Source organism: Castor canadensis, chromosome 11, assembly GCF_047511655.1.
Source record: "Castor canadensis chromosome 11, mCasCan1.hap1v2, whole genome shotgun sequence".
In the NCBI taxonomy this organism is placed as follows: domain Eukaryota; kingdom Metazoa; phylum Chordata; class Mammalia; order Rodentia; family Castoridae; genus Castor; species Castor canadensis.
In genome coordinates, this window is record NC_133396.1 from 92,531,499 (window position 1) to 92,593,875 (window position 62,377).

The following is a 62,377-nucleotide window of genomic DNA, read 5'->3' on the forward strand; positions in this document are numbered from 1 at the left end:
CATGGGAAAAGCATTCATAATGCAACTGATCATGAAAAGAGTTTAGGGAAATTGCACAGTGCAAGAGACTGCTGTTCCTATTGAACTCCATGTTGCCCTTGGAGTTGTGCAATGATTAGTGCTCCTAGGGAAATGGATAAAATGCTTCTTAAGAAGATTAGTTAGAATATAGTCTTAAAGTTGGGAATACTATTTAAGAGCATACAAACACACCATATCCATGCTCATGGCATGTTTAGCCTATAGGATTTAAAAGTTTGAAATAGGTTCAGAATCTACACACTAGGAAATTTCATGTAAAAATCCAGATTTTGGACTTTTGTGAAAAAATTGGAAGAAGAATCTGGCAAGCTGGGCCTGTAACTGTTTTCTGGTATTAGAGAGATGCTGTGCCCTTTTATATGTGTTACACTTTGCATTTACATTAGTTGCTACCAATTTGGAGCTACATAGTCCTCGATGCATGAGGCATAGGGTTTGAAAACCCTGATGAATTGAGTCAAATTGTGTCTGGATTGGTTTCAAAGCCATTAGTCCAAATTAATGGTTGTCTTTCTCTTGCAGCAAAGAAATTTGTACCTTCCAGGTAAGTTGCACTCTTATACAAAGAATACCATTGGACATTATATATATTTTTCTCTCTTTGTATTGGAAAATGGTGGTTAATATAGTGTTCTCATATATTCTACAGCAGCTGTCAAAGTCTTGAATCATACAGAAACTACCAAATGCCTTCTGACTTCATTTAAGTTCAAAAGGACCAGGTAAGAGTTGAACAGGACATGTGTATGAAAGGGAGTCTCCTCTCTACAAGTTCTGTTTCTTCTCCAGCCACCCATCCTACCCTCTCCACCAACCTGCCATTTGCTAGAGTGAGTCACCATCTTCAACATCCTAGAAATTGTCTCCTTTCTTTGTAGAAGGAGAGGAAAGAAATCGATATCTGCCTTTCTTGAACTATTTTATTTATGATAGATAAAAGTGATGGTAAGAGTTAACCCTCATTTGGCACTTACTACTTACTAGGCACAGTTCTAAGCTGGAAACTCTATGAGATTAAGGCCTATCACTCTATTGCTCATCACTGGGATGAAGAAAATGAAACACACAAGTAACTTAAGTAAATTGCCTGGCAACTCAAATCACTGAGTCACTAAGTGGTATAGCCAAGATTCAAACAAAGGCAGTCTGGTTCTGGAATTTGTGCTCTGACCATTGCCTGTGCTACAAAGTGCTTTGGGTTTTTTTTGGTGTGTGGGGTGGGGGAAGGTGCAATACTGGGGTTTGAACTCAGGGCCTCACATTTGCTAGACAGACTCTCTTCCACTTGATCCATGCCTCCAGCCCATTTTGCTTTAGATAGTTTTGAATAGGCCTGGGGTACTCTAGACTGTGATCTTCCTATTTATACTTCTGGCATAGCAAGGATGACAGACACATGCTACCATCCTCAGCTTTGTTGATTGAGATGGGGGTCTCTTGAAATTTTTCCCAGGCTGGCTTCTCACCACAGTCTTCCCCATCTCTGTCTCACAAATAGCTAGGATTACAGGCATGAGCCATTGTCCCCTGTTTAGAAGGTGCATTTTATTATCACTACCAGTATGCAGAAATGTCCTGATAACACTCATGTTTGCTCGTATTTGCAGGAATACAGGTGCATCCAAGGGAACTAGAGTGATGCACTGAAGACAGGAGAGACAGAGAACTGTTAGAGCTCCTGACCTTGCTTGCCTACTGTCCTTGCTGCCTTATGGCTGGGACCGAAGCCTCAAAGGCTCAGAATTCAGTGCACAAGACAAGCTTTCCACCAAGAGACTCAGTTTCCTCTTTCTTAGTCTTAGGATCAAGAAAGTGCTGGCTACTGAAGCCAAAGGAGATTCTCTTCAAGCAAAACTAAAGAGACCAAGACTCTGGAATCTCAGAATTCCTTCTATAATTCTCTCTTGCTTGCTCTGGAATCAGGGCAGAGAAACAATCCTTTGTGGCTTTGTTTCTCTTTCTTGCCTCTCAGTATTTCAACTGCTAATTATATAGCTGTTGTCATGGGAATACATAATAATTATGAGTAGTTAAAGGAAACAAGTTGGCCAAAGATACTGTATTTCTAACTTGGAAAAAAATGACAATGCTTTAATACCCACAGGCATGTATGGGAGGGTGGTTAATGGTGCAAGGTGTAAATCCTACTGAATGCTGTGTGCCAGGATTATCAAGCACAGTCTTAACACTTTTATCCCTATGGGATTCAGCACTTTCTAAAGTGGTCTTAGATATAGTGTTCTATTTACTTTACATTGAATACAGCATAATTTCCAACATTCTTACTTCAGTACAAGGATTAAAGGGAGTTAAATATTTATTGTGGCCTCTGGTAGGGTAAAAGTTACTTATCCTAGACTACCACCTCTTTGTTTATTAACAAAATTCTAATGTTATATCTGCATAAATTTATTTTAAAATGGGCAAATATTAAGCAATATGAAGTTCTGAGTGTTTAAGAACATGACACTATCAGGAGAGTACAAACTGAATGGAGGTTTGTATATTGTCAGGATATTTATGAACGTTTTTCACGTTGAAAAGCTTCCAGGAAGCCAAATATTCTGATCTGAGAAAACACAAATGAAAAAAATGAAGATACAATTTTATGAGTGTCTTTGTTGAAAAACCATGTAACAACTTTGATGTTTTGCACTCCTACAAATATGTTTGTCAGATGTGATATGTATGTTATATGTAAATACATAACTCTTGTATATTACATAAGATTTTAATTCCACCATAAGAACTCACCATGTAAAGGATCCATCTAGTGGAATTTCAAGAGCGAAGATGTCTACCACTTGTTCTGTAGTTGTTTTATTCTGTACATAGACACGTGTTTTGGAAGACGAGACAGCTTGTATGAGCAAATATTTATATTTATTTATAAGCATAGCTACCAACATAAAAACTCTCTACATTTCTACTAGTTTAATATATCTTAAAATTTCAGAAAAATTCTTGTGGCAATGGCAAAGTAAACAGTAAACAAGAAAGTGTGATAAGGATCAGAATAGATTTTTTTAAAGAGTCAGAATAGCTGTGAAAAGGAAGGAGAGAGATGGAGAGAAAGGGAAGGAAGGGAAAGAAAGAGAGAGAGATTTAGAGAGGGAAGGAAGAGAGAATGACTACTAAGATCAGACTAGATGTGGAAGAAATTATTAATTTCTCTGAAATTGTTCAAATACAAGTTCCTTACACCACATCAGAAACAACTCTGTTGTTTGTATTTGTATTTAGATTTATGTAGCAGTTTAAATTATGATTTAAAATATTTTATCATTTTAAGTATGTATTTATTTAAGCAGTATCAGACTCATATTTGCCATGACAGTATAAAGTTTGACAATAAATGTGTTTATATTCATTTCTGTGACTAGGATTTTTCTTTAAAATGCTATTACATTTATATAAAAACTTATATACTATATATTGCACCCTTTTTTAAATATAATATGAAACAACCATTTATCTAACTTCAGATTTCTGTCACTCCAAAGAGAAACCCTGTACCCACTAGCAGTTATTCTCCATTTTTCCCTTCTTTTCTACCTGTAAAGTCTACTCTGTGGCCATGAATTTTCCCATTCTTGGGCACTTCATACAAAAAAAATCACATGTGACCCTTTGTGTCTAGCTTCATTCACCCAGCATAATGGTGTCAAGGTTTATACTGTTGTAGCGTGTATCATTCCATTTTATGGTTGAATTATAGTCTACTGCATAAATATACCACATTTTCCTTTTCTACTCCTCAGTTGATGGAATTTGGATTGTTTCCGCTTTTTGGCTATTATGAATAATGCTGCTATCAATATTTGAGGACAAATTTTTGAGTAGACTTACATTTCCCACTCTACTGGGCATATGCCTTTATGATTCATACGATTCAAGACAGACTTTCATTCATTTGCCATGGAAGTTTAGTAAGTTTCCTATCTATGTCATTCTGGGAAGATCATGATTAATTAGCAAACACCATATGTCTACATGAGTCAGATCATTCTGATTGTTGCTTTGCCGCCACTGTCCATTAAGTAAGTGAACCCACCTTGCCTATGATGATTGAGTGCTGTCACTTGGATCCTGCCATTCTGGGATCCTGCTATACCCATTGCATTTAATTTTCTAATTGTGTGACTGTGGTTCAACTGTAAGGTCTAGCATACAAAAATACTGGTGGTCCCCTCATAAATCTGTTTTTTTTTTTTAATACTGGTGAAGGACACATCGTCTGGAAACTACTACTTTGAAGGAGTATGTTTTACATGGCAAATCCACCCCAAAATTTCAATCTCCCTAAGCCTTTGAATCCCTTCATCAACAGTAAACAAAGGGATATCAGGCATTGTCAACTCACAGTGGATTATCCTGATCCAATTTTATGTTCCTTCTACCATTATCTCACAGCCTTAAAATAATTTCCACACATATGCCCCAAATCTCTGCTTGTATAAATTACAAAAGTCAAGTAATTCTATTGGAGTGTAGTACACCTCATGTTTAGTGTTCTGCTAAGACTTGAGTCTGATTATAGGTCTAGAGGCAAAAATGGGTAGTAGGATGGGTCCTGAGAAAAATCAACTTTGCCTTGTTTGGCAGGTGCCTTAAGAAAGATCATTGCTGTTTCCCTAGACAATGCAGGTAGAGGTGGAGAAACCAATATCACTTGGTGTGGGGTGGGATTGCCACTAAGAGTGGTGAGGTCACTTCTTTTGGCAACATGAACTCATCAGAATTTAGGTGTTCAATGTCTCCAGCCTCATCAGGGTCTTCCCACACATGTCCATCCCTAATATACAAGAGAGAATTTGAGACTAAGAATTAAACTTGCATTTTAATTCAGCCAATCTCATGATGAGGCTTGTGTTTAGTTTTCAGCATCTTCAGTCTTTGGTCCATTCAAAAGTCTTTAAATTATTTATGTGCATCTTGAGCTAGGAAATTGAATCCTTGAGTTCATTTCTTTCCTTTATTTCTTTGTCTAGTGAAGCTCAGAGCAGCCAGTCAGCATCATTTACATTCCTTAGTTTTCCAAAAGTGTTAAAAAATATAATCACTGAATTCCTTGCCTCTTACAAGTAGTGGATCAGGAGCATCAAGGGCATTTACTAAACATATCTCTTTAAACAGTTCAACCATGGACAATCAATGCTGTCTATACTAGCAGAGGGAGAGTTTTAGCAACTTTAGATTTAATCACAGTAGAGAGCTCTTGTGGTTTGGGTATTAAATGTTCCCCAAAGGACCATGTGTTTAAAGTTGGGTTCCCATGCAATGTTTAGAAATGGAGATTTTGAGAAAAGATTGGATGATGACTTAATCAATGGATTACTCCATTGATGGATTCAAAATTGAATGATTCTTAGAAGGTGGTGGAAACTTTGGAAGGTGAGGCCTGACCAGAGAAGGTGGGATATTAGATGGGGTTGGGGGGACATTGATAGGAATAAATGTCTCTGGCCTCTTCCTGTCTGTCTTTCTGCTTCCTGACTGCCTTGAGGTGAACAGTATCCTCTACCACATGTTCCTGCTGTCATACTATTCTTCCTTGCCTCAGGCCTAAACCAATGGACCAAGCTGGCTATGGGCTCAAACCTTTGAAATGGTGAGCTAAAATTTGTCTTTCCTCCTTTTAAATTATTTCTCATGTATTTGTCACAGTGACAAAAAAAGTCTGACTAACACAAGAATAAACTCCAGAAACCACAAAACCAATTAAGGAAATTCATTCTTCCAATTCTGTTTTTCTAGAATGGCTCTCAGTCCCTAAATCCATGTTAGTTAGGTTCTCCAGAGGAACAGAACCAATAAATGTATATATGATTATAATAGGATATCTATTAACTTGACTTACACTGTCAGAGTTCCAAAATGGCCACCTGCAAACCATAAAGCCAAAGAAAACCAGTAGCTGCTCAGCCCAAGAAGCTGGAGGACTCAGAACAAGAAGGACACAGGAGGCAGCTCCAGTCTGAGGGAGAAGGCCTAAAAGCCTCCTGGAGATCAGCTGGTGTAAGTGCACGTTTAAAGGCTGAAGAAGCTCACGTTTGATGTTTGTGGGCAATGGCAGCAAACAAACAGACCACTGCTCGATAAGAATCCAGACTGCACGCACTGGGGTAGGCTTCTTCCTACTTCAACTTTGTGTTCCACCTGTGCCCCCAGCCTACTTGATGAAACAATTCATATTGAGGGTAGCTCTTCCACCTCAATTCTCTGACCCACTTGCCTTCACCTCAGAATGCACCTTTGTAACACAACTTTGCTTTATTAATCTCCTAGACAGTTGACATCAAAGTTTCGCCATCATATATCCCATATTTTCATTTTTCCTTTGATGTAATAATTACTTGCATAACTATTTGTTTAATGTATGTATTCCTTAAGTTCCTTACGGGTACAGACAAATCAACTTACTTTATTGTATTTCCAGAACCTAGCATATTCCTGACACATAGTAAACACTCAAAAATATCTTTTGAATGAATAAATAAATAAGTGGATGAATAAGTGTATATTTGGGCTCATGGTAAGGAAAAGGATCATTTTTCATAAATGGAATGAATTATCTCAGCAGAAAAATCCAGTTACATATCAACTGCTAACTTCACTACCCATTCTCTATCTAGCATACCTGTCTACCTCTCAGAAAGTCTGGCAATTATTTCATCCCCCAAAATCTGTAAGTTCATTGTGAGGGCTAGAGACAGACATGAAGAAATAGAAGAAAAAGTCAAAGGAATGGGAAATAGAAAAACAGCATAAGAGGAAGTAACAAAGAAGATAACAAAAGGAAAAAATTGAAGTCCACGTACTAAGTACTTTAGATGCTACAGAAGGGAGAGTTCCAGTTCTGGATTTATGTATAAGTGAACATGCTCACATGTACACATGTACACACTCACAGATATACAAACACACATTGATTGCTAAGCACTTGAAGCTAATGAAGATTAATCTTACATGGACCTGAACATTACAGGGGCCTGAGTACCTCAAATATGCTATCCAAAGGTAACCACTGTCAACATTTTTATTCTTTGCCTATTTAAATTTAAGGAAATATTTTAGTTGTTCATAATAATGGGTTTTGTTGTTATATTTTCATACATGTGTAGAACTATACTTCATACATATTCACTCCTATCTTATCACCTTCTCTTATCAGCCCACTCATCCTGTGAGCCCCTAAGTAAAGGGGCAAACTCCAATATTAATCTGTCTTCAAAGTCTTCTCTACTTTTCTCAGCTAAAACTTTATCTGGCAAGCATAGCATGCCCAGAATGCATTCCTGTTCACTAATTAAACCTTTCAACATGCATTTAATGACCTTTAACTAACTATGCCCCAAATGTGTTTGCTATCTTCTTAAATTATAACCTTAAACTGAGCATGCTGAGGAATGTGCACACCCCTAAAGTGCTTTTCTATATGGACATGTAAAGGCTCTCCATATAAAATCCCTATGCTGCCTTTGTTCAAGTTGAGCATTGTTTTGGAAATAACTCCCGTGCTCTCCTTACCTGCTGCAGGTAACACATCTTTCTTCATGTTTTTATGTCTTCACTGTATTTGTTTTGGCTTTGCATTTACTGATGTGGAAACCATTGCATTTGGTTAAACTTTCACTATCTCTCCTCCAAAATCGTCCTCTTTTATGTTTAGGTCTTTTTTGTTTTATGTCTTTTATGCTACATGGTGCATATGAGAGAAAACTTGATATTTATCTTTCTGACTATGAATTATTTTACTTAACATGATGATATCCAGTTCCATCCATTATCTTGCAATGACATAATTTCATTCTTCTTTATGGCTGAATAATGTTCTATTGTGAACATATACCTGATTTCTTTATCCATTCATCCACTGGTGGACACATAGGCTGATTTCATAACTTGGCTATTGTAAATAGTGCCACAATAAACATGGTGTGCAGGTATCTCTATTTTAGGCAAACTTTGATTCCTTTGCATATATATCCAGGTATATAGCAGGATCACATAGTAGGTTATTTACAGGTGTTTGAAGAACCTCAGATACTGAATTCCATAGTGGCTGGACTAATTTATATTCCCACAAATAATGTCTAAGGGGTCCTTTCTCCTCCACATTTCCACCAGCTTTTGCTTTTTGTTTCCTTGCTTATCAAGGAAACATTATCACTAGCCTTTCTAATGGGGCAGCTGTAATAACAATGTCATTTTGATTAGCATTTTCTTTCTGGCTAAGGATATTGAATATTTGTCACATATTTATTTCCCATTTGTACTTCTTCCTTTGAGAACTGTGTGTTTAGTTCATTTGCCTGTTTATTGATAGGGTTCTTTTGGTGTTTACTTTTTTGAGTTCTTTATATATTCTGGATATTAATCTACTATTGTATGAATAGCTGACAGATTTTCTCCCATTCTATAGGATGTCTTTTCATTCTGTGCAGAAGCTTTTTTACTAGATGCAATTCCATTTGTCAATTTTTGCTATTATTACCTGAGCTATTAGAGTTCCATTCAGAAAGTTGTTACCTATATCTATATCTTGAACTGTTTTCCCTATGAATTCCTCCAGTAGTTTCCAAGTTTCAGACTTTACATTAAGTTCTTTAATCCATTTTGAATTGATTTTTGTACATAGTGAATGAAAGGAATCTGGTTTCAGTCTTCTACATGTGGATATCCAGTTTTCCCAGAATTGTTTGTTGAAGAGGCTGTCTTGTCTTCAACATATATTTTTGATGTCTTTGTCAAGAATCAGACAGTTGGAGCTTTGTTCTCTTTCATTGGGCTTCTTGCACCATCTGGAACAAGAAGCATGCACCACCACACCCACTGAGATGGGGTCTTATGAACCTATTTACTGGGCTGAACTAGAACTGTGATCTTCCCAATTTCTTTTTTCATAGATTTTTAAATTTCTTGGAATATGCTTGTAAAATATTCCCTAGTATTTTAGTGGTATCTTTTTGCTATCACCTTTTGTATCTCTAATTGTATTCATGGGTTTTCTTTTTTTTTTTGGTTAGTTTGGATTATCACTTTTGCTTATCTTTTCAAAGAAACAGCTCTTTGTTTCACTGATTCTTTTGGTCTCTATTTCATTAATTTATGCCCTGATATTTATTGCTTCTTTCTGTGACTACTTTTGGCTTTACTTGTTCTTGTTTTCCTAAGCTCTTGTGCAGCATTAGCTTATTTATTTGAAATCTGTCTGATTTTTTAAGTCACTCATTCCTACAAACCTCTCGTTCAGTCCTAGCTGTGTTGTATCTCAAAAGTTCTGTTATTTTGTGTTTGCATTTCCATTTGATTTTAGGAATTTTAAAATTTTTCTCCCAGAGTGCAACTTTCATTTCCCACCAAAGTAGAATGTACTGTTGAATCTGAGACCAAGTCAAAACCAGTTTCCAGGTACACACGTTGCTCACTTAGCCACTGGAGAGGGGGAAGTATTTGGGAGTTGTAAATGTGAAAAAACAGGGTGTGCTGCACTCCCCAGCTGAGAGATTGGACTTTTTAAATTTTTAAACAAAATTTGTGTTAAATATGGGTATAGCTTTATTCTTATTTTTATTAATGAGTAAACCAGAGACATTTGCTGGATATGAACATCTATTTCCCATTTTTTATTTTAGAGAAAGAAGGCATTAAGTCAAATATTTGAGTGGAAGATATTTTCCATACGTCACTCTTAACAAGTGACTAGAACCTGACCATTAACATTTCCTCTCATTCCCCCGTGAGACAGTGTGTATTACAACAGGTAAGATGGCTGGTGAAAGAGAAAGAAAGAAATGAGGGTTTATCCATTAATGGCAGCTACGAATGAGAAAATTCAGGATGGTAGACCATGGATGACACAATTTTAGTTTGCCATGTTTATGAAACTCTGATAACTATCACAATCACATAAGTGACACTCCTAATAAACAATGTTAAACACTTCAAAGACATAGGCTTTGTGTACTTAGAATTAAAAAATCAGGCCTTTGGGTCATATTAATAAAATCACATGTAAAATACTAAAACATGGAAAAGTGAGAATTAGCTGTGAGAGAAAGAATTTCTGACATCACATTGTGGGCATTCCCTGGAAATTTTTTGGATGCCTTGAGCATTTCTTATGCACTGAATTTTGACAATATTGTTCTATTACAGGAAGCTAACCTTCATGTAAGGGGATGCAGCAGAGCTGTAGTTCTCAGTGGTTCTGAGTGTCAATCCACTAATGACAAGTATGGATGAGAAAATTGAGGATTGTAAACCATGGGCGACAGAAAATTCTTAGTGTGCATATGTTCGTGAAACTCTGACTTCTATTACAATTGCATGAGTGATACTCCTAATAAATAGTCTTAAACAATTTAAAGACATAGCTTTACTATAGCAAAGTAGCAGGATATAAAATCAACATAGAAAAATCATTAGCATTTCTATACACTAACAATGAGCAAACGGAAAAAGAATGTATGAAAACAATTCCATTTACAATAGCCTCAAAAAAAATCAAATACCTAGGTGTAAACCTAACAAAAGATGTGAAAGACCTCTACAAGGAAAACTATACACTTCTGAAGAAAGAGATTGAGGAAGACTATAGAAAGTGGAGAGATCTCCCATGCTCATGGATTGGTAGAATCAACATAGTAAAAATGTCTATACTCCCAAAAGTAATCTACATGTTTAATGTAATTCCCATCAAAATTCCAATGACATTCATCAAAGAGATTGAAAAATCTACTGTTAAATTTATATGGAAACACAAGAGGCCACGAATAGCCAAGGCAATACTCAGTCAAAAGAACAATGCAGGAGGTATTACAATACCTGACTTCAAACTATATTACAAAGCAATAACAATAAAAACAGCATGGTACTGGCACAAAAACAGACATGAAGACCAGTGGAACAGAATAGAGGATCCAGATATGAAGCCACACAACTATGAGCAACTTATCTTTGACAAAGGAGCTAAAAATATACGATGGAGAAATAGCAGCCTCTTCAACAAAAACTGCTGGGAAAACTGGTTAGCAGTCTGCAAAAAACTGAAACTAGATCCATGTATATCACCCTATACCAAGATTAACTCAAAATGGATCAAGGATCTTAATATCAGACCCCAAACTCTTAAGTTGATACAAGAAAGAGTAGGAAATACTCTGGAGCTAGTAGGTATAGGTAAGAACTTTCTCAATGAAACCCCAGCAGCACAGCAACTAAGAGATAGCATAGATAAATGGGACCTCATAAAACTAAAAAGCTTCTGTTCATCAAAAGAAATGGTCTCTAAACTGAAGAGAACACCCACAGAGTGGGAGAAAATATTTGCCAATTATACATCAGACAAAGGACTGATAACCAGAATACAGGGAACTTAAAAAACTAAATTCTCCCAAAACTAATGAACCAATAAAGAAATGGGCATGTGAACTAAACAGAACTTTCTCAAAAGAAGAAATTCAAATGGCCAGAAAACACATGAAAAAATGCTCACCATCTCTAGCAATAAAGGAAATGCAAATTAAAACCACACTAAGATTCCACCTCACCCCTGTTAGAACAGCCATCATCAGCAACACCACCAACAACAGGTGTTGGCGAGGATGCGGGGAAAAAGGAACCCTCTTACACTGTTGGTGGGAATGTAGACTAGTACAACCACTCTGGAAAAAAATTTGGAGGCTACTTAAAAAGCTGGACATCGATCTACCATTTGATCCAGCAATACCACTCTTGGGGATATACCCAAAAGACTGTTACTCCAGAGGCACCTGCACATCCATGTTTATTGCGGCACTATTCACAATAGCCAAGTTATGGAAACAGCCAAGATGCCCCACCACTGACGAATGGATTAAGAAAATGTGGTATCTATACACAATGGAATTTTATGCAGCCATGAAGAAGAACGAAATGTTATCATTCGCTGGTAAATGGATGGAATTGGAGAACATCATTCTGAGTGAGGTTAGCCTGGCTCAAAAAACCAAAAATCGTATGTTCTCCCTCATATGTGGACATTAGATCAAGGGCAAACACAACAATGGGATTGGACTATGAGCACATGATAAAAGCGAGAGCACACAAGGGAGGGGTGAGGATAGGTAAGACACCTAAAAAACTAGCTAGCATTTGTTGCCCTTAACGCAGAGAAACTAAAGCAGATACCTTAAAGCAACTGAGGCCAATAGGAAAAGGGGACCATGTACTAGAGAAAAGGTTAGATCAAAAAGAATTAACCTAGAAGGTAACACCCACGCACAGGAAATCAATGTGAGTCAATGCCCTGTATAGCTATCCTTATCTCAACCAGCAAAACCCCTTGTTCCTTCCTATTATTGCTTATACTCTCTCTACAACAAAATTAGAGATAAGGGCAAAATAGTTTCTGCTGGGTATTGAGGGGGGGAGCAGGAGGGGGTGGAGTGGGTGGTAAGGGAGGGGGTGGGGGCAGGGGGGAGAAATAAACCAAGCCTTGTATGCACATATGAATAATAAAAGAAAAATGAAAAAAAAAAGACATAGCTTTAATATTATTAGAAAAATTAATACATATGTGACAAACTAATAAAATTGCCTATAATTGCCTATAAGATATAAAAGCACAAAAGGACAAAGTTTCTGATATCTTTTTGGTTAAAAGTTAGTTTTCAGCCAGGTGTGATAGCATATTCCTTCAATGTCAGCCATTCCAGAAGTAGAGACAGGAAGATTGCAATTTGAAAGCAGCCCAACAAAGTTAGTGAGAACCTATCACAAAAACAAAATAGATTTAAAAAAAAAAGGCTGGAGGCATTGCTCAAGTGGTAGAGTGCTTGCCTAGCAAGTGCAAGACCCTGGATACTATTCCCAGTTTCACCTGTTAATTGACAAGGAAACTTTTTGGATGTAGATGAGGATTTCTCTTTACTGATTTGGACAACCTCTTTCTGTTACTTACAGGACATGAGCACACATATAAAGGGGGTGAAGCTGTAGTTCCCAGTGGTTCTTTGACTGATTTCACATCAGAACTGCTAGAGTAGGAGATAGAAACACTAACAATACACCTGGCAAAACAGTAGTGCAGAACCTATTACCAGAGCACAAATTTATGAAGAGCTAAAGAGATAATGCAGAAAGCCTTCTGATAAAAAGATGTGTGAAGCTAAGCTGTATTGTAGTTAAAAACCTGTCTTTTCCACCTAAATGATAAAAATCTTAAAATTTTGTGTCAATCCATTATATAGTAAATGTCTTTGAAAGAAAGACGTGGCTCTGGAATCCTTTACCTAAAATCATATAGTACTGCCTTAAATAACATCTATGGTAGAATGACATGAGTAACCAGCTACCAAACATTTTCTTCTATAATTAATATTGTGTTTTCTTAATCCAGAAAATTATCTTAAGTCTAATCCCTTGGTGAAAGAACTTCTTGAAACCATGATTGCTTCACAGTTTCTCTCTGTTCTCACTTTTGGTAAGTCAATGTCATTAGATAGACCAGGGTTTCTCATCTTCACAGTATTGATATTTGAGAACAGAGTATTCTTCCTTGTAGTGGGGCTGTCCTGTGCATTGTAGGACGTTTAGCAGCATTCCTGAACTCTATGTGCTGTGTTTTCCCCTAGGATAGGAGCAATTTACTTTGCCTCAACTGTATTAGTTTCCTTGTGTAAAGTATTGATCATAAGTGATGCATTTAGGTATTGTGAGGGTTCAATATCATGGTTGATGTGTGGTGTCTAACAGTGTTTGGTGGCACATACTAAGGACCCTCAAAGCTCTGTTACTTTGGTATTATTCTACTGTGCAGTGGGCATACTATTAGTTTGTGATGGGTAAAGGCAATAAAGAGCCTCGCGGATGACCAGTCACCAAAGGATTACACGGTAAATCCTAGCTCCCTCTTATGTTCCTCTTCTTACTTTTGAAAAGGTGATAAAATTTGGGTCACCTCAAAGGTCACAATGTGCCAAAAATAAGAAATACAAAGCCCAGTTGCAAAATTAAAGTATTGCAGGACTAAACTCTATCATTTATTTCATGCCCCGCCCCTACCTGCCCTCAGCGCTTCTCACGGAAGAGAGTGGAGCCTGGTCTTACCATGCCTCCACAGAACTCACGACTTAGGATGAGGCCAGTGTTTACTCTTAGCAAAAGTACACACATCTGGTGGCAATTCAAAACAAAGAGGAGATCAGATACCTAAAATCTTCACCGAGCTATGCACCAACTTATTACTGGATTGGAATCAGAAAAGTAAATGGTTTGTGGATCTAGGTTGAGACGCAGAAGCCTCTGAGTGAAGAAGCCAAGAACTGGGTTCAAGGTGAACCAAACAATATGCAAAACAATGAGGACCTTGTGGCAATCTACATCAAGAGGCAATATGATTCCAGAATGTGGAATGATGAGAGATGTGCAAAAAACAAAAAATCTTGCTTTGTACTACACAAGTAGGGAATTTGAGGCAGCAGTGGGAGCTTGACAAATTTATAGTAGCAAAAACTAGTCCTTACTGTGTAGACTTTTAAAGATAAGATTTTAAAACATTATGTTTAACTGCTATGGTGTTTAACTTCTTTATATAAATATAAGAAAGAATATAGGCATGCTTGTCTACATGTATGTGTATGTGGTTATGCATATATAGAATGCATTATATATACACTCACACACATATTTTAGTTACTTGTTTTTTTGTGGTAAGGTAAATGACCTCAGAGCTTGTGATAAAATGAATTTTCTATGCATGGTGCCAGCTACAGCTATTCTCCTATTGTCTGTACATTAAGACCAAAGTCCAAAATATATGAGCTGGAAATCAGATTTAACACTTCATAAAATATTTCATTTAAAATCTCAAGCACTTGTATGATTGATATCACTGTTGCACAACATCGACCCTAAATTAAAAGAAACTCATGATAAGCACCATAATAATTTCCCCCATCATGGACTGTGTTTTCTGCAGCTGCCTGCACCCAGGCATCCTGCAGTGGTCATGGTGAATGTATAGAGACCATCAATAACTACACCTGCAAGTGCCATCCTGGCTTCAGCAGACTCACCTTCAAACAAGGTAAGTCTTGTTCTCACCTCCTGTATCACTTGAGATGACAACACCATCTCATACCCCAGCTGATTCTGAGTAAGGACCATGTCTTCCTCTTCCTGTATCATATGATACAACAGGGTGGTTAAGAGCTGGGACTATGAAGTCAGAGTGTTCATGGGTCCAATTCCAGAATCATCTCTTATCAATTATGGCACCTCGACAAGATATTCTTTTGAGAATACCCTCTTGTGTAGAGGCTGCCATTGACCAAAACGCCATTATGTGGCTTATAACGTTAGCCACACTTTCCAGGTTTCAGAGTAAAATGAGGATAATAATACAAACCGCATGGTGCCTGGCTCACAGGAAACAATCGATGAGCAGTAGCTATCTATGGTTTCCAGTGTTCTTCCCATCTACGCCAGGTGAGAGATGAACAGAACTGATTTGGGTTCCTCTTTCAGTTGTGACCTGTAAAGCACAGAAAGATCCAGAGCATGGAAGCCTGGTTTGCAGTCACCTATTTGGGAACTTCAGCTACAATTCCTCCTGCTCTGTCAGCTGTGAAAGGGGCTACCTGCCCAATAGCATGGAGACCACACTGTGTACGTCATCTGGAGAATGGAGTGCTCCCACTCCATCCTGCAGTGGTAAATCTTTCTCAGAATGCACACAATCTTTTCTAGCTCATCCCTCATTGCCTGGGTTTAATCCAACTTCCAACATTTTTGAAAGTATGCCAAAAGTATTTTTTATTGTTGTTTTTAGTAAAATGAATTCTCTTAGGCAATATATAAGGCATGTTTGGCACCTGTTGTCTTGACAGAGACTTTTCAAGTGGGTATTTCTGAGTCTCTGGTGACTTTTAAGTTAGTGAAGTTACGCTGTAGAGATCATAATGACTTTCTCATCTTTTCTCCCTGTTTAACTTTCCATGCAGTTGGACCACCTTAAGACCATGATAATCAAGCAGTCTCAATATGTCTTTTTCTTACTCAATCATATCTTCTTGTGCAAGTCAGAACAGTGCTCAGGAACCAATGTTCCTGTTAAAGACTGCCTTTAATACATGCCATTTTAAATGAGGCTATTGAAATTAAAAGAAAACACAGCCATTTTCCCATTTGTTCTGGGAATAATGAAGAATCATCTTGATTTCTTTGAGTATAGCCTTGTGCCAAATGAACTGGGTCATCAAAACCCCAAATATTCTCCATTGTCACTATGATATTTTCTTACCATCATTTTCATTTCTCACCTTTGCAGTGTGAGGCCTTATCCAGGCCAGAGAAAAGCTACATGAATTGTTTTCCTGACACTTCTGGAAGTTTCCACAGTGGATCATCCTGTGAGTTTTCGTGTGAACTGGAATTTGTGTTGAAAGGACCTGGAATAATCCTCTGTGGTCCTATGGGTCAGTGGAACAATGAGACACCCTCATGTGAAGGTACCTTCTTTGTTTCTATTTTATTTTATGATAGAAGTGAGTGAACAGCTCAGGTTACCTTCCTACACCTGTATCAGCTTAACACAAATTTCTCTGAAGTGCTCCCTCCTGTCTTGCATTTGTGAAATTTGATGCTGTCTCTCAGGCCCAGAATGGCTCTATGAACTGTATTCATGCCTCTACAGAAGAATTTATCCAGAAGTCCTCTTGTGCTTTCCACTGTGAGAAAGGCTTTGAATTAAATGGATCTGCTCAACTAGAATGCACGTCTGAAGGACAGTGGACACAGGATGTCCCCTCATGCCAAGGTAAGACTGAGTTCAGGCTCCTAGGGTACAGGTCAAATTTCTCATACATTTCTGAGCCTCAGTTGTTCCAAGGAGCTCAATCCCAATTTCCTACATGCTGAATATTAACTAGTACTTTAAGTGACATTTTTTGATGATGGATGGACACTCAGTGGCTCTTCAACCCTGACATGTGTTTCCACAGGACACTAGCCTGCGATGCTGCCTATGTGTGAGGGTGATGCATTAATTGATGCTGTTTATCTGGAGGAATAAGGGGTGATATTGGTATATGGATTAACTATCTATTATGTCCAAAATACAATGGTGAACCAGATTTACATGGTGGTGAATTTTCAATCTTATGTGGGAGAGATACAAAATAAGAAAGGCGGCATGATAATGGAATAGGTAAAATTCTGAGTTGGAAAAAGGAGAACCAGAAGTGATAGAAGGAGGGGGAAATGGAAAGTGAGAGATGGGGGTAAGGGAAGGGAAGAGGAGAGAAAAGAATAGCATGGTATTAGCCAAGGCGTGGGGTTTGGGACAGATCTAAAAGAGTTTTAATGCCTCATTTCTGCCTCATGCATTTAACTAGATGGCTGTTCTGCACCTGGAAATCAGTGTACAGAAAAAGACCAAATGGATAGGCCAGAAAGATTTTAAAGTCAATTTCTTCTCATGATGATTCTTATCCTCTTGTTTCCTTAGCTCCCACCGAGTCTAGCCTTCCTTTGGGAACTGGACTTTCTGTTGCAGGAATCTCCCTCCTCTTATTGACATCATTTCTCCTCTGGTTTCTGAAATGTTTCCAAAAGAAAAGAGAGGGAGTTTATCAAAGTACTCTAAAATGGATTTGAAAAAATATATGTTTTCTCATTGATGATTCATGGTCTCTCTTACAAATTTAAATAGTAACTAGAATCTATTATATAAACACTAATTAATATGTAATTTAGCAAAAGTCACAGGAAAAGAGCTCATAATGCAACTAAACATAAAAAGAGTTTAAGGAAATACATATGTTAGCTGTACTAACATTTGCACAACTCCAAGTGGTGCTGCTCACATTGGATTCTATATTGTCCCTGGAGTTGGGCTCCTAAGGAAATGGATAGAATGCTTCCTATGAAGACTACTTGGAATACAATATTTGTTCATCAATATGCAAGAACCCTATTCATATTCATGGTATGTTTGGCCTACAGAGTGTTTTTCAATTATGTTCAGAATTTACACATGAGGAAATTCCATGTAAAAAAAAATCCATGTAAAAAATTTTCATGCAAAATTGGAAGAATAATTTTCCAAGCTGATCCTGTAACTATTTCCTGTTGTTAGGAAGCTGCTATGCCCTTTAGATGTTTTGCAGTTTGCATTTTATTTTAGTTGCCACCAAGTCTTGTTTGTGCTGTCATTATTACAGAGCCCCTGAGGCACTGAGTTTGAAACCCTGTCCTATAAGACATTACCACAAATTACTTTCTCTCTTTTGTAGCAAAGAAATTTGTTCCTGCACATAAGTTTCATTCTTTTGCAAAGCCTTCAGTTGAACATTGTATATTTTCCCCTCTTCATCTTGGATAATGGTGACATAGTTTATTCCTCAGCAGGTTGGAATTTGATAAACTACATTAAAGTTCAGAAGAATGAGGTAAGACTTGAATAAGGCATGTCAATGAGAAAAAATCTCTGCTCTATAAGTTCTGTTTCTTTAACCTCTCAAGTCTGCCATTTACTAGAGGGGATCACCATCTTCAGCATAGTTCCAAGAAAGTTGTTCCATTTCTTTGTTGGAGAGGAATGAAATAAAGATCTGGCTGTCTTCAGCCATTGTATGATATAAAGATAATAATGATGAGGAGACCTAACTCTTATTCAGTACTTACTACAAAGTACTTTTGCCTACTCTTCTAGGCAAAGGTCAAAGATAGGAATCCTGTGAGATAGCAGCTATTACTGAATTCCTGTCACAAAGATGAAGAAAACCAAGTGCCAAAGTGATGGAAACTTTTGGGAGGTGGACAACAGGAATTGTCATACATACCAGAGTGGGCAAAAAGTTCCCAAGACCTCAGGCCAAGCAATGACTGGGCATGGTGGGCTGTCATCCTAGCTACACAGAGAAGCACAACTAGGAGAACCATGATTTAGGCTGGTCTAGGCATTAAAATGAGACCCTGTCTCAAAAATAACCAATGCAAAAAGGGCTAGCAGAGTGGCTCAAGCAGTAGAGCGCCTGCTTAGCAAGAGCAGAGCCCTGAGTTCAACCTCAACTATTGCCCCCATCCAAAAAAAAAAAAAAGTGATGGAAACTTGCTTGAGGTTCCAAAGTTACTGAGTGCTACAACCAGAATTCAAACCTAGGCACTATGACTCTGGAATTTGTGCTCTTAAGTATCTGCTTTACTCTGAGAATTTGGAAGGGTGAAGTGCTTCTGAATAAACTTTTTAACTTTAAAAGACTATTTTTTTGGTGCTGTTTTCAGTTTAAAGAATTAATTAAGCCGATGGTATAAAGACTTTCACATATTTCTTCACCCTTCTTTTTAATTTGCCTTATTCTTGACATCTTGATTAGCATGGTTAATTGTTGCATTTGATAAGCCAATATCAATTAAAATCAGTTTACATTAGGATTCATTTTTTATGTTATACATGTTTTAGGTTGTAACAGAAATATACTGACATATATTCACCATTACAGTGCCATAAAGAATAGCTTCACTATCCTGAGGAGCAGTTGGTGTTTATAGTTGTACCAACCTACTGAAAGTGTGCACATTAGTCTGTGTTAGAAGGTGCCTTTAGTTATGGCTACAAGTATGCAGAAGTGTTCTAATGACACTCACACTTGCTTGTATTTATAGGAACACAGGTGCATCTAGTGAACTGGAGCGATACACTGAAGACAGTGGAGTGGAGACAATGATCTGTCCTTGAGTTCCTGGCTTTTCTTGCCTCCTGTCCTTACCACCTTACAGCTGGAATCATAACTTCAAAGGACCAAAATTCAGTGTACAAGACAAGCTTTCCACCAAAAGATTCAGTTTTCTTTCTTCTGGTCTTAGGATTAAGAAAGTGCTGGCTACTGAAGCTAAAGGGTATTCTCTTCAAAGCACAAATGAAGAGGCCAGGACTCTGGAATATCAGAATTCCTTTTATAACTCTCCTTTCTCATATAGAGAAACAGTGTTTTGTGACTTTCTTTTTCTTGTCTCTCACAGTGTTTCAACTGCTAATTATATAGCTATTGTCATGGGGATAAATAATAAGTGTTCTTAAGCATTGTGTTCTGCTTACTTGCACTGATTGAAGATAGCATGATTTCTAACCATTCTTATTTCAGCACAGGAGTTGAAGCGAGTCAAATATTTGATCTGGCCTAAGATAGGGTAAAAGCTACTTATCCTAGATTACCACCTCTTTGTTTAGTAACAAATTCTAATGCTAAATCTGCAGTAAATTTATCTTAAAAACGGGCAAATGTTAATCAGTGTGAAAGTCTGAGTGTTTTGTTATAGTTGCTTTTAGAACATGGCACTATCAAGAGTGTATAAGCTAAAAGGAGGATTTGTATATTGTCAGGCTATTTTTCATAAATGTGTAGTTTCCAGGATGAAAAAGTTCTCCAGGCCAAATGTTCTAATCTGATTAAAAACACACATGCAAAAAAATATGAATATATAATTTCATGAGTTTTTGTTGAATAGCATGGCATAATATGGATGTGTTTTGCACTCTTACAAAAATGTTTGTCAGGTGTGATATGTAAACACATAATTCTTATATATTATGTAAGATTTTTAATCCATGATATGTCACCATGTAAAGCTCCATCAAGTGAATTTTCAGGAAGAGAGGATGTCTAACACTTGTTGTCTAGGTGTATTCTGTGCATTTCATGTATTACAGAAGACTAGAAAGCTTGTACAAACAAATATTTATGTTCATTATGGGGAGGGGGCAATATGGTGGACTGTTGACATCCTTATAGCCCAGTGGCGACCAACTACCCCCAAAAAGGAAGATCAGAGGACCCCAAAAGGCACCCATAGGGTCCCATAGCCAGCAAGAAGCAAAGCCCTCTCTGAATCCACAAATAGAGAAAAAACTAACTACAGAAAGGATGAAAAGAACAACTTGCAGCTCAACACTCCCGATCCCCTACTCCCTGAAGTCACTACATGGCTCAGGTTCCATTACTTAGCAGTAAGTCCTACCACCAGGCACACATAGGAACTCAGAGCTCCACTCTCCCCCCAATACATGACCTGCTACCTTCACTCTTAAATGCCAGGGAAACCAGCACCCCTGTGTAAGCTGGTCCTATTGCTCCCATGGCTCCCATGGCTCCATAGGTATCAGAAGGCACAAGCCAGCAGGCTCAGTTCTTCCAGCAGCAGCACCACTGAACTGAGCTCCTTGAAGCCCGTGTGGGAAGTCAGGTCCCAGAACTCCTACTGTCCACAGGCTCTGCTCTTCTATGCTTGCAGCAACTGGCAAGGCCCCTGGAAGCCCATGCTCCAGTGCAAGTAGACCCCAGGGTCTCTGCTATTTTGTGGGCACCAGACAATTCAAGCCTGCTGTCACTTGCTACACAGTGACAGGAGCCTACCACAACACCCAAGTAAACCCCAGGCTGCAGGTCTTGCTACTCTGCTGGCACCAGGAGGCTTCCCTACCCACAAAGGCTCAGTACTCTCCACTGTTCCTGACACCAAGGTAGCCCTTACACCCCCATCAAAGAGTGAGAAAGCCAGATTCCCCACTAAGGGAGAAAAACTATAACCTGCTACTCTGCTGGTGCTAGGAGGCCTGCCCCACAGTGCACAGAGACCCAGTGCTCCCCACTGAGACTGCAGAAGAGCCCCTGTGCCCTCATCAAAGAGCAGGAACTCAGCCCCCTCACTGAGGGAAGAAAAGAGGTAATCAGCACCACAACAAGAACCCTGCAAGGGGTAACATATCCAACATACCACTCTCTGAGGAACACTGCTGGAGCTCCAGAAGAAAAAAACTCAAAACACCAACTACAAGGGCACAAGAGATTAAAACCATAACCAGAAACAGCTCCAGATGCGTAGTACTCAATGCAGAATGAAACAGCAAGACAACCACCCTCCATTAAAAGTCAATTCCACCACTAAAGATCCAGACACCTGTGTAGAGGAAGAGCTATCAAATAAGGAATTCCAAAAAACAATAGTAAAAATGATTAACGACCTCAAAGAAGAAACATAAAAGTTAGTATTTGACCTAACATGAATAAACAATTAAACAAGCTTAAAGAAAATACAAACAGATGGATGAAATTAAGAAGACTATCCAGGATATGAAAAAAGAAATCAACAAAGATATGGAACCCTGAAAAAAATCAGGCCAAAATAAATAACTCAATATCCCAAATAAAAATCACAATTGAAAGCTTGGTGAACAAGTGGAGCAAATTGAAAACAGAGTATCAGGAATGGAAGACAAAGCAGAGGAATTAGACCAAACAGTAAAAGATGCTGAAAGAATGTGAAGAAAATATGAATAGAACATCCAGGCTATCTGGGAAACCATGAAAAGGCCAAATCTATGAATCATGGGTGTAGAATAAGGAGAGCAGGTACAAACTAAAGGCACTGACAACCTATTCTGTAGAATAATAGCACAGAACTTCCCTAAACTCGTGAAAGAGAGATCATCCAGGAGCAGGAAACTTACAGAACAACAAACCTCCAGGACCAAAGGAGAAACACCCCCCAGATACATCATAATCAAAACACTCAGTACACAGAACAAAGAAAGAATTCTGAAAGCTGCAAAAGAGAAAAGACTAGTCACATATAAAGGCAAATGCATTAGAATAACAGCAGATTTCTCAACTCAAACTCTAAATGCAAGAAGGTCATGGAAAGACATAATTCAGGTCCTGAAAGAAAGCAACTGTCAACCTAGACAACTGTCTACCTAGCAAAACTATCCTTCCTAATTGAAGGAGAAACTAAAATCTTCCACAACAAGGAAAACCTTAAGGAATGTGCAAACACAAAGCCAGTACTACAGAAGATACTTAAAGGATTTTTACATATAAAAGCAGAAACTACAGTGAGACAGGTTTATTCTTAAGGAAGAATAAACCCTTTCAAGCAAGCAGACCAGTAAAAAAGGAATAGGTAAGATAAAACAACTGAGAAACAAAAATGACTGGAAATAACAGGCACCTCTCAATATTAACACTGAATATAAATGGCCTCAATGCCCCAATCAAGAGACATAGAATAGCAAATTGGATTAAAAAACAAGACCTAACCATATGTTGCTTACAAGAAACTCATCTCACTAAAAAAATAAATAAATAAACACTGGCTTAGAGCCAAAGGGTGGAAAAAAATTTTCCAAGCAAATGGACCCCACAAACAAGCAGGAGTAGCTATGCTCATATCTGACAAAGTAGACTTCAGACTAAAGTCAACCAGAAGAGGCAATGAAGGTCACTTCATATTAATGAAAGGAACAATTTATCAAGTGGAAATATCACTTCTTAACACATATGCACCAAACACAAGGGCACCCATCTACATCAAAAAAACTTTAATGGCCCTAAGAGTACAGATAGACCTTAACACAGTGATACTGAGAGACTGAATGGATAAGTCATCCAGACAAAAGATCAACAAAGAAACTTCAGAGCTACAGCACACATTAGACAGAATAGACATGGTTGATATCTACAGAGTATTTCATCCAACAACTAAGCAATACACAGTCTTTTCTGCAGCTCATAGAACCTTCTCCAAAATAAATCGTATTTTAGGACACAAAGCAAGTCTCAACACATTCAAGAAAATCAAAATAACCCCCTGCATCATATCAGACCACAACGGAATGAAACCAGACCTCAACAACAAAAGAAACCCTGAAAATATTCAAACACATGGAGACTGAACAACACAATGCTGAAAGTCCAATGGCTGATCAAAGTAATAAGGGAAGAAATCAAAAAAGTTCCTAGAATCCAATGAAAATGAAAAAACAACCTACCAGAATCTGTGGGACACAGCAAAGGCCATGCTAAGGGGAAAGTTTATAGCTATAAGTGCCTACCTTAAAAAAATAGACCTCTAAAATAAACGATCTAATTATGCACCTTAAGCTCCTAGAAAAGCAAGAACAAACCAAACCCAAAACCAGCAGATGGAGATAAATAATAAAGATCAGGGCTGAGATTAATTAAATCAAAACCAAACAAACCATATAAAGCATCAATGAAACAAAAAGTTGGCTTTTTGAAAAGATTAACAAGATCAACAAACCCTTAGCCAACATGACAAAATGGAGGAGGGAGAAGAACAAAATTAATCAAATCAGAGATGAAAAGGGGTACATAAATACAAATACCAGTGAAATCCAGAGAATCATTAGAGAGTACTTTGAAAACTTATATTCAAGTATACTGGAAAATATAGATTAAATGGATAAATCCCTAGATGCATATAACCAACCAAGATTGAACCAAGAAGATATTAACCATCTAAATAGTCTTATTACATGCAATGAAATTGAAGCAGTAATAAAGAGTCTTCCTACAAAAAAGAGGCCCAGCACTTGATGGATTCACAGCTGAATTTCACCAAGTCTTTAAAGAAGAACTAACACCAATACTCCTCAAGTTTTCCAGGAAATAGAAAGGGAAGGACACTACTAAACTCATTCTACAAAGCCAGCATTACACTCATTCTGAGACTAAAAAGACCTAACTAGAAAAGAGAATTATAGACCAATATCTTTAATGAATATAGATACAAAGATTCTCAACAAAATACTGCCAAACAGAATTCTACAAGACATCAAAAAGATCATACACTACAACCAAATCAGTTTCATTCCAGGGATGCAAGGATGGTTCAACATACTCAAATCCATAAATGTAATACAGCATATAAACAGAAGCAAGGACAAAAACCACATGATCCTCTCAATAGATACACAAAAAGCCTTTGACAAAATGCAACACCCTTTCACAATAAAAACACTGAAAAAACTAGGAATATAAGGAATATTCCTCAATACCATCAAGGCTACATATGACAAACCTAGAGCCAACATCATACTAAATGGAGAATAAATGAAATCATTCCCCTTAAAGTCAGGAACAAGACAGGGCTGTCCACTTTCTCCACTCCTATTCAACATAGTTTTGGAATTCCTAGCCGGAGTAATGAGACATGATCAAGAAATAAAAGGGATCCAAATAGGGAAGAAGTCAAACTAGCCTTATTCGCAGATAATATGATCCTATACCTAACAGACCCCGAAAACGCTACCAAAAAGTTGCAAGAAATCATTAAACTTTTGGCAAAGTAGAAGGATACAAATTAGCATATAGAAACCAGTAGTTTTTCTATATACCAACAAAGCACAGACTGAGAAAGAAATCAGGGAAACAATCCCATTTACAATAGCCTCAAAAACAATAAAGTACCTTGGAATAAATTTAACAAAAGAAACAGAAGACCTTTTTAATGAAAACTATAAACCACTGAAGAGAGAAATTGAAGAAGAAATTGAAGAGAGATTGAAGAAATTGAAGAAGAAATTGAAGAAGAATTGAAGAAGAATTGAAGAAGAATTGAAGAAGAAATTGAAGAAGAAATTGAAGAGAAATTGAAGAAATTGAAGAAATTGAAGAGAGAAATTGAAGAAATTGAAGAGAGAAATTGAAGAAATGGAATGCTTGTGGATCAGTAGAATCAACATTGTGAAAATGGCCATACTGCCAAAAGCAATCTACATGTTCAACACAATCCCTATTAAAATTCCAATGACATTCTGCACAGAAATAGAAAAATCAATCATTAAATACATAGGGAAACACACAACCTCAAATAGCCAAAGCAATTCTGAGCAAAAGTCCAATTCTGGAGGCATCAAAATACCCACCTTCAACTATATTATAGAGCCATAACAATAAAAAACAGCATGATATTGGCACAAAAAATAGGCAGGAAGACCAATGAATCAAAACAGAAGATCCAGACATAAACCCATGTATCTACAGCCAACTGATCTTCAACAAAGGAGCCCAAAACATATGATGGAGAAAAGACTGCCTCTTCAACAAATGCTGCTGGGAAAACTGGATATCCACATGTAGAAGACTGAAATTAGATCCCTGTCTTTCACCCTGAACCAAAATCAACTCAAAGTGGATCAAAGATGTTAATATAAGGCCTGAAGCTTTGAAACAACTCCAAGAAGCAGTAGGAAATATACTGGAACAGACAGGTATAGGGAACGACTTCCTAAACAGAACTCAAAATGCTCAGAATTTAAGAGAAATAATGAACAAGTGGGGCTGCATCACACTAAAGAGCTTCTGCACAGCAACGGAAACAGTCACCAGACTCAAGAGACAGCCCATAGAATGGGAGAAAATCTTTGTCAGCTATTCATCCAATAAGGGACTAACATCCATAATCTACAGGAAACTCAAAAAACTCAGCCCCCAAAGAATCACCACCCCAATGAAGAAATGGGCAAATAAACAGAATTCTTAAAGGAAGAGGTACAAATAGCCAGTAAATACATGAAGAAGTGTTCAACTTTCCTGGTTATAAAAGAGATGCAAATCAAAACAACTTAGATTTCCTCTCACCCCAGTTAGAATGGCTATAATCAAGTGTTATAACAACAACAAATGCTGGCAAAGATGTGGTGAAATAGGAACCTTTATACATTGCTGGTGGGAATGCAAATTAGTACAGCCACTATGGAAAGCAGTATGGAGATTTCTCAAAAAACTAGAGATAGACCTGCCATATGATACAGTGATACCACTCCTGGGTATCTACCCAAAAGAATGTAAGACAGGATACAGTAGAGACACCTGTACACTGATGTTCATCACAGCAATATATACAATAGCCAAGCTCTGGAAACAACCCAGATGCCCTACAAGTGATGAATGGACCATGAAATTGTGGGGCATATACACAATGGAGTATTACTCAGCTACAAGGAATAATGACATGGAGTTTGAAGGTAAATGGATGCAATTGGAGGACATCTAGTTAAGTGAAGTTAGCCAGGATCAAAAACACAAAAGACACTTATTTTGTCTCCTATGTGGAAGACAGATCCAAAGGTAAACATATACACAAAACAAGCATGATTATATGCAAACCCAGATGTAGAACATGTTTGTAATAGTGGAGCTAATGTATGGAACTAGGGGAAAAGGGGTAAAGGGTAAAGAGAATGTTACAGCATCAGTAATACCGCATACCATAAGATGTGAAGGTAGAGGCTACAAGGATGTGTGTTGAAAACTGTTGAAAAATGGGGAATGGGAGGTAAATGGGTAAAGGAGAATATTTGAAGAGACTGCACAGACCAAATTAAAGCACACTCACAGAAGGCATATGTTGAGACACCCCTTTGAACATCAACTTACATATTAGTAACTAAAATCAGGACTGAAAAATAGGCACGGTGTGTGTGTGGGGAGTTCAAGTAGGAGTAGTGAGGGTGAGGGAAGGAGATTCAGATGATGGTAGATGGTTGATGGACTTCATATACCATTCATATGAAATAGAACTAAAAACCTCTTGCAATTGCTTTAAGTGGGGTGGGGAGTGGACTGAAGGGGAGAGACGATGGGGGCAATGTAAATAATGTACACTATAAGTCTAGTCAGAATTGTCACTATGAATCCCCCACACACAATGAATATATCCTAATAAAAATTTATTAAAAACCTTAAAATGCCAAGAGTGCAGAACAAAGAAAGAATACTGAAAGTTGCAAGTTACTTACAAAGGTGAACCTATCAGAATAACAGCAGACCTCTCAGCAGAAATCCTATAGGCCAGGAGAACATGAACTGATGTATTTCCAGCCTTGAAAGAAAATAAGTAACCAAGATTACTAAAGCAACTAAAGTTATATTCTTTAAAATCAAAGGAGAAATAAGAACCTTCCATGATAAACATAAGCTAAAGAAATTCATGATCACTAAGTCAATATTACAGAAGATACTTACAGGCATACTACATCAGAAAAAGAAGAAAGATATACACAAGTATTAGAGCTTAGGAAATAATAAATAATACTAGAAGAACTGGTAAAGAAATGAAAAATAGGAAAGAATCACACATTACTAACTCAATAAACTAGCAAATCTCTAAGATGAAGAATGGAGAAATTAGTGCAACCTTTCAATAATCATCTCAAACATAGTCTTTTAAAATTTTTATTAGGGTATATTCATTGTATGGGGGGGTTCATTGCAAATAGGTTTATATTGCATATTTGTTATACAGCTGCTATCATTTCTTCTCTTTGACCCCCCTCCCTGCCCCACTTAAAGCAGTTTCAAGGGATTCCATTGCTCTATTTTGTATATAAAATCCACCAACCATATTCCCTCACCTTCATCTCTTTCATTCACTTCCTCCCACATGTAACCAACCCCTGCATTACCTATTTTACAGTCCTGTCTTTCATTATTAATTCCCAAGTGAATGTTTAAAGAGGTTTCTTGGTGTATCCCCAGTATTAGTACACTTTACTTTGGTCAGTCCAACCCGTTCCATTATTCTCCCTTACTCCTTTCCTCCCCCCCCATTATTCAACAGCTTTGAATACATATTGTTATATCCTCTACATTCACAGATGTTATGTATTTTGATATTGTTGATGCTCTATCATTCTCTTTTCCTTCCTCCTCCCTTGAATTTCATAAAGCTGTTCTGCTATTACAAACATGTTTTACATATAAGATTGTATATGATCATGTTTGTTTTTATGTATATGTCAAATACAAACAGTATTAATTCTCCAATTGAAAGAGGCAGACTGGCTGAATAGATTAAAAAACAAGATCCAATGTTTTGCTCTCTGTAAGAAAAAAATCTCATTGGCAAAGGCACACACAGACTGAAAGTGAAAGGAAGGAAAATGACATTCTAAGCACATCAAATACAAAAGCAAGTAAGAGTAGTTATACTTACAGCTGACAAAGCAAACATCAAGTCAAAAGGAGAGATAAAGAAGGTCACTACATATTAATAAGTAGAAAAAAATCCATCATGAAGATATAATTATTATAAATATATGTATCAAATATTAGAGTACTCAGTTTCATAAACCAAACACTACTGGGCATAGAGATATGGGTACAGATACAAAAATAGTGGATAATTTCAATACCCCATTCTCATTAATAGGATAGATCACTCAGACAAAAAAAATCAATAAAGAAATTTCAGAGTTAAGCCACTCCATTGGTAAGATGGACTTAAAAGATTTCTACAGAATATTCTACCCAACATCTATGGAATACCCATTTTCCCAGCAACTAACCAATGGATCTTCCTCTAAAACAGATCACATTTTAGGCCATAAAGCAAGTCTCAGCAAATAGAAAAACTTGAAATAATTTCTTGTATCTTATCAGATCATAATGGAATAAAATTAGAAATCAACAATAAAAGAACTACAGAAACTACACAAACAAATGGAGACTGAACAGCATACTTTTGAATGATTGGTGACTCATTGAAGAAATTGAAGAAAGGAGGAAATTTAAATATTCCTAGAATCAAATGAAATTGTGGAATACAATGAAGGCAGTGCTAAGAGGGAAGTTTATAGTTATGAGCATGTACATTAAAAAATGAGACAGATCTCAAAAAATAACCTGATGATACATCTCAGAATCTTAGAAAAATAAGAGTAAACTAAGCCCAAAATTGGTACATAAAAAAATGATAAAAATCAGAGCAGAATTTAGTAAAATGGAGACTAAAAACATACAAAGAATCAATGTAACAAATAGTTGGTTCTTTGAACATTAAACAAGATTAACATTCTCTTAACCAAATTAACAAGAAGAGAAAGAAGACCCAAAAAATTAGAGACAAAAAAGGAGGTATTACAACAGATACCACTGAAATCCAGAGGATTATTAGGGGATATTTTGAAAAACAATTCCAAGAAATTAGAAAATCTAGAAGAAATGAATAAATTTCTAGACACATATGTCTATCAAAATTGAACCAAGAGGCTATGACAACCTAAACAGATCTACAATGAGCAATGAGATTGAGGCAGTAATAAAGAATCTTGCAACAGAGAAAAGCCCAAGACCAGATGGATTCACTGCTGAATTCTACCAGACCTTTAAAAAAAAGCTAACACCAATGATCCTTAAACTATTTCATAAAATAGAAACATAAGGAAAACTTTGAAATTCATTCTATGAAGCCAGTATTACCCTGAAGTCAAAAATTAGATAAGGACACAACAACAACAAAATATAACCTATAGACCAATTTCCTTGATGATAGTAGATGAAAAAATTCGCAATCAAATCCTTGTAAACAGAATTGAACAACACATTAAAAAATCATATGCCATGAACAAATTGATTTTATTCCAGGATTGCAAAGATGGTTAAACATATGCAAATCAACAACATGGCACAGCATATAAGCAGAATGAGGGACAAAAATCACTAATCATATCAATAGATACAGAAAAAGCCCTTGACAGAATTCAACACACCTTTATGATAAAAGCCTTAGAACTAGAAATAGAAGGATAGAGCCTGACCATAATAAAGGTCATACATGACAAACCTGCAGCCAACATTAAATTGAGTGGGAGAAAAACTGAAATAATTTCTTTTAAAATCAGAAATAAAACAAGAGTGTCCACTCTCTTCACTCTTATTTAGTATAGTGCTTGAATTCTTAGCTAGAGCATAAAGCAATAAGGCAGGAGAAAGAAATAGAAGGAGTACAAATAGGAAAGGAAGAAATACAATTATCACTGTTTTCAGACAATATAATCATACACTTAAAAGACCCTGAAAACTCTGCCAGAAAATGCTGAAATCTAATAAGCACTTTCAACAAAGTAGCAGGGTACAAAATCAACATGTAAATATCATTAGCTTTTGTATATATCAACAACAAACATGCTGAAATATAAATCAGGAAAGCAATCCCATTCACAATAGTCTCAAAAATATTTAGGAATAAATCTAACCTAGATGAAAAACCTCTACAATGAAAACTATGAACCACTGAAGAAAGAAATTGAAGTAGACTAGAAGACAGAAAGATCTTCCATGTTCATGAAACCAGCAGAATTAAAATTGTGAAAATGGCTATACTACCGAAAGCAATGTACAGACACAATTCAATCCCCATCAAAGTTCTAATGACATTCTTCACAGAAATCAACAAAAACAACCCTAAAATTCATGTGGAAGCAAAAAGAGACCCCCAAATAGACAAAGCAATCCTGAGCAAGAGTAATGTTAGAGGTATCCCAATTCTTAACTTCAAATTGTACTACAAAGCCTTAGTAACAAAATCAGCATTGTATTGGCACCAAAAAAGACATGTAGACAAATGGAATAGAAGATCTAGAAATAAATCCATGCTGCTGCAGCCATCTGATTCTTGACAAAGGTGCCAAAAATATATGTTGGAGAAAATACAGCCTCTTCCACAAATAGTTCTGGGAAAATTGGATAGCAACATGTATAAGAATATCTCACCTTGTAGAAAAATCAGTTAAAAATGGATAACAGACCTTAATGTAAGACCTGAAACTTAGAAATGAGTTGAGGAAAAGAGAGGAAACACTTGAAGATACAGGCATAGACAGTGACTTTCTGAATAGTGCTCTCATAGCTTAAGAAATGATAGCAACAATTGACATAGGGGATTGCATGAAATTAAAAAGCTCTGCACACTATTCACAATAGCCAAGTTATGGAAACAGCCAAGATGCCCCACCACTGATGAATGGATTAAGAAAATGGTATCTATACATAATGGAATTTTATGCAGCCATGAAGAAGAATGAAATGTTATCATTCGCTGGTAAATGGATGGAATTGGAGAACATCATTCTGAGTGAGGTTAGCCTGACCCAAAAGACCAAAAATCGTATGTTCTCCCTCATATGTGGACATTAGATCAAGGGCAAACACAACAATGGGATTGGACTTTGAGCACATGATAAAAGCTAGAGCACACAAGGGAGGGGTGAGGATAGGTAAGACACCTAAAAAAATTAGCTAGCATTTGTTGCCCTTAACGCAGAGAAACTAAAGCAGATACCTTAAAAGCAACTGAGGCCAATAAGAAAAGGAGACCAGGAACTAGAGAAAAGGTGAGATCAAAAAGAATTAACCTAGAAGGTAACACCCACGCACAGGAAATTAATGTGAGTCAACTCCCTGTATAGCTATCCTTATCTCAACCAGCAAAAACCCTTGTTCCTTCCTATTATTGCTTATACTCTCTTCAACAAAATTAGAAATAAGGGCAAAATAGTTTCTGCTGGGTATTGAGGGGGTGGGGGGGAGAGGGAGGGGGTGGAGTGGGTGGTAAGGGAGGGGGTGGGGGCAGGGGGTAGAAATGACCCAAGCCTTATATGCACATATGAATAATAAAATTTAAAAAAAAGAAAAGCTCTACACAGCAAAGGGAATGATTAGCAGAGTGAAGAGACATCCTGCAGAATGGGAGAAAAGTCTGGCAGTTATTCATCCAACCAGGGATTGATATTCAGGATCTATAAAGAACTTAATAAATTAAACACTAAAAGAACAAGTAATCCAATCAATAAATGGGCCAATGAAATGAGCAGATAGGGTTTTTTTTTTTTTTTGGTTGTACTAGGATTTGAACTCAGCGCTTCATGCTTGCTAGGCAGGTGCTCTACCACTTGAGCTGCTCCACCAGCTAAACAGACAATGTTTAAGAGAAATATAAATGGCCAATAAGTGTCTTTAGCCATCAAGGAACTGCAAATCCAAACTACCTTGAGATTCCTTCCATCCCAGTTGAAATTATCAAGAAAACAAAGGTAAGGTGGTACATACCTGAAATCCAGCTACTAAACACAAAGTAGAGATTGGGAGGATCACAGTTCAAGACCATCCTGGGCATAAAGTTCATGAGATCCCCACCTCAATAAACAAGCTGGGCATGGTAGTGCACACAGGAGGCACAGGCAGGAGGACTTCAGTCTGAGACTGCCCTGTGCAAAACTCAAGATTGTATCTGAAAAATAACTAAAGCAAAAAAAGGCTGGGGACGTGACTCAAGTGGTAGAGTGCCTGTCTAGTAAGCTCAAGGCCCTGAGTTCAAATGCCAATGCTGGAAAAAAAAGAAGGAAGGAAAGAAAGAAAGAAGGAAGGAAGAAAACAGAAAGAACAGAAAAAAAAGAAAAGAAATGACAAATACCTGTAAGGATGCAAGGAGGGGTAAATATTTATACACTGTTGGTGGGAATGTAAATTAATGAAACCAGTGTGGAAATCAGTATGGAGGTTCCTTAAAAGACAAAATATAATTACCATATGATCCAGATATTCCATTTCTGGGTACATACCTAAATGAATCATAATCAGCATACAATAGAGATACACTAGGTGACTATCAGTGGATAAATGTATAAAGAAAATCTGGTATAGGTACACAATGGAGTATTATTCAGCTGTAAAGAAAAATGAAATCATGTCATTTGCAAGAAAATGAATGGAACTAGATATTATCATTTAAGCAAAATAAGCCAGACTCAGAAAACCAAATATCACATGTTTTCTTCCATATGCAGAATTTAGAATTTATAAAAAAAATGACATGAAAGTAGAAGGGGGAATATTTACAAAGAAGAAGGGGACCAAAGAGAGGGGGAAGTGAGGGTCAAAAGAGGGTAATGAGGGTGGATCTGATTAAAGTACGTTATATACAGTGTAAAAATGTCCTAGTAAAACTGTTATTTGTACAATTAAAGCATGCTAATAAAAAGGAAAAAATAAAAGCATATATATGGAAAGGGAGTTGTATATTACAAGGAATATATTACAGTGTATCACTTACAAGTAATAATAAAGTATGTAATACTCTTTAGCATAACAAGGAAACACTGCATCCATTAATTAGTGAGTCCTCTTTGTACTTTTCCTCCTTTTAGCTTCTGATAATCTCTAATCTAGTTTCTGTCTCTAAAATATTCTATATTTTTCATACAGTAGACTCATACAATATGTGGGCTTTTGTGTTTGACTTCTTTTGTGTTTGGCATAATGGTTTCAAGTTTCATCCCTATGACAGCATATACCAGTACATCATTCCTTTTTGTGGGTGAATGTCATTTCATAGTATAGATGTGTGTGCACTAAATTTAAACCAAAATTTTCACTGTGTTGTCGGCAGAAATGTCTTCAACAAGATGAAGACGTACCCCAATGGTGGAGCAATACCTAGCTTGTGTAAACCACCCCCCATCACCAAACAAGCAGCATGTTTTTATCAAACACAAGATTAATCCATGTATTTCAAAAATACACAGGTGAAAATGCGTTCATATAACTAAAAATAATTTAAAATGCTTTGGTAAAAGTCAAAAATTAAGAGCATTGATTGACTCTGAGAGAAATAGTGAGAGACTGGGTTGATGTGTATTTCAGAAATCTAACTTAATCTAAGGACAGGATTAAAAATGTGTGGAAAAGGGAATGGGTTGAGTGTATGTTTGACAACATTCACTCAGCAATCTATTCCCCAAAGCCCTTCTGTCTGACAAGGACCTGAAGACATTATATGCTCTGGGGACTTGAAATAATCCCAAGATCTGGACAAACTTGGCTGGGTGCCAGAAGACATAAACTAGCTTTCTGAAAAAATCCATGCATTTGTCTTTAGTTTTTAAAGAAGAATAAAAATGTTGCTCAAAAAAAAAAACAAAACAAACAGAATAACAATATCCAGCAAAATAATAAAAATAGAAAAGTAATGTCTTTGCTTTGAAAAGGACAAGTATGGTTTATGACACAAAAGGGTTTTTTTTAATTCATCTACTCATCCATTTGTTTAGCTGATGTTTATTACATATAAAGGACTGATGTTCTGAAAACCCTTACCACTGTAATATTTTAAATTGCTAGGTAAAATATAATGGTTTGTTTTAAACAAAGAAATGAACTTGAAAAAAGAATGGAAATCTCAAGCGACACAAGTGATAGGAAAGCAGGGACCCAGAAACATAGGTCCTGTAGGGTAATGTAAGGACTTAAGTGTTTCTTTGATGACATGAGAAGCCATTGGAGGGCTTTGAGCAGAGAAGTGACATGATCCAACTTGTGCTCTTTTGTGCATGTTACCTTCTGTCCCTTTCCCCACCCTCACTTACCTTGTCCTCCTTCCATTCCCACCCTTCCCTGCTGTGTACAGGTTGACCTCTGTAGCCTGCATCATTCAATCCCTGGAAGGCTGGTTTTCAATTGGTTTGACTATGAGGCACCTACCAGGGATCAGAGAGTGAGAAGAAAGAGGTTAGGGTATTGCTTACTCATTCTCTCCTTATTTTGATGCTCTGACTCTAGAAATACCTCTACCTTTCCTCCACTACTGCTCCTAATGAATGGTTTTTCCTCTGGGGTTGCAGGTCTCATTGGGTTCTGAAAACACTATTTTTTCCTTGCAAACCTTCAGCTCTAGGGGTAGGAACAACTTCCAGCTAATGCTAATTTCTGGATACCTTTTTTCTCTTGCTTGTTCTCTTAACCTTGCCCAGTCTGTGTAAATGGCCCTCCATTAAAGGCTCTTCACTAGATAAAGCATTCACCTTTCCAGGATAAATTTCATTTCTGGCTGGTCTCCTGAATGATACACATGGAATTGAATCACTTAAGTTTTGTTGAAAAGTTTTAGAAGAAAAACATAGAAACATGGAGTCCAGTCAGGAAACTTGTAATAAGTGAGAGATGACAGTGGTTTGTATCAGATACATGTAGAATGAAAGTGACTGAAGGTAAAGTAAACAAATTTGAATATGAGTCAACTTATAGTGTATATGAGTTGTGAGAAAAGAAGAGTTGTTTTGGTTAATTCTAAAAGCTTTTGTATAAATAAATGGAAGGATTGAATTACACTTTAAGAAGAGTCCTCCAGGTTTGGAGGAGAAACCCCCAAATTCATTTTGGGACATGTAAAACTTGCGAGGCTTATTACAAAAATCAGTGGAGATAATGGGTAGGCATTTAGCTGCAAGGGAATGGTCTTTGTTGAAAAGATAAATTTGGGAGTCATTATCACTTAGATAACATTCAGGATAGGATCACCAAGCTAGTGAGGATAGGCAAAGAAGAAAGGAGCAGTGATTCCTAGAATACTCCAAAGTTTTGGGAGTTGCAGATGAGAGAGAATCATCACATGAACAGTTAAAAAGGAAGAAAACCAGAACTACCTGGTTAAGAAGGTAAGGGTAGAGAACTGGTGGTTGGCATTAGTGAAATGTAGGATCTTGGTGAGAGCAGTGTCAGGAAATGGTGTGGTCGAAAGCTGATTAAATAAGGTTCAAGGGAGAATTGTAGGAAAGGACTTAGAGATACGAATCTAGACATTTCTTTCAGGGTAGAGTTGGAATATTGGCACTCTCACAGGTCTCCTTGGCTCCAAGTTTGTCCCAACTTCAACATGTCTTCTAAGGTCATTCAGAAGTTCAGCTGAATGATCAAGAATACAAAGTTCAGAAGTGACTGACCTCAGTTCAAAATCCCAACTGGTTTGTTACTCGCTATGCATGTTTCTGAGGCAAAGTCCTTAATCTGAGACTCGAAAATTGGAATAATATTAGTTCCTACAGCACAGTGCTACTATAAAGATGAAATAAAATCATTAATATGGAGTGCTGAGCTCTACAGATTTTTCCCTACAGCTTTCATTTTTCTATTTGGCAGTATTGCACTTGCTAGGCATGTTTTACCTGCTTACTAAACACACTCTACCACTTGAGCCATGCCCTCAGTCCTTGCCCCCTTTTAAAATCTTTTATTTATTTATTTATTTATTTTTAGTGGTACTGGGTTTGAACTCAGGGATTCGTGCTTGCAAAGCAGATGGTCTACCTCTTGAGCCACACCTCCAGTCCACTTTGCTCTGGTTATTTTGGACATGGGGGGCTCATGAACTATCCCCTTATCCTCCCCCTCCTCCTGCTGATCTTGAAATGCAACTCTCCCCATCTCCGTCTGCCAAGTACCTAGGATTACAGGCATAAACCACAAGCACCAGGCTTAAATCTTTCTCACAATGTAAATCTGATCATGTCAATGACTCTTCCTTTCGGTTACCTTTCATCATATGAGTCCTAACTTCATATGCACTTTTATCTCCTTCACCTTCTGCGCTCCAAAATACAGTTACTTGTGGGTCCCCAAACCTCCCTAGGGCAAAAAAGCTAGAACCCCTGGACTCTGTTCAGGGCTGAAGTTTTGGAAGTGCCATTAACAAAGTCCTCCGCTAGGGGGTGAGCGAAGAAAGGAGGATGAGAAGTTGCTGAAATTAGCCACGTCTGCCCATTAGCTCTAGTAAAGTTTGGCAGACATCATAAATTTGCCTGAAATACAGGTTTTTGATTTGTGGAATTGCCACGGTCTCCTACCATGTGTAGACAGAAATTAGCCTAGTGTTTTGACAGAGACACAGAAAAAAGAAGGAGGAGGAGGAAGAGGAGAACCACAACAAATAATAAGGGAGAGAAGGAAGAGGAGAAAGAAGGGAAGAATGCATAGGAAAATAAAAAGAATGGAAAGATAGAGGGAAGAAAGAATGGGAGAATCTGGTTACAAGACCAGATTCTCTAGTTAGCAGATTGTTTTTCCTCAGGGGAAGTCTAGGAAAGGGGTGGGGAAAGAGGAAAGAGAAGAGGAGGAAGAAGAGGGGAGGAGGAGGATGTGAGACTAGGTTAGAGAAATGAAAGAAAGCAAACCCTGCTGGTGACACTTGTGCTGCCTCCCTGAAGCACAGTAGGTTTTGCTTGCACAGGGATCCAGAGCCCCAGGTGTTGAGTTGAGAGACTGAAGGGCTGCAGAGGAACTGGAGAAGGACCAAGCAAAGCCATGGTGAGCCTTTCAGCCTACAAGATTTGCAGATACTCAGAAAGAAACTCTTCTTGGGGTTGTAAAGGCAGGTGACAAGGGGCAAGAAGTAACCCATTTCATTTTTGGTCTTAAAAATGATAGAAACTAAAAATGTTCTTAGAGTTGTAAAAAAGTGATCCTTGAATCTCTCCTCTCAGATGTGCTGATTTCCTCTCCTTGACTTTGTCTCTGGTGAGATTCTTGAAGAGGTATTATTGAAATTAATAGTTTGCAATGAGACATATGGTTACCTGAGAAGTGATGCATTTCAGAAAATATGGTTTTAAGCTGTACAGAAAATTTGTGGTTTTATATTTGAGTTACTCAAATGTATTTCTGCTTATCTGAAAAAAAATGAACTGTGTTACTTACCTGTTGAATGTTAGGCTATCTAATTCTTTTAGGTATTTAAGGCATTGACCCTTCATGTTCAAGTGTGAAAAGATAGAACTAGACCTAAATAGCACATAGTTTGATTTCAAAGCTCAGCAGAAAAGAAGGTACAAAAATGACTGAAGTTCAGAAAAATATCCAAGCAATAATGATCAGTAACTTGAGACTGAAACATGAAAGCAAAAGGAAGCAAAACTGTGCCATCGGTTTTGGGGTAAATTTGATGCAATTTTTTGTTCATATTTGAGACATATATTTCCTTGGGCAGGGTTAGTAGGGATGTGTGTTTTATCTTGAACTTTAAGAAACTTGTAGGCACTTCTTCAAGGTGCCGCAAACATCATTAACGATCTAAATCCTTTGGTATTTTTGCAGATACTTCCATGGAAATGTCAGAGTGCTCAGAGGGGCTTATGGAACATCTTTAAATTGTGGATCTGGACAGTGCTCTGTTGTGGTATGTTATGATACTTGTATATTGCTAAGTCTTTGTAATATACTCATTTTTCTTAAATATCCACTGAGAGTACATAGTTCTAGAGAAAATTATTTGGTAGAGAGTTGTTAACTACCCTTTCTATGATCATATCTTTTCTTCCTCTTATCTTTAGAACTTCCCCAGGAACCTTTCTAACTCTATTTTTACCCACCAAACCCCTTGTGGCAAGTTCTAAATCCTGATAATTGCACAAAAGCACTTAATCTTATAGGAATAAAGTTAACTAAGAAATCTCTAATAAGGCACTTACAATCTGTATACATTATTTAGTATTCAATTTTCTACTAATAGTTCAAAGTATATCAGTGTAACTTCTACAGTTACAGTGTAAGCTCCTTAAAGTCAGAAACTTTTGCTTTTGTGGTGCTTCTTTCATTAGGGTTACAAGTTTTATGTCTGAGTCTTAAAGACTTTCCATTAATACATTTGGACTTACTTTCCCATTTCCTAAGTAAGCAAATATCTTCTTATTCCATCACCAGGATTTTTAGCTCTAAGTAAACATATTCACTCTGCCCCTCATATATTCCTTACACTGTGTTTGCCTTGTTTCTCCTGGGAATCTAGCATTCTTTTTATTCAACAAGCATTTTCTGAGTCCCAACAATGTGCACACACTGTTAGGTACTTAGGATATAGGAATTTTAAATGACTGACAGATCCTAAGGAAATGAAATAAGATTTTCTAAAATATGTGTGGTTAAATTCCACCTGAAAGAATTTAGGAAAAAAACTACCTCATGAAAACAACTAGATTTGTGTAAAATAATGCCATAGCAAGAACATTCTGTTTTCAAACCAGAAGGTCTTGGTTCTGTTTCAAATTTACAAACAACTTCTGCTCCTTAGATGTTCACTTACTCTGGGCTCTTAGTTCCTCATCTCTAAGTGGAGGATCAGCCTGGAGGAGTAGTGTTGTGTTCTTTTCAGCTGTAACATTACGTGAGTCAACATATTTCAAGATGATGCCTTTCAGATTTCCTGGCATATCATGGAACCAACTGTTGGACTTACCATTATTCTGAAAAACCCATGAATTGGGAAAATGCTAGAAAGTTCTGCCAAGAAAATTACACAGATTTAGTTGCCATACAAAATAAGGGAGAAATTGAGTATCTAGAGAAGATGCTGCCCTTCAGCCGAACTTACTACTGGATAGGAATCCGGAAGATTGGACATACGTGGACATGGGTGGGAACTAACAAGTCTCTCACTGAAGAAGCAGAGAACTGGGGATCTGGGGAACCCAACAACAAGAAGTCCAAGGAGGACTGTGTGGAGATCTATATAAAGAGGATCAGAGATTCTGGAAAATGGAATGATGATGCCTGCCACAAACGAAAGGCAGCCCTCTGCTATACAGGTGGGGATTGACCAGGAGGCCCAAGTTAGAATAATCAGCCTTACTCCAGAAAGATTTGCTAGTTTATTCTAAAATACTTCCAGTCCTCTAAATAAGCTTGAATCACTTTAATTCTGAGCATTTTGAGGCGTGTAAAGTTGCTACTTATACCCAACAACTATATCCCTATATCAAGTTACACTAAGGTGATAAGTCCATTGTGTGAGAAGTAGGGACAGACAACCCATGCCCCTGATGAAGGGTAGGAGATTGATGCTGAGATATGGGCTGGTTAAGGCCCTAGGGTCATATTACCTGTTTCCTCATTATAAAGTATGGGGCTTGGTGCTATATGTTTCCTTCTTGACTAATCCTATTAATTCCAGGTAACAAAACATTGCACTAACTTTGGGGGATGAAAATTTCTTTAAAAAACCATTACAATTCCAGCATAGTCAGAATTTTTCTAAGTCATATTAACAGTGAAACATAGTAATTTGGGGTTTTTTTGTAACTTGGACTCTCTACATCTTTAAAAAGCGTAGACTATCTAATCTTAGTACTTTCTATACTGAAATGGATTGCCAAACAGAAGTTAGATCATCATTTAACCTGCTTATTGTACTAACAACATGTAATTTCAAAGGTTTAATGTATGCTCCTTAACTTCCTTTACTGATAGCTTACTTTCAGTAAATTCATTCTAAAAGGAAAATAACTGCCTAAGATCATATGGTCATTATTTTCCATAAATGTAAACTTTACCATAGGATTTTTTTTGATGATTCTGAGGGTTGAACTTAGGGACTTATGCTTGATAGGCAGGAGCTCTACCATTTGAGCCATACCTCCAGCCCTTTTAGTGTTGGTTATTTTTGAGATACGGTTGACTGGCCTGGACTATGATCCTTCTGTTTGTACTTCCCCTGGTAGCTGGGGATCACAGTCACATGCCACTGTGCCCAGCCATTGGTTGGGATGGGGGTCTTGCTAACTCATTTCCTAGGCTGGCCTCAAAATATGACCCTCCCAATCTCTGCTTCCTGAGTAGCTAGAATTATAGGCTTGAGCCATTGCACCTGGCCTAGCATAGCATTTTTATGCAAAAGATGCTGTGAAATAAACTGTTAAAAGGGGTAGGGAAGAAAGAGAGAGTTTAAGAAAGAGTAATAGAGAGGGGTGAATTTGATCAAAGTACATTATATACATGTATGCGAATTCCACAAGGAAATACCTTTGTACAATTAATGTATGCTAATAAAAAACAAAAATAAGGAAAAATAAAAATGCTGTGCATATTTCCTGTTTATCAAAAATGGTTTCAGACAAAAAGTTACCTACGTGTAAGGAAATGACTACGAGTGCTAACATGTAATCACATTAAAGGAATTTTTCTGACCCCCTTCAAGCTTCTTGCCAGCCCAGTTCATGCAGTGGCCATGGAGAATGCGTGGAAATCATCAATAATTACACCTGCAACTGTGATGTGGGATACTATGGGCCTGAATGCCAGTTTGGTAAGCTCATTTCCTTTCTTTGTTTCTTCCTATGTAATGTCACAGGAATCATTATACCTTTATGGTAGAAACTGGTTGGGACAAAAATGATACCAGTTGGGACAAACTGATACTAACCATTCTGAGAAATGGGAACTTGTGATCAGAAAGTCATGCTTTCACAATGCTGTTATCTTCCCAGAAGATTTCATAAGTCAGCATGAAGTTTCAATTCACTTCACAAGTGTTTTAGAGTACTACAAGGAATAAAAGGTTGAGATAAAAGCTACACAGTTTATAATAATGAATCAGGCATTGTAGGTTTCTGCTCTTAAGTAGCTCACAATCTAACGAGCTTCCTGGATTGATTAGAATTCAGGAATCTGAAAAAAACTACATCATTTACTATTAGAAGGTACTCTAGCTTATTTATAGAAAGTCATGACCGAACAAAGTCAAACAGAAAAGTTCATATATTGATACCCAGTGTATATCAGAAATATATAGTAACAAATTCTACACATTTATTTGGGATAGGTATTTCAGGAATATAAAAGGCAAATATATTATAGATTATGCCTTTAAAGGGTTTATAGTTATTTAATGGAAGTTATATATGTTCACAATTGAGTTTGGAAGAAAGCAAGACAAGCTGGAGTAAGGATGTAAAGACTGGAGACTGCTTATTGAAGGAACATGGCCTTGACTTGGCATGGAGAGGCCAACCAGTGTCTTAACACTGGTATGTATGGCAATTATCTTAGAAAAATCACATAAGTGAGCAAAAAGAAAGTAGAATCATCAGGAATCTTTTAAAGTCATTCATAGCTGCAGTGGTGGAAATGGAAAGGAAAAATATGCAGATTCAAAGTTGAAGTCTTTGACCCAGTCAACCACTACTGAAAGAAACATCAATTCCTTTCACTGATGTTGGTCAAGTTGTAAAACTATGTGTAAAGTATCTGAAAAATAGATAAAATTGAAAATTATAAGAAAAAAAAACAATGATTTTAAAGAATACAGAGTGGAAGCCAAGCCAGAGAGTGGCTCATGCCTGTAATCCTAACTACTCAGGAAACAGAGATCAGGAGGATCACAGTACAAAGATAGCCCAGGAAAAAGAGTTCATGAGACTCCATCTCAATCAATAAAATCTGGATTTGTTGGTAAGCAGTGCCTGTTATACCAGTTACATGAGAAATGTAAATAGGAGTATATCATGGTTGAGGCCAGCCCTAGCATAAATGCAGACCCTGTTCAAAAAAATATCTAAACCAAAAAGGGTGAGAGGCATGGCTCAAGTGGTAGAGCATTTGCCTAGTAAGCACAGGGCCCTGAGTTCAAACCCCAGTACTGCCAAAAAAAAAAAAAAAGGATTGAAGTCAAAATAAATTTAAATGTCAACCAAATAGAATATATATAACTCTTTCCACTTAATCTCTTGGCCAATACCTCTATTCGGGAACACTGTTATTTTAACCCTTATTGTTATGCCCATTTCACTCCTTTTAAAGTATCATAGTCTTTTTAAATTTTTCTTTCCATCATATCATTGTTTCTAATTCTTTTTCTACTCATAACCATTTCTCCTGAGTTCCATCATAAACACTTTTCCAAGCCCATAAACTATTACATTTCTCAGTTTTGTCTTTTGTCTGTTGCTCCTCTGACTTTCCATGTTCCTTTTGGTCAAACTTACTGGTTTTTGTGGACTCACAAATTTACGTGATCTTCGGATTGACAAATCTTTCTCCAGCCCTGAACTCCACATATGCTAAGTATACCCTTTGGGAGGTCCACAAACTTATGAAGTCAATTGTCACCTCCCTCCATAATTTTTAATCTCACTAAATGGTGCCCTCACTTACCTGGACACTCTGTTGTGAGACTTTTCCACTTGCCCCAATACTTGTGCAAGGTAGCAATACTACCAATTGTTACAACTTGTTGCTTCATTTTCTCTCTTACTTGACAATTCTACTACATTGCCCCCTCTCTTGCTCCTAAATTATTACAGTAGTCTCCAACATGAGCCTTAAAACTTTAAATTGACTCCCCTCAAGTATATTGCTCATACTATAGGCAGGCAGGTCAATTAAAATTCAAAATACACCACACATACATGACCATCTTCCCTTTAATTTGTACCTATCATTTGTCTTATAGGATGGAACCTAAATTCGTTAAACTCTAGAGTAATACTTGACATATAATATGCATTCATTAAATAATGCAAGACATAAGAATATTTGGTCTTAGATTTGTCTTTCTTCCTAATCACATCTCATATCATGCTCTACCTCCTCTTTTCTTCTACTAATATTAAAGTACTTGCAGTTCTCCAATTATCACGTATTTTTGTATCTCATTGACTTTACTTATGGGACTCTCTCTTATTTTACACATGGCTAACACATTTGTTCACATGTAAAACAGTTCAGACATAATTTTTCCAGGAATATTTATTTGGGTCCAAGCCTTAAGGAGAGTAAAAACAGAACTGAATCCCAGATTCTTCTTAAACTTTTACCTTCTCCCATTTTAAAGAAGACTGATTATGGAGAGTCCCTCTTTCTCTGAACCTCTCTCAATATCCCAGTATTTTCAGGGTCTCTGATTGATGTGAGACTTGTTTTTCACTGGAGCTGGTTATTCTCACTTAAATGTACTGGGTTTGAAAATCTTGTCTCCAGGTAATGTCAAAGATAATAACATAAGGAGCAGTTAATATTTAATTAGGATTTCTCTCAAGCAATACTCTGTTCTAAACCCTTGAGTTAACAGTGATTGAATTGCATTTAGTTCCCATACAAATTCTATGAAGTTAATATGGTAAGCCTGCCTTATTTGCAGGTTTATTACAAGCGATATTGACCAAGCACAGTCAAAAAATTAGATAAATCAATAAATAACAAAAGAAATTTCAAAAACAAAAATGTTTTATTTCTACATGCACATTCAGTTGATATGCAGAGCTCTCAGTCAGTCTTCTACTATCAGCAGTTGTTTTTAAATCCTGTGTGATCAGCTGAGGGTTTTCCCTGCCCTTAATTTGTAAAAATATGTCTCCCCAAAATAAATGGTACCAAGAAAGCAAGTAAAAGTTATGGTAGTTCTTACAAGGCAAAAAAGAGTATGTAATGTGCTTAAAAATTAAATGATGAAGTAAAAATTTTTGTAGTATGAAACTGAACTCTATGTATCCTCAGCATTTCCGGTTTCTTCAGCCCCAGTGTCCTTGGAACCATATACCTGCAGATACCAAGGGCCGCTGCACAACTATCATTGTTCATCTTTGATGGATAAAGAAACTGAAGTTGGAGAGTTCAAGTAACCTTGCTTAAATGCACATGGTTAGCAAGTGACATAGCTAGGATTCAGATTCACCAGGTCTTTTTTTAACACTCCCCAATGCTGTTTCTTTTCTCCTTGAAGTGGTCCAGTGTGAGCCTTTGAGGGCCCCAGAACTGGGTACCATGAACTGTACTCACCCTTTGGGAGACTTCAGCTTCAGCTCACAGTGTACCTTCCAGTGCTCTGAGGGGACAAACCTGGTTGGGAGTGAAGAAACAAATTGCGAACCATTTGGAAACTGGTCCTCACTAGAACCAACCTGTCAAAGTGAGTAACTTCACACTAGAGGCTTTATTGAGGTAGTTCAGTGTTTACAGTCTGAGAAAATGCAGATGAGTCCTTCTAGGCTAGTTTTCAGTCTCTCTACATAGTTCTTTCTCATTTATCCCAAATTTATTGAGGTCATCTGCCCTGGCACTGAAAGTTTCTTAAGATCAATAAGTGTTCTATTTATGACTGTATCTGTGGGATTCAGGTGATGCACAAAATATCAGACACTTGCGTATGGGTCTAAATTGAATTGGGCAAATTAATTTGAACTTGAGCTGTATATGGACAACACAAAAAGGGTTCTAATTCCTTAAGTACATTCTTCATTGGAATCTTAACAACAAGGTTGGAATGATGACTCACATTTTATAGATAAGAAGTGAGAAACAAGAATTATGATATTTGCCCAATGGCTTGGCAGGACCTAAAATGTACAGACTTTATTTGGTCTACCAGTCACAGCAAGGAAATAGATGCAGTTTCTGCAAAGAATTATCAAAATCAGAATAGCAAAAGTTTTGGAACAGACTGAAGGAGAGTAAAAACAGAACTGAATCCAAGATTCTTCTTAAACTTTTACCTTGTTCCATTTTAAAGAGGACTGATTTTGGAGATTCCCTCTTTCTCTGAACCTCTGACTCCTACTATCCCAGTATTCTCAGGGACTCTGATGTGATACTTGTTTTTCACTTGAGCTGGTTATTCCCACTTAAATGTATCTGGGTTTAAAAGTCTTTTGTCCAGGTGATGCCAAAGATAATAACATAAAGACCAGCTAATGTTTAATTAGGATTTCTCACATGCAACACTGTTCTAAACACTCACGTTAAGAATAATTGAATTGCATTTAGTTCCCAAGCAAATCCTATGTAATATAGTAAGCATGCCTTATTTACAGATTTATTACATGTGATATTGACCAAGCACAGTCAAAAAATTAAACAAATAAAAGAAATTTCAAAAACAAAAATTTTTGATTCCCACACTCACATTGTACAATTCAGTTGATATGGAGAGCTCTCAGAGAGTCCTGTACTATCGGCAGTTGTTTTTAAATCCTATGTGATCAGCTGAGGGTTTTCCCTGCCCTTAATTTGTGAAAATATGTCTCCCCAAAACAAATGATACCAAGAAAGCAAGGTAAAAGTTATGGTAGTCCTTATAAGTCAAAAAAGAGTATGCAATGTGCTTAGTTTAAGTGATGAAGTAAAAATTTCAAATTTGTTAAAGGCAGCATGTTTTTAGTGGAAGTTGGGTGGCATTATGAGGAAAATGAATCGAGCATTTGTAGTACAGAACTGAACTCTATGTATCCTCAGCATTTCCGGTTTCTTCAGCATCAGTGTCCTTGGAACCATATACCTGCAGATACCAAGGGCCACTGCACAACTATCATTGTTCATCTTTGATGGATAAAGAAACTGAAGTTGGAGAGTTCAAGTAACCTTGCTTAAATGCACATGGTTAGCAAGTGACATAGCTAGGATTCAGATTCACCAGGTCTTTTTTTAACACTCCCCAATGCTGTTTCTTTTCTCCTTGAAGTGGTCCAGTGTGAGCCTTTGAGGGCCCCAGAACTGGGTACCATGAACTGTACTCACCCTTTGGGAGACTTCAGCTTCAGCTCACAGTGTACCTTCCAGTGCTCTGAGGGGACAAACCTGGTTGGGAGTGAAGAAACAAATTGTGGACCATTTGGAAACTGGTCCTCACTAGGACCAACCTGTCAAGGTAACTTCATACCAGAGGCATTATAATGGTAGTCTTGAGTTTATAGTTGAAATGAGTCTTGATTAAAAAGTCTGTATCCTCTTTTGGAGCACAATTCACCTAACTTAGATTGTAGTGTGATGCTTTTCAAAGAGGTTATTCTTAATAAGGTTAAAAAGAAAACCCTCAAACAAACGAAAAAGTAACAACTGAATGCCTTTAAAGTATCTCACAGTGTATAACCTGATTTATAGCAATATAATGTGGTTTACTATTATTTTTTTCTATTGCCATTGTATAAATAATAAGTCTTGATGAACCTCAGTTAAATTTTGGTTCCTACCCTGTCAACAACACCTATTTTATGTGGTGCCCTAGTTAACACCAAGCAATTTCCTTCATACAGAGACAGAGGTCTTTTCGGTTGTTTTAGTTGGCATTTTCTTAAAATCATCTTTACCTCCTGTGTAAATTCTCAGGAGAATAACAACTATTGTGAGTAACAAAAACAAATCTCTTGATTTTTTTTCCCATTTGAAATACAGTAGGTTTTCCCCTCTTTTTCACTGCCAAGATAATCCCCACATCAGAAAAACTTTTGGTGTCTGCCTTCATGTACTTTTTTTTTTTTTTTACTTCCTAGGCAAGCGCTCCACTGGTTGAGCCACTTCCAGCCCCTTTTTGTGTTTGGTATTTTCAAGATAGGGTCTCAAGAACTGTTTTGCTTAGGCTGGCTTTGAACCATGATGTTCCTGATCGCTGCCTCCCAGGTAGTCAGGATTACAGCGTGAGCTACTAGTACCAGTTCCTCACGAACTTTTGATAACATTTCTACATTTATGGTCCTGATTCACTACCTTACATAGTTTAATTCTCAAAGGAAATGTCAACATGCTTTATTGAAATCACAGAACTAAATTGACCCACCTGGTGAATTGTATGGAAGTTGGGCTTGCGTCAGAGAATTGAGGTACTTTTCAAGACTACTTAGGTAGATTTTATAACAGGTGAAAATTCTCTATATTCACTAGGAATGATTCATGAGCAGTCTTGAGGCAGAGAATTTGTGGCATGCCACATGTAGCAGATTAGAGAATCACCATACTGAGGCACAGCCTGGAACAGCCACTCCTATCTCACTAAGGGCTTTCAGTGCCCTCTTAACTTCATCCCTGACCTACTACTCAACATCATTGTCAAGAACATAAAGTTTGGAAGCATTATCAGAAGTAATTTGTACAAATTAAGAATTTTTAGATTCATGTGTTAAGTCATATGGCTCTGCCTAAAAACTTATGATCAAGAGAGAGTCTCTAATTAGAAATACTATTTTGTGATGTTTTGTTCTTTTTATTGAAGTGATTCAGTGTAAGTCTCTAACAGCACCTGATTTGGGGACCATAGACTGTATCCACCCCGTGGCTAACTTCAGTTTTACGTCTGCATGCACCTTCAACTGCTCAGAAGGCACTGAGTTAAAGGGGGAGAAGAAAACTGTGTGTGGAAAATCTGGAGAGTGGTCCAGTTCTAGTCCAATATGTCAAAGTGAGTAAGTTTGTACTGATACTTAAAGACTTAAAGAAGGAATTGATTGATGAGCAGATAGTGGAGAAAGATATACTAAAGAAAGTGTGGTATTTATACACAATGGAATTTTACTCGGCCACAAAGAAGAAATGAAATTTTGTCATTTGCAAGTAAATGAATGGAACTAGAGAACATCATTTCAAGCAAAGTTAGCCAGGCTCAGAAGGCCCAAAATTGCATGTTCTCCCTCATATGCAGATTATAGACCCAAAACAAAATGCAGTAATATTACTGGACATGGGTTACACACTAAGGGGAGAACATGCACAGGAGAAATAGGGAAAGGAAAGGAACATAAAACTTGAATGCAGCTGATGTGCTCACTGTTGAGAAGCAAATATAGAATTCTTAAATTGGCAAAGGCCACTATGGGAAGGGGACCAGGAAGTAGCGAAGAGGTCTGGTAGAAATGAACCGATGTGGGTTACAATACACAAGTGATGTAAGCAATGCTAGGAATCTCTCTGTACAGATATCTTTATCCCAAACTAGCAAAAATGATGTCTTTCTTATTATCTCCTATGTTGGAGAAGTGAGTGGAACAGGTTCTGCCTGGAAGCGAGGAGGTCTGGTAGAGACAAACCAATGTGGGTTGCAATACACATGTGCATGGAAGCAATGCTAGGAATCTCTCTGTATAGCTATCTTTATCTCACACTCCAAAAACGCTATGTCTTTCTTATTATCTCCTGTTTTCTTTTCAACAAAATCAGAGAATAAGAGGGCAGAACAGGTTCTGCCTGGGGGGGGGTGGCACAAACAATGTATACACATATAAGTAAATGTAAAAATGACAAAATAAAAGGAGAAAAGAAAAAAAATCAAATACCCTCAAAAAATATACTAAACTTTTAAATTTCCTGTTGCTAAATATGTTATCAAAAATAAATTCACATGCATTAACTTACTTTAAAATCATTGGGTGTTCTTGACTCTTGCTTTAATGATAGTCATTTCTTTTTTTTAATCTCAACTTCTCCCTTCTTAACTTAAAATCTAAATACACCATCTCCACTGATTTATTTCTTATCCATTCTAATATTCTACTATACTCTGACTTCACAGTTCTTTGAAGTACTTCTACTAGAGTTATCACTGACCACTTTATTTTCAAGATAATGGATACTTCCCAGTTATCAACTAACCTGATATCTCCCAAATCTGTTTGTAATGAGAAGGATCATATATTCCTCACTTTTTTATGTCCTCCACCTGACAGGGTGCCTGGCAAAAGGTGCTAAAATAAGTGTGCATTAAATTAGTATATGAAATGGTAGTTCTCGCCTACAGACCATCTGCACAGATAGCCAAAGTCTTTAAGAGGTAAGATCTGTAGAAGGTGTCAGAGAAGGTGATCTCTGTGTATTTAGAGCAGAGTCATGGAGCAAAGAGGCATCAGGGAGGCAGCCCTTTAGGAGAGGACTGTAGATCAGATTTATCAGGCACAGTTCCTCCTCAGGCCTGGTTAGTGTCCATTTCCTCATCTTCATCAAGCCAATAGATGCCAATGTGTAAATGTAGATTTTTTTTCATCTGGAGGTATCAAAAGACAAGCTTTTTTCATATTAGTATTTTTTCAATAAAAGTCTGCAGATGAACTTAATTTGAATTTACAAAAGGATATGTACATGTGTCTTTTTACTTATTTATAAAGGAAGTGAAGGGAAGTGGTAGGATTACATCATTTGATAAATTAGTGCAGGTCCTTGGCACATAAACAAGTGCTTGTTTTTGTACACCTGCTTAAAGTCAAACAAGTAATAGTTTCCTTTGACTGATAAGTTACCCAGTTCAGATCATTGGTTTTTCTTTTTTCTGAAGTAGTATTGGACTTTCTAGTCCTTCTCTATATTTTGGAGTTCCAAACATTGAACAAGATCATGGAGCTAAACACATGCTGACCTTTTTTAATCAAGATTTTTAGATGCGTTCTCAGGATTCCATGAATCACAAATCTGAGGACTGAGATTCCATAGGCATTAGGCCTGAGGCTGGTCCAGTCTTTGTTTCTGCTGTAGACTCATTGTGGGTGTTCCCACACTAGTTTCCTCATCTGTCAAATGGTATCAAGTGAGTTATTATTGGGAGGCATGAGGAAGAAACAAGTCAAATATCAAGGAGTTGGACTAAGGAATAATGTTTGTGATCTCATGCTATGTGCCTTACTGATTTCCTCTTTCAGAATTAGACAGAAGTTTCTCAATGATCAAGGAAGGTGACTACAACCCCCTCTTCATTCCAGTGGCAGTCATGGTCACTGCATTCTCTGGGTTGGCATTTATAATTTGGCTGGCAAGGCGATTAAGAAAAGGTATGTAAGCTTAACTCTATATGAAAATAAAACAACTTTAAAGTGGAAAAAAGATAAAGAAACCCACAGGAAATTAAGTGCAGTAGATTCAAGTGAAGCAGGTGCCAAGTTTTGTGTTTTATAGACATCAGCCCCTGGAGATATGTAAATCAGGTTGGCACACACCTTCATTAAAAAAGCTCGCTGACATTTGCTTTAAAGTAGGCACACTTTAAAAAAAAATATCTATTGTCTTCAAAGCACTTTAGTAGGGTGATAACAGCTAAGTGAGGCTTTCTAATGGTTCTTTGCTCTTATTTCATTCTGGAAAATAAAAGAACTCATAATCACTGTCCTCTTAGAGCCTATAAGCCTTTGATTTCAGTGCTACAATTTTACAGGAAGTGAATCTAATGTTCTAATATTGCTGTCAAATATGTGATCTCTTTAAGAGTCACATACCTGTCTGACTCCTTACATGTAGGAATTCCATTGTCCTTGGGAGGAATCCCCATGTATTCTCCCTGGTATCTGCTTACCAAGGCCTCAATTGTAACCAAATGCATCATATTTACTTTCTCTTCATCCTGGGCTGGAGAGTAAGAGGGGAAAAGGAGGTCTGTCTTGAGAAGTTACTGCCTGCTGCCTAGGTGGTAGATAGAATATTACTAGGGAAGGACACAGCATCATTCTCATTCCCTCCTTCCACTCAAAGTGTGTCCATACTGTAAGGTGGGACCAACCTACCAGTTGCAGCCCACAGTCTGCAGCAGGCCTTAGGTGAGCATTGCCATATTTGGTCAAACTCACATGGCAGAACCAGGTGGGCACTGGGAAGTTTTTGTGATTCTCCCTTTTCAAGGTCAGGGGCCATAGGTGACCTCAAAACAATTGATGAACAGCTACTCTGTGCTACCTTTCTGTGCATCAGTTGATGATCATTTAAATTTCCCTTCCACTAAATTAGCATGTATTCTGTACACTGAATATGGTATGCAAAGGTTGTAGCCTGGCAATATTCCTGGCAATTCCAGGAATATTATCTGCCAACCCTAATGGTCTTCCACTATGAATTGATCTTTCATCCAAACATAAGAATAGGAAGTGCTAGATTAGTTTTCTAAGGAGCCTAGAAGATAATGGAGGTGGCACTATCTATGTGCAAGAACTTCATTAACTGTAATCTCAGAGCACTGAGCCTTAAAAATGTCTCCACTGTTGAGTTTGATCCCACCATCATATAGTTCTTACAAACTTCACTAAAGCAGAAAAAAGAATAACAATTTCTCTCTCAACTTTGATTATTCTTTCCATTGAGACTTCAAAGCCTACACCAACTGTCCTTTCTTTCTTCCTGTTGTGGATGATGATGGTAGAACTAAAGGGGTTGAAAACAGAGTGGGTCATTGCACACTGCTTCCTGAGATATGGTGGCTTTTATCTTAATAATTTTAAGGACATTTGGGATGAAAGTCACCTTAATATGGAGGTACTGATTTCAAAATTTTATATTCTTTAACAAGTGGTTTTAGAATGAAAAGAATAGAATTGAAGCCAGGTTATTAAATGAAGTATTCACTGGCTAATGTGTTGTTTTACAAGCAGAGTGAGAAAAGCAGTAGAGTTGTTTTTAATTTTTTTTTTTTACCTTGGAGTCATTTCTGTACAAGATCTCAAACTGATATTGAAAACTGTATGCCCTTGCTGTGGGAATCGGTGTGGGGCAAACAGGAAACAGATAACAGGCACTTAGGCTATTTACAGTTATGCCACCAAAGGGAACAAACGCCCCAAAAGATCACTGACTTTAATGTTACATTTAAATTGTATTTATTTGTGAAACATCTATCAATATCTCCAACTTTCAAGTGAATCATTTTTTCTCGCAGAAATTTTAGTTGTAAATTGGTTCTTTAAAATATGAACAATATTTTTCCAATAGAAACAATGTTAGAAATGATGGCTAAGTTCCCAAGTTGAACTCCTAGAAATTTAGCAGATGCATTTACAAGGATAAAAGTGAAAAATAATAAATCTGTAGGATTTATCTGTAGAATAGAGGAATATTTAGTATTCCTCTATTTTGAGAATTTTATAGGCTTGTTGGGTTCAGAAAGCTGCAAAAAGAACCCAAATGACAATTTGGAGCATGGTGACCAGTGAAGTGACCCAGCCTTGACCCCTGTTCTTCTGTCCTCAGATGGATTTTCTGAACCTGGCACTGAAGCCCCTACCCTAGCAGTCTTGGTATTCAGACTTTATTGACCTTTTCCAGGGAATCAGGAAATGTTCCAGAAATATGCTCCCTGTGCATGGGCTCATCTAGAAACAGTTCATGCTCCTAGTACCATCTTTCTCTGATTAGTAGCTACCATTGGCTCTATTTGGTAAAAGAACAAACTGAGGCAATGATGTTTTAGGCCAGACCTCTAAAATGCCTTATCAGTAGGGGCCAGAATCAGAGATCAGACTCCCATCCAGACATGTACCCTGAAAGCCCTTTCTCAAGATTGAAAGACTGTTTCCCCCTTTGGTTGGAAGAATTTTCCACTTGAAACAACACAGGGTTAGAAAAGAGCATGAAACGGAACACATGCCCCCTGGTTCCGTTTTCTTTAAAAAACAACCTTCTCTGTAGGAACAAATTTTTACTAATATATTGTTTTTTGTTTCATTGTTCTTAACAGAAAAAATATATTTCTATGAATATAAACAAATAAAACCTGAAGTTAATCCAAAGTTGATTCTCTGCTCAAGTGTATTTGGTTCATGTCATCAGCAAGCTGAATTTTGGAAGAAAAGCTTTAAAATAGCAATTTCTAACACTTAAAAGGATTAAAATAGTGATTCAGCAATGTCTAAATACTAGGCTCTGGTCTGACTACTTTGAATTTTATTAACCTAATGGGGAAGATACAATTGCTATGTCCCCTTTACAGATGAAGAAAATGTGACTTATAGAGGTTAAACAACTGTTCAAAGCCCTACTAGCCTACAGGTGGCAAAACAGGGTTCACATCTGGGTGGTATGTTTAGCTTATAGCCACTGAAATATATCATTCCCCAAAGGAGTCTTTCTCCTCAAAGAGCTCTTTCGGTTTTTTTTTTCTTTTGCTTTGTTTTCCTGTAGACCTCAACTCTGGAGATCAATCATTAATCTACTTATTTTTATTCTGCTTTTCTTAAAAAAAGCACAAAACAGTTTATAAAATGTAGTCAATGTAGCAAATTAAAATTAGCTAAAAAATAAGAAAAATAAAGCCAAAAATTTAAGATACAAAAATAAATTAGGGTCAGGTGCAGTGGCTAAAGCCTATAATCCTAGCTATTCAGGAGGCAGAGATCTGGAAGATGCAGTTCGAGGTCAGCCCAGATAAAAAGTTAACAAGACCCCTCATCTTAACCAGTACAAGATAGGCATGGCGGTATCCACTTGTCATCCTAGCTGCGAGGATTAAATAAATAGGAAGACAATGGTCCAGGCCAGCCCAGGCATAAAAGCAAGACCCTATCTCAAAGACACCTAAAAAATTAGCTAGCATTTGTTGCCCTTAACGCAGAGAAACTAAAGCAGATACCTTAAAAGCAACTGAGGCCAATAGGAAAAGGGGACCAGGAACTAAAGAAAAGGTTAGATCAAAAAGAATTAACCTAGAAGGTAACACACAAGCACAGGAAATCAATGTGAGTCAACTCCCTGTATAGCTATCCTTATCTCAACCAGCAAAAACCCTTGTTCCTTCTTATTATTGCTTATACTCTCTCTACAACAAAATTAGAGATAAGGGCAAAATAGTTTCTGCTGGGTATCGAGGGGGTGGGGGGGAGAAGGAGGGGATGGAGTGGGTGGTAAGGGAGGAGGTGGGGGCAGGGGGGGAGAAATGACCCAAGCATTGTATGCACATATGAGTAATAAAACACTAAAAAAAAAGATAACCAAAAGCAAAAAAGGTTGGGGGTTGTGGCTCATATGGTAGTACACCAACATAGCAAGTGCAAGGCCCTGAGTTCAGCCCCCCAGTGCCACCAAAATAAATAAATAAACAAAATAAAAATAAACTGGAACGAAGACTCAGTTAGGACATAAAAATGTGTGTCACAGAGTCCTATACATGTGATAGAAGAAGGTCTCCAGATCTAGCTCTGAGTTTCCATGCAACCAGCCAGTAAAGGAAGTATAAGAAGTTATGATAATATGTTTGTAAGATGAAGACACATCAGTTACTTAGGCTATGTAATGCCTACTAATGAGACTAGAGTGAAATTCTCTTATGGATTCACATAGACAAGATGCTAAAAGATACTATGACACATATCCCTACAGTATTAGCAGGTAAGTCCTTTAGGAAAAGTGTGCTGATAGAAAGAGATGTAACATAAACATGTGACTGGGCACACTGGATCTAACCACCAGGAAATTCCCTCTAGACTTCTGTCTTTATGAACAGCATAGTGGGTAGAATAGAACCTTCTGCATTCACATCAACATATGTGTTGACTGAATATCTACCACTGAATTAGAACATTAAGCCAGTACTTCACATCCTATTAGATATAGATTGGGGTCCATGTAATAAATGCACAATATACTTCAAAAAAGATGGTTGTGAGGGAGGAAATTCCTTTTCTCCCTTACTTTAAAAATTTAAATTGTCTACCTTTGACTGATTCCATTTCTCTATTTTATTTTTAGGCAAGAGATCTCAGAAAAGGTAAGTTTTGTCAGTAAGGAATATGCTGATTCCATTTCTACTTTCCTAAAGATACTTCCTGTTATAGCTAGAAATATTAATCCCAGAGTAGTTATTTACATGGAGGTTTTATCAACATAAAGTTTTCAGATAAGGTGAGAAATCAGTATTCTGTAAAATTTGTGATTTTTTTTATACTAATGAAGCTGTGTGAATGAAAGTATGAGTAATACTCTATTATGTAAAGAGAGCTTTTCCTGATTGTCCCTGAAGTTTCTTTGAGAATTACAAGTATTATGTTGTTTTCTTATTATGTGTCCAGAGTAAACATACATAAGGACTTACATATAGTAGTTGAGAAACACTCAATTCAATTCACAGATTCCTGTACACTTATTAGAAACTAATGATGGGAAGGTACATCCCTAGAGCCCAGGTGCTCAGTGCCTAACACAAAGGAGTGAATGACTACTACTCTACTAAGCATTTACCTTCAGAAATGTGGAAGAGGTGGAAAGCATGAATTCTACCCACAACTGCCCCAAAGAGGAACTTTTTTTGTAAGTTTGGCCTCAAAAATCAAATTCTTTAATTGAGCAATAATGTAGAATATTGGGATGAAAAAAATAGACACATAAAAAGTGCATGGTCCATTTGACAGAAATGAAGATGGCAAAATATTTAAATTTTATAAGTTTTGTGACTTGCTTTGAAATTTTAGAGAGGGTAAGTATAAAGAACTATGGAGAGGAGACTTTGGTGACATATAAGTACTCAGTTGACAACTGAGCTCCTTTAAGGATGCTAGACACAAAGTAAGATGGTTCCTGAAGAGGGTGGATACTTGTTCCAGCAACCACTGTACTAGCCACAGATTGTTCCTGAGATCTCAGGTCAGTGATTGTATCTCAGATTGCTACAGAGAACCTGGGGAGAGATGAGGTACCAAAGGCTAGATTCTAAAGTAGTCCATAAGCCATATGAAGGCATGTAGGCCTTATCTTGAGTTATCTGGGATATCCCTAAATGTGCTCGTGCAGTGTGTGTAATCTCTGGATCTTGTGAAGATCACCCTGCACAGCAGTGTGGCAGACAGGGGAGGTGGATGAATCTGAAAGTAAAGAGACTGATTTGGAGGCATTTGATGTTATTAGATTAAAGTTGATAGTGCCCACCTACAAAAATTGCAGTGAAAATGGACTCATGAGATAAGGGGAGATCAGTTCTTAATTGGTGGCAGGGAGGGTGTAGAAGAAGAGGGAGAGAAGAATCAAAAAACTGGACACTTTTTAGATTAGATTCTTTAGATAAGAATTAAAGAGGTTGCCATATTTCTGACATGGGAACTGGAAGGTGGTTGTATTAGTGCTGAGAAGGAAACATGAAAGAAAGAGATTTGGAGGCAAAAATTATGTGTTCAGGTTAGTACCTGTTGAGCGTCAGTAGTTGGTGGCCCACCAACAGTATGGTCATAGCATAGGGCCTACCTTGGGTTAGGAAACATGGATTTGGGGGTTCTCACATTTCAGGAAGTATTGGTGATTTCAGGAATGGGTATGGTCATCCAGGGAGAGTGCGAATGTGAAAATAGAACAGGACCTGGGAGAGGGTTGGAACCACAGGAACATTCAATGTATAGCAAGTCAGCTAAGGAAAGGGGGAACGAGAAGAGGTGGCCAGAGAGGCAGAAGTATGACGAGGAAGAGCAGAGCATCGCAAATGCTAAGGAAAGAAGGAAATGGAAACAGTTTCTAATGAGGCCCGGAGAACCAGTAAGTTTGCACTGGATGCAGAAAGAGTAGCAACAGGGAAAGTGTTCTCAGTGCAGAGATCAAAACAGAAGTCAAAAGGCAAAACGTTGAGAATTTACCTAGGATAAGAGAGTAGAAGCAGAACATGTAGTCTCTCTTAAAAAGTTTGGTTATGAAAGAATGGTGGGGATAACTGGGTGGGGACATAAAGTCAGTGTGGGTGCTTTTTATTCTATTTTAGTATCCTGTCTTCTCTTTAATTGTGTAGATGGGGTTCTTGTAAGAAAGGGGTCCTCTTTTGGGAGCTGGCCTCCCTACCTTTGTAGCAGGAAACCCACAAGATGTAAAGATTTCTTTCCTTCTGCCACCCACTGAGTGAAAGTCTACTCTGGCACAATCTACCCAGAGCTGTTTTTTGGCCACAGGAACCACCTGTTTTAATTACCATAAGATAAAAGTGGCTTAATTCATGCTTTTAAATGTCCTTGGGGAACAGGAAGAGCTACTGGCTGGAAGAATATTAGCATTAATTAAATTACCATATTAAATTAAGTTTCACTGGTTTTTTTTTACGATGAATCAATTTATAGTTGATTACTGAAAACCTTTGTGTTGGAACAATGCTAAACTTTATTGATACACAAAGAGGAGTAAGTCTTATCCCTAACTTCAGGGAGATTATTATTATCTAGTTGGGGAGGAAAGACAGAAATACAGAAAAAGTCAGAAAAAATAGAAGGCAGAGTATGGAAATGTCTGACGAATTTTGTATTGAAGAAAAAAAAAAGATCACTGGGCTTGGTCATTACAGAAAAACCTTATAAAGAAGGTAGAACCTGGGTTGCTTTTTGAAGGATGATAGAACTTAGGTTTGCGGAGAGAATCAGGGAAGAAAGGTGTGCAAAGGAGGAAAACAATGTAAAAATGGTTTGTTAACATGGCTATGAAAGCATGTTTAGGGACCAATGAGCAGAACTGCCTGGAGCCCCTAGTTTATTGAGAAACTGAGGGATAAGATATGGAAAGGGAAGAAAGCCCCATCAACATGTCTTGTATGCTTAATCAGGTGGTCTAGAAGATACTTCGCAATTGCTTGGCTGCCTTGGGATGCCTTTCCTTTATTGACTAAGATGACCTTAATTCACAGAATCATAGAAATTCAGGTCATGACAGAATCTTGAACATGTTCAAACTCTATTTGTAGTTGAGCTAATTAAATAACATTCCTGTAGATCTTGAATTTGTGACTGAATTAGTTATAGTAATAAATAATAGATAAATTTTAATCAAATTCCATGTTGCACATTGTTCTGAGTATTTTACACCTTAAATGATTAAATATTTCCTATAAGCCTGGGAGACTAGGTACTATCAATATCCCCGTTACAGCAAAGAAATAGAGGAAGATAACTACAATAGCTAGCCTGAAGTCATTAAATAAATGGCAAAACTGAGATTTGTAGCATCTGGATCCAGGGATCATGCTCTCAACTCATATGCAGAGTTGTAAGTCCTTGAAGCTTTTCTTTTCCAGTAATGTGATTTTTTTTTACACTAAATCGCTGTGTGATGTCACTGAGGAAGGGTGGGGTGGCAAAATTGGGTATGTTTCTAGAAAAAAACCTAAGGTAAGATGAACACTGTCACACTAAACACTACGTGTCAATGTTTTTGAGCTCTTGAGTTAACTCTCAATAGTTCTTTGTACTCATTCCTATTAGCTTTTGACTGGTGAATGAATGACTCCTTGGGCATTTGTGGTTTTAATTCTTGCTGGTTATTTTGACTCTTCTGCAAACTGGTTCTGTTTTTCACCTCATTTGGTTTCTAGTGCCTAAATTTTACCTAGGTAAAAGCTACACCCAAGATACACAGGAAGATATGATGCCAACCTCAGAGGAGGGTATATGTGAGATTCTACTTTCAGAAACATTTTATCTCTATATGGCAAACATATTTGCAGCTGCTGAACTGTGGTTTACCCTGACAGTTCATCACAAGATCAGAGCTTCAGAATCTGGTTCTCCTTTTCAAAGTTGCTAAGACATAACAAATTTGATTCTCCTCAATCCTTTCCAAAACTGAGGCAATTGTAACATTCTAAAAGATGGTATTTATTCCATAAAAGTAAAATTGTCACCCTCTCATTAAATCATATTCCATCAGACTCATTTAGGCATTCCTTTCATGAGTTTTGATTTTCCCTAATTTCACATTCCATTTGCGTATGCTGCCTTCCACTACCCTAACTTTCCACTGTTCAAAATCAATATATAATGTTGTACACACCCACTAAATTTGCAGACAAGTGTTGTAGCACAGACATTTCTCTAGGTGTGATCTGTGGACCAGTATTATGAGTATCACTGGGAAGTTTCTAAGAGATGCAGAACCTCAGGCCCCAACCAGACCTACTGAATCAGAGTTTGAACTTAAATTTAAATTTTCTTAGTAGGACAAGAAAGTGTGAGAAGTCTTGCTCTAGACTTCTCTTCCCTTTTGTTTAAAATGTCCAAAATTTCCAGCTGAAAGCATTAATTTGCTTCTCATCTGTAGTGAATATTTATTACCAACATTTTAATTTTTGCAATTTTTAAAGCTCTGTATTTTAACTTACAATCTATTGCTTTTCTTTTAGGATGGATGACCCATACTAATCCACCCTCTGTGAAAAAAAATTATTGAATTACTAAAACATCATTGGGACCTGACTTCAACTCCTTCCATGAAGAGTTTTTCATGGTGACATCTCCTATGTCACAGATGAAGTGTGTTTCCTTCAGTGCATCTGGAAGGATTTTTGCAAAAACTCCAGCCCCTAATGCTCCCCCTTTGTCCCCTACTCATCACTCTACCCACAAACCACAATTGTCATTTATGTAGGTCAGTTTTTAATTATCTCTTCTGTAGAAAAACAAGGCCATAGGGAAAAGAACTACTATGGAATATAAAGACGTCTTTCACTTTGCTCTTTCCTAACTCTTATTTCTAGTTACCTGATGACAAACACTTCTAAATACAGTGAAAATATGATATGCACATATATGTAACTAAAGACTCAGGTTTCTTACAGATCAGACTTTATCTCCTTTGTCTTCTGTATATTGTAAGGGTATAGTCTTGTAGAAATTTCATAAAATGGATGTTATCCTTGCTTTCCAACTCCAGAGAACTAATGGAATTCTGCTCACATTGAAAAAGTCCTGTTTGCACTGTAGTTTTATGTTCTATAAATGGAAGTCATATCATATCTAACCACTTTAAGCCACGCTATCATCCTGTCTCAGTCATCTAACTTCCACATGTATCATCTTCTGAGCACCAAACAAAAAGACAGTAGAGAAAAGTAGCTTGCATTTGTACTTAGTTTGGGGTTTTGAGGTCTTGATATTAGACCTATGTAACTTTCTTAAAGTCAATTCTTCTTTTATGATAACTATTTTGTTAATAAAGAAACATCATCACTGTAATCCTAGTTGCAGGTGACATCTCTTGGATATTATGCACAAAAGTTAAAACAGGTAGCGAGATTCCTTAACGCAGGCTGAAATGTTCCTATTCCCTTGTCCCCACAACCTCTTATCCAACTTCCTTAATTCTATCTTTTAAGATTCATGTCAGCCATCTCCACTCTTGCCATGTCCTTCATAACTAGTCCAACCCATGGCAATCTCCCCTTCCTGGCCCACTGCAATGTTAGTTTGTAAGATATTTTTACACTTAAACACAGCTCAATTTTTTAAAAAAATGTGACTTAGTCTGTTAATTTTAAAAATCACAATATGTTTTGTCCTGATAAGACTATATATTCTTTAAGGGCAGAGATGGTGCCAGATCCCTGGAGTACCTCATTTATTACTTGGCGCTCAGTAAATGTGTGCTAAATAAATCAGAAAGAGGATACAGTGTACTGATAATGTAAGTTTTAGTAAAAACCCTCTTTCTGTGTGACATGTGCTGACCTGGACGGATATTCATCTAATGTCAAAGGCTGAATTCTTATGAAAAAAAAAGAGGGCCTTGTCAAAAACTAGTTGGACACCTTCTTGTCCCATGGTCAATATGGCTTTATACAAATTTGCCTATCTTATAAGGATAATTTTTGGTAAGGATTATATTTATCTTTCTTAAAGTCATCTCAGATTCTGTATCACAGCAAAAGACTATTTCAAAAGACTCTCGTCTTGTGAATCCACTAGAAAGTGTCATTGACATTCGTGTGGCTTGAGGCCTGGAGTTGTACAATGCAGAACCTGCATAGACTCACATGCAAATACTCACAGTCCTGACTGCAAAGGCTTGCTCAACTAAGACATGAGGACCATCACCCATTGGATACTACTTGAAATATTTCCCAAAGTATTATAAGAAATATTGTCAGGGTCTGTGGTCACACAGCAGAGTTTCTGCCCTTAGAAGTCCAACATCTAGAAGAGGAAAGAAAGTAAATAAATACCCTTAATTGCAAATTGAGGCAATATGTTCTATGGCAATGACTGCTTGGCAAAGGACAGCAGAATTCAGAAACAAAATTACATCCTAGATAGGGTTTAATTAGAAACCAGGGGCAGTCAAATATCTGAGAAAAGATTTTGAAGGCAGAGATACTAGACAGATCATAATGGGTTAACAGAGAAGCAGGAAAGAAAATGACATAGAATAAACTCTAGACTAAAGTTTGAGAAGTTTATACTGTAGTTTCTGGGAAAACTTGAACAAGTGAGGGAAAGAATCACAACCATATTCTGGAAGAGTAACATACCTGAGGGTTTCAAAGTAGAGAGAAGCAGAAGACACTAATCAGTAAATGTAATTATTCAGGCATGATGGTGAGGGTGGGTCAGGAATGTTCCACTGTGGAATATCATGAAGCCTTTGCTCTCTCACTAGTTGGGGTCCGGCGGGGTGGGATAACAGGGAAGAGTACCAAAGAATTCAGAAAGGAAAAACATAAAACAAAGAATCTGGTTAAATATGGCTTATGCAAATGCTCCTTTTTCAAAGATCTTTGAGGAAAGTCCCTCCTTTGTTATTTTTCCTCTGCATGAACTTATCTCCTTTATTGTTAATACAGGATCAACTCAAGGATACCATCAAAATGTCTATAAATTTAGAAAGACAGATAGAGAAGTCTGGGAATGAGAAAAGCTGCAGATCAAAAATGTTCCTAAAATTGTGGATTTGAATTAATTCTGACTTGTTAAAGCAACATAGTCTGAGTTTAGTTT

General features: G+C 37.3%; 2 protein-coding genes and 1 pseudogene across 3 annotated transcripts in view; all 3 read left to right on the forward strand.

The window, feature by feature from the left end:
* Positions 1 to 3,412, forward strand: part of LOC141413870 (E-selectin-like) — a 9,962-nt gene extending 6,550 nt beyond the window's left edge. Inside the window, exons 11-13 of one of the 2 annotated variants that reach the window (XM_074047529.1) lie at positions 565 to 586; positions 695 to 764; positions 1,650 to 3,412. In XM_074047529.1, the coding sequence (XP_073903630.1) occupies positions 565 to 586; positions 695 to 749 (77 nt within the window). In that variant the 3' untranslated portion in view covers positions 750 to 764; positions 1,650 to 3,412. Of the gene's footprint in view, positions 1 to 564; positions 587 to 691; positions 765 to 1,649 lie in introns of both variants that reach the window. The other variant, XM_074047528.1, reaches the window with a different exon arrangement.
* Positions 3,413 to 13,473: 10,061 nt separating this feature from the next.
* Positions 13,474 to 21,364, forward strand: LOC141413641 (E-selectin-like; annotated as a pseudogene).
* A 16,194-nt stretch (positions 21,365 to 37,558) lies between these two features.
* Sell (selectin L) lies at positions 37,559 to 60,619 on the forward strand. Its single transcript, XM_020176906.2, has 10 exons — positions 37,559 to 37,748; positions 38,535 to 38,616; positions 39,635 to 40,021; positions 41,410 to 41,517; positions 44,932 to 45,117; positions 46,666 to 46,851; positions 48,190 to 48,375; positions 50,600 to 50,728; positions 55,401 to 55,419; positions 59,788 to 60,619. The coding sequence occupies exons 1-10, from the start codon at positions 37,746 to 37,748 to the stop codon at positions 59,804 to 59,806; spliced, it is 1,305 nt and encodes a 434-aa protein (XP_020032495.2). The 5' UTR covers positions 37,559 to 37,745; the 3' UTR covers positions 59,807 to 60,619.
* Positions 60,620 to 62,377: the final 1,758 nt, after the last annotated feature.

Excerpts from the sequence above, each read along its gene's own strand:
- Sell (XM_020176906.2), top strand. Across the intron at positions 40,022-41,409 it reads GGCAGCCCTCTGCTATACAG|CTTCTTGCCAGCCCAGTTCA; the intron begins GTGGGGATTGAC and ends ACCCCCTTCAAG. Across the intron at positions 48,376-50,599 it reads TTCTAGTCCAATATGTCAAA|AATTAGACAGAAGTTTCTCA; the intron begins GTGAGTAAGTTT and ends TTCCTCTTTCAG.